Raw genomic sequence first — 72,089 nt, forward strand, 5'->3', positions numbered from 1 at the left:
AATCTGTACTGAATTGCACACCCTTTCAGTTTTGACAAAGGGAGGTCTTACGACTAGTTTAAATTATCGCTATTGAAGGAGAGATTCAAACACATTCCTGGAAAGAAAAATAAAGGCCTTTTGCAAATTCATATCTTCTGCAAATTTCTTCTCAGGTTCAGGGTTGACAATTACTCCAATGAGCAGTACTAACATTTTATGGGAGTTCACTCAGACAAACCCTGTATCTACACACCAACTAACATAACCTAGGGATGTAATGACCACACCCCCTTATTATAACAGCATTTGTGTCTTTCACAAGAATCCTACAATCTTTTCAAGACAAACTGAGCAACTACTTGGATGATGCAAAGTCTGTTAGGAAGCAACCATCCACTTTATTTCACACTAAAATGAGCATGCAAAATAGCCATTGTGACAAGACTCTCAGAATTCGACAAACACAATATTTTCTATATTCTTATTTATGTAAATAAAGAAATGTTAAAGCCCTGAGTCTTCAGCTATTCAACAACACTACTACATTTCTTACCACAGCAAAGTCATTACAACTAAACCTCTAATTTAACATACTTATAATGAGTTATAAAGAATGAATGCATTGTGATAGACTGCACATTAACATGCAAGCTCTGCAGCCAGCAGTCACAGGCCAGCTGTACATTGAAGGTGTGGTAATCTTTTCTATTCCTTTATCTTTTTGGGTTCAGAAAAGGATGCAATGTGCAGTCCATTGTTCATCTTGAGTATTCTAAACATGGCTGCAATTCTGGTGATATTCAATACCTTTTGCCTTTTTAACCTTGTTACCATGCAAAATCCGTCTTCCAATTGAGTTTATAGAAAGCGGATTAATTAATTGCAGGCCTGCCTTTTGTCCATTTCTATGCAGGTCCATCATGGATAACTGGAAGCAAAGACTAAAAATGTTGAATACCACATGCTCAACTATTTCTGCTGTCAAAGCTTTGCTATGAGTGAGTTAGTTTTAAGTCATAATAATGCAAGTTTCACATTTGGCATTTGCCTTCCTTAGAAAAACTTGTCCATAGTGTATTCAGCTCCTTAAACATTTATTAGAAAGTCAAACAAGGTGTGAACACTCTTGAAGTCCAGCACTTACACATAAGATGTTATAGCATATGAGGAACTGACTGCTCATCTGATGCTTCACTCCTCATCTTGTCTCTGTTACTATTTCTCCATCTCCATTTTCACAGCAACCAAGAATAGAGCTCAAAAATAGCCATTTTTTTGCTCAAAAATGATCAGTAGATGAGTATCTGCATTCAGAGAGGAATAACTTCAATCATTTCTTTAAAAACGCTCAATAAAATCGGTTCTAGGTATCTGTGAGCTGGCAACCTGACGATAATTAGGACTGGTGTGGTGAATGGCCCGATCATTCGGTGTAAACCTGACTGACTGTTAAAATGTCTGACAGTTAACAAACATTACATTTGGTACTAAAATAGAGATTGTTGGAAAAGCTCAGCGGCTCTCGCATTAACTGTAGAGAGGAAGCAAAGTTAACGTTTTGGGTTGAGTGAACCTTCCTCAGTTTTGATGCAAAACACTAACTCTGATTTCTCTCTACAGATTCTGCCAGACCTACAGACTTTTTCCAGCAATTTCTGTTTTTGTCTTAGACTGTCAGCATCTGTAGTTCTTTTGGTTATCATGTTTGGTTCTCCAAATTAACATTTGGACACATCAGAATCTAACTGCGAATCAATCAACAATCTCCTCTTACACAATTTGATTAGATTCCCTACAGTGTGGAAACAGGTCCTTCGGCCCAACATGTCCATACCAACCCCCCGAAGAGTAACCCACCCAGACACGTTTCCCCACATTTATCCCTGACCAATGCACCTAACACTATGGGCAATTTAGTATCGTCAATTCACCTGACCTGCACATCTTTTAGAATGTGGGAGGAAACTGGAGCCCCTGGAGGAAACCCAACACAGACATGGGGAGAATGTGCAAATGCCCAACAGACAGTTGCCCAAGGCTGGAATCGAAATATAAATGTTAGCTTCCCCCTTGAATTTGTAAGTGCAAGACAAAAAGATTTAACAAACTGCCAATTTTCAACAATATTCAAACTGCTGTAGATTATCGCATCTTTGAAATGAATGTTTCTATGTTTACTTCTATTTTCTTAGAGACAAAAAAACTGCAGGTGCTGGTATCTAAGGTCGACAAGCAGGAGGCTGGGAGAACACAACTAGCCAGGCAGCATCAGGAGGTGGAGAAGTCAATGTTTTGGGTGTAATCTTTCTTCAGGTCTGGGGGTGGGGTCCTCTCAGCTACCAACCGGATTCATCCCTCCCATCAACCAACTAGGTTGTACCCTCTACCCGTGTTCACCTTTCCCCACCTCACCACCCTGCCTACCCCACCCTCTTTATCTGCACCCACCCCCAGTCCTGAAGAAGGTTTCCACCCAAAATGTCAACTTCTCCATCTCCTGATGCTGCCTGGCTTGCCGTCTTCTCCCAGCCTTCAACTTCTACTTTTTAGCAAACCTGAACACTCAGGATTCATATTCCTGTATTTACATTCCAATATATGAAAAACCTCTAGTCAACACTTTTAAAATTTGGACAGACATGTTATTATAGAACGGTTACTACAAATCATATGGCCTTTGGCATTTAAGCTCCAGACACTCCTGAATCTTTTCTCAAGCAAAGACCTCATTAAATATGAACATTCACAGCCATCCAAGGAGTTTGCATATATCTAAGTTACAAATGAATTATCTCCAAAAGAACAATAAGATTCCAAATAGCTGGTCAGACTCTTTCACTGTGGAAGACAACAAATGTCAAAAACTGATGTCAAGAAGATATGCAAAATGATTTCTTGTCAACCATCCTTTGTTTGGGGAAAAAAAGACCTTGCAAGTCGCATATAAGCGTTTTGGTTTGCTGCTTTTGAAATGTTCAATTCAAATGAGCAGAAACTGCCTGCAGGCAGAATGTTCCATTGAAAGTCATTACACTACCTGCATGTCATACAAGTATCCAAGGTTCCCAAAAGCTTGACAAACTTACACATGATGCATGGTGGCCCAACTTTTTGTTTGCATACTTCAAAACAGTTTATTTCTAACTATTATAGTTTTTCTTAACTGTTTTTTTCCTGTGGGCCAAAAATAGCAATACCTTGAAAGTGTGAGATCTTAGTTGAAAATAATTTTCCCAATCTGTTCAAAATCACAGGAGAATGAATCCCCTAAAATTTAACTTAAATGAGTGTCATAGCTTAGTGAGATTGCCTGGATTTTACACAGCTTCACTTCAGTAAAGCATCTTCACCGACAAAGCAAGAGACCTGCCATAAAAATTATGACTGCAAATGGATTGTTTTAGATTAGATTCCCTACAGTGGGGAAACAGGCTCTTCAGCCCAACAAGTCCACACCGACCCTCCAAAGAGCAACTCACCCAGACCTATTCCCTTACACCACGGTCAATTTAACATGGCCAATTCACCTAATCTGCACATCTTTGGACTGTGGGAGGAAATCGGACGAAACCCACACAGACACAGGCAGAATGTGCAAACTCCACACAGATAGTTGCCCGAGGCAGGAATTGAACCCAGGTCTCTGGCACTGTGAGGCAGCAGTGCTAACCACTGTACCACTGTACCTTATCTATAACTGATTTTTGTGTGTGCGACCATGGCTGTGAAATGACTGAATGACTAAACATCATGTTTAAAAATCCAGGATAAGTGCGAGATATAAGTAACCTTCTTTATGTTAAGACTCAAAGAAAATTGCCGATGTTTCAACCATTTAATTAGGAAGACCAGTGTAATGGTAAGAAAACACAGTTGAATTGAATTAGCTTTATTGTCACATGTACTGTGAAATTTTATAAGTTGTCTCTTAAAGTACAAAGGTACTTATATACAAAATCTGAGTTACAAAGCAGAAAAATTAGGCAAACACAGTTACAAATTTAAACACTACACTTCTGACTAAAACAAAAACAGGAAACAAAGAAACACAATTAGCAGTTCATTACCATAGTCCATACACACCTACCCATGCTGGGCTCGCACTTCTTACAAGGGCTTGACGTCCCCAGTTTCAGACTTCACCTGGCCCCTGCTACCACTCCAGGCTGCTTGCTCTCTCCGACTTGCATCCCACTCCTACTACCGTCACTCCCTCAGGTTGGCTGCTCCTGCTCTTACCACTGACCACCACAGGCTGCCACTCCCCCTCTCATCGCTGGCCTGCCTTGGCCTCCTGATCCAACTGATGCTGCATTCTCTTGCTGTCATTTTAGCTCTTACACACAAACATGCAGAAAAGAACGGAAGATAAATTCTATGACATTCAAATTCTCTGTAGACTGACCACATTCTTTCTCTGTGACCTTATCCAGCTCTACCACAGCACACTGTTGGTGCCTCCAACTTTAGAACAATCCTAATTTTCATTGTTAAAAGATCACACAAAACCAGTTATAGTCCGACAGGTTTATTTGGAAGCGCTAGCGTTCAGCATGCTGCTTCTTCATCATCAGGTGGTTGTGGAGTACAAGATCGTAAGACACAGAATTTATAACAGTGTGATGTAACTGAAATTATACATTGAAAAAGACATGGATTGTTGTTAAGTCTGTCATCTTTTAGAATGAGCATGTTGGTTTCAGTTCTTTCATGTAAATCGCGGAACTTTTTGAAAGTTACATTCTCAAGTGAACTTTAACAATAGGTGTCATGTCAGCCCAGATAATGAATTGAAGATGTGAGGTGCCCTGTGTGAGACTATCTGTCCAACAATGTTCAGACTGATTCTAATCTAAAAAAGTGAATTTACAGAATCTTACATGGATTCATGCAATTTTTGGGCAAAATAAAATGTAATTCTGCAAGTACGAATTCACTTCACAAACGTGTATGTGTATGTGGGTGTGTGTCTGGTGGGGGGCAGCTTAAGTAATGGTAGGTATAGGGAATGCTGGATGACTAAAGAAATTGATGTTTTGGTTAAGAAAAAGAAGAAAACATATGTCAGGTATAGACAGGATAGATCTTATAAATATGGAACATTAAGCTGTCAGTCCTGTCCATCCCTGAGACACGTTTCTTAAATTGCTATAATATCCCAGTCCCATGGTCCTAACCACACCCGGAGTTCATCTGCCTCCTCTGTTAGGCCTCTTGCATTGAAATAAATACAGTTTAATTTATCAGTCCTACCTTGTTGTCTGCTTTGTCCCTGCCTGCGCTGACTGTTTGAGTTGCTTCTTTTCTCAACTGTACCAACCTCAGATTGATCTTTTCCCTCACTATCTCCCTGGGTCCCAACCCCCACATTAACAGTTCAAATCCTCCTGAGCAGCTCTAGCAAATCTCCCTGCCATTACATTCATCCTCTTCCAATTCAGGTGCAATCCGTCCTTCTTGTACAAGTCACTATTTATCCGAAAACAGCTTCCAATGATCCAAAAATGTGAATCCTTCTCCCATACACCAGCTCCTCAGTCATACATTCATCTGCTCTATCCTGCTATTCCTATCCTCACTAGCTCGTAGCATCGTGAGTAATCCTGATATTACTACTCTTAAGAATCTCCTTTTTAAATTCCTGCCTCTCTATAATTTCCCTTCAGAATCTCAACCTTTTCCCTTCCTATGTCATTGGTTCCAATGTGCACAATGACCTCCTCCTCCTCGAGGACATTCTACACCCTCTCGGAGACATCCTTGATCCTGGCACCAGGGAGGCAACACACCATTCTGATTTTTCACTGCTGGCCACAGAAACATCTGTCTGTGCCTCAGACTGGAGAGTCCCCTAACATAATTGATCTCTTGGAACTCGAAGTACCCCTCATTGCATTAGAGCCAGTCACGATAGCAGAAATTTGGCTGTTCTTGCTATGTTCCCCTGAGAATACATCACCCCCTACATTTTCCAAAACAGCATACTTGTTTGAAATGAGGATAGCGACAGAGGATTCCTGTACTACCTGCCTACCTCTCTTACCTTTCCTGGAGTTAACCCATCTATGGGACTATATCTGAGACTTTCCCCCCTTCCTATATCGGCCATCCACCACAGCCCCTTGCTCTTGTAAATTCATTACTTCTAACTGTCTCTCCAACCGATCCATCCGGTCTGATTGGTTGCAAATCCTATGGCATTTATTGCAGATATAATCTTCAGTAACACATAAACTCTTCCTAAACTACCACATCTGACAAGAAAAACATATCACTCTCCTAAAGGCCATTTTTGCTTCTTTCAATCTACAGACCCAGAAAATAGCATTGTCTTATTCCTCTATAAATAGGCTAACTGAATATTTATCGCTTATATTTTTAAGTTTAATCAAGAGACAAATCTCAATATAACATATAATCAAGAAAGAACCCACTCTACTCATTACTGCAGACTTACTATAAGGCCACACTTAAAAATATTTACTTATCATTTTCTGCACTGTGACCTCTCCCAAACACATCCCTCCAAGATCAGTTGTGAATTTCACTGTTTGTTAATTTTCCCAGATGCATCCAGCAATACATAAATTCAAATGGCAAAGGCAGTAACTGTGCAGGTTCACTGCTGTGTCAGGGAGCAGTGTTGGTTGGTCGATCGGTCTCTTTCTCTCTCAGTCAGAAAGTTTTCCCATCCCCCCCCTTCTTAGATTACCCAGACTTCAACCTCTGCTCAGCACTTTGCCTGTCCCAAAGTCTGCCTTGGAGGACAGTCATCCGAAGGTCAGAGTTCAAATACCCCAGACCGCTGAACTGTTCTCCGTCTGGGAGGGAACATTCCGGTCTGCTGATTGTTGTGCAGTATCCATTCATCCATTGCCATGGCCTCTGCTTGGTCTCTTCAATGTACCTTGCCTCAGGGAATCCTTGCCTGTAGCATATGTGAAAGACAACTTTGGCTCAGTTGCATGAGTACTTGCCATATACATGGTGGGAGGGGTCCACACATGTAATGGTGGCATCCGTGTTGATGCACCGACATGTCTTGAGGCATCTACCATGACATTTTTGTACGGTGTTGTCATGAAACTGCCCGGATTTTTAACTTTGCACACTCCAGTCCAATACTGGCATCTCCAAACCAATTTTCATTGCTCGGTTCTCATTGTCAAGTTGTCAGTTGCCTAGCTTCAAAGCTCTAGAATTTATTTCCTAAATCTTTTTGCATCCCTGGTTCTCCTTCCTCCTTAAAATTGGTACTTAAAATCTACTTCTTTGACCAAACTTGTTTACCTGTCCATATATCTCATGAGTCTTAGTACCAAATTTTGTTGGATAATCTTCAATAAACCACTATAGAAGAGCTTTTTTTTTTTAACATTAGAGTACTATACAAGGAGTTTCTCAGCATAGTGTCCCAGGACCAATCATATTCAACTGCTTCATCATTGATTTTCCCTCCATCAGGTTAGAATTGTGAATGCTCGCTGCTGACTGCACCATTTACAATTCCTCAGATGCTGAAGCAGTCATGTACAAATGCATTAAGCTATGATCAAAATCCAGGCTAGGGCTGATAAATAGCAAGTAATATCCATACTACACAAGAAACATCTTCCAACAAGAGAGAATCCAACTATTACACCTTGACACTCCATGGGCATTATCATCACCAAATTCCTCCACCATCAACATCCCAGGGTTACCATTGATCAGAAACTGAACTGGAATAGCCATATAAGTACTGTTGCGACAAGAGTAGGTCCTAGGCTTGGAACCTTCCAGTGAGGAACTCACCTCCTGGAATCACCAACTGCAAGGCACAAGTCAGGAGTGTGATGGAATACTCCCCACTTGCCTGGATTAGTGCAGCTCCAACAACACTCAAGCAGCTTGACACCATTCAGGACAAGGCAGCCTGCATGATTGGCAGCAAATTCACAGACATTCACTCACTCCACCACCGATGTTCAGTAGAAACAGTGTGCACTGCAGAAATTCTCCAAAGCTGATTTGATAGCACCTTTCAAAGACAAAATCACTAACATCTAGAAGGACAAGATCAGCAGATGAACAGGAATACTACCGCCTACAAGTTCCTCTTCGAGTCGCACACAATCCTGATTTGGAAATATATCGATATTTCTTCAGGAGAGTCAAAATGCCTCCCTGACAGCATTGTGGGTTTCCCTATAACAGCACTGTTCTCAGCAGTCTAAGAAGGCAGCTCAGCACTAACTGCTGAAGGGCAAGAAATGCTAAGCCAGATAGTGACATCCACATCCTACAAGTGAACAGAAGAAGCACAAGTTCAACTTGCTGCAGTTGCCCATGTCTGTACTTAAGACATGCAACTAGTAATCGGATGCAGGAACTCTCAAATTAATATTTAATTGAATATCTGTCTTTTTCAATTATGTTTTCCTTTGCACTCTTATCACAAATACATCAGGCAGACATAAATCCATTTGAACAAATGAATCATTGAGTATTAGTTTAGTACCATATAAATTTTCCCATCAAAATATCCTTTTCAATAAGCCTGTTAAAAGAAATTCAAAGGATTTTTATATAACTGGATGTAAAAAATACTAAGAGAATTAGACATTGCTGAAGTTTCCACGTGAAGCATGCTTCCAGTCATAGATCCCTCAGCTTCTGATGTCATTGTCTTTATTCTTTGACTGTGAACTTAAATTCTGCAAACTGGAGATAAAATGAATAAGCCAGCTGGGGAAATCAAAACACCTCTCTAATGTTCTGCAAAACCCCTCTAAGCATGAGATTCACTTTAGTTGTACCAACACTCACTGATAAGTTATATTAAATTTAGTGAATGAGGTGAATTGACTGTGAGGAAAAGCATAGTACATAGTTCTTGAAGAAACAAAACATATAATTTTAAGTTAGTGAAAATGACGTGGAATGGAGTTAAAAGTGAGGCAGTTCCTGTTTTGCCTCAATTTAATACAGGCCTTCAGCTGAGACCCTGGCCTGAAGTTGGTGGAAGCCCCAACCTAGACAACTTTGGAACCTGTGAAATACAAGGAGTCCCAATACAATTTAGAAGGGTTGCCCAGGCAGAGCAAGGCTTCGGACACTGCTCAGTAAAACAAATAGTCAAGGAGAAAAATGCAAGGGAAGTTCCATGAACGTAAGTTGAACAATGGGCTCTGATGAAAGATTGTGACACTAAAAGTTAGCTCTCTTTCACTCTCCACAGATGCTGTTGGATCTGATGAGTATTTTGCTTTTAACATTTCCTATTTTCCTTTACCATTTCAGAGAAGTGGGCTGTTGGGGAGGCATCTGAAGCAACGGGATATCTCCTTCTACCTGCATAGGATGCTGTTCCAGGTTACTGCGATTGGAGGATTAGCGATCGCTTCATGGGTGTAACCTCCTGCTTGCCTGCCACTTGATAATAGTGCAAGTTTGGAGTCAGCAAGATGCATGTTTGGGCAATTAGGCATATTCAAATTAGGATCAGTCAGCTGATCCGCCAACTCTTCATTTCCTCAAAAAGTTACAATTGCCCTTTTTAAAGCACCATTTAAAAAATATTGGCCCAGATCTTCTGGTCACCAGATAATCAGAGATCAGACATAGCCTGAAAGATGCAGAACAGCATACACTAATGATGTGGTAATTTCCTGGGGAGTTGAACGTTCCAATGGGCAATTAACCAGCAGTTTTTTGAAATCTACTGAAGTAGTCCCTAAATCTCAGATGTGGAGAAATTGGAAAATGTTGACTTATTGGCCATGATAGTTACCCAGAAGTAAGACCTCAGTTAAATTTAGAACATAGAAAAGTACAGCACAGAACAGACCCTTCGGCCCACGATGTTATGCCGAGGATTATTCCTAATCTAAAATAAAATAACCTAATCTACGCACCCCTCAATTCACTGCTGTCCATGTGCATGTCCAGCAGTCACTTTAATGTCCCTAATGACTCTGCTTCCACCACCAGCCCTGGCAGCACATTCCATGCATTCACAACTCTCTGTGTCAGGAACCTATCTCTGACATCCCCTCTCTATCTTCCTCCTAGTATCTTAAAACTATGACCCCTCCTGCCAGTCAATGCTGCCCTGGGGAAAAGGCTCTGGCTATTGACTCTATCCATGCCTCTCATTATCTTATATGTCTCAATCAGGTTACCCCTCTTCCCCCTTCTCTCCAGGGAGAAATGTCCGAGCTTAGTCAACGTCTCTTTGTAAGACAAACCCTCCAGCCCAGGCAGCATCCTTGTAAACCTTCTTTGCACCCTCTCTAAAGCTCCGTATCTTTCCTATAATAGGGCGACTAGAACTGGACACAATATTCCAAGTGTGTTCTCACCAGGGACTTGTAGAGCTGCATTAAAACCCTGCGGCTCTTAAACTCGATCCACCTGTTAATGAAAGCCAAAACACCATATGCTTTCTGAACAACCCTATCCACTTAGGTGGCAACTTTGAGGGATCTATGCACTTGAACACCAAGATCTTTCTGTTCCTCGACACTGCCAAGAATCCTCTCTTTAATCTTATATTCAGCATTCAAGTTCGACCTTCCAGAATGCATCACTTTGCAGTTATCCAGGTTGAACTCCATTTGCCATTTCTCAGCCCAGCTCTGCCATCCTGTCTATGTCGCACTGCAGCCTGCCAGAGCCCTCAATACTATCAAAGGCACCTCCAAGCTTTGTGTCATTGGCAAATTTACTAACCCACCTCTCAACCTCCTCATACAAGTCATTTATTAAAAACTACAAAGAACAGAGGCCCAAGAACATAGCCCTGCAGGACTCCACTCACCACTTACCTCCAGGCAGAATACTTTGCATCTACAATCACTCTCTACCTGTCAGTCAACCAATTCTGAATCCAGATAGCCAAATCTCCCTGTATCCCATACCTCCTAACTTTATGAATGAGCCTACCATGGGGAACCTTATCAAATGCCTTGCTAAAGTCCATATACACCATATTCACTGCTCCACCTTCGTTGACTTGTCTCGTTACCTCCTCAAAGAACTCAATAAGATTTGTAAGGCATGACCTGCCCCTCATAAAGCCATGCTGACTGCCTTTAGTCACACTATGCTTTTCCAAATAGTCATAAGTCCTATCCCTCAGAATTCTTTCCAAAACCTTGGTGACCACAGACATAAGATTGACTTGTCTGTAATTGCCAGAGATTTCCCTATTCCTTTTCTTGAAAAGAGAAACAACATTCGACTCCTTGCAATCCTCCCGTACAATCCCTGTGGAGAGTGAGGAAGCCAAAATCTTCACCAGTGGCTTAGCAACCTCCTTTCTTGCTTCCCGGGGCAACTTAGGATAAATCTGGTCTGGCCCTGGGGACTTATGCATCTTAATGTTTGCCAAACTTTCCAGCACGTCAACTTCATCTGTCTTGATCTATTCAAGCCTGTTTCCCAGCTCCCCAAAGTTTTCTTTCACAACAAGGTTCCTTTCCTTAGTGAAAACTGAAGCAAAACACTCATTTAGGGCTTCCTTTATCTCCTCAGACTCCATGCACAAGTTTCCTATGCTATCCCTAACTGGCCCTACCTTAGTCCTGATCATTCTCTTATTCCTCACATATGAGTAAAATGTCTCTGGGTTCTCCCTAATCCTTCCTGCCAAGCCCTTTTTGTGCCCCCTCCTGGCTCTCCTCAGCCCATTTCTGAGCTCCTTTCTAGTAAGTCTGTAGTCCTCTAAAGCTGTGCTAGATCCTTGCTTCCTCCATCTTACGTAAGCTGCCTTTTTCCTTTTGCCAAGAAGCTTGTGTGTTCTCATCCTCCAAGGCTCCTTAAGCTCACCCCTTCTTGCCCATCTCAGAGGAACAAATTTGTGTATCACTCGCAACAACGGCTCCTTAAACAGTCTCCACATGTCTGTTTGTGCCCTTTCTATGGAACAATTGCTCCCAATCTGCACTTCCCAACTCCTGTCTGATAGCATCATAATTTCCTTTTCCCAAATTAAATATCTTCCCTTGGTAACTGCTCCTTTCCCTCTCCAACACTCACGTAAATATGAGGCAGTTGTGGTCATTGTCACCAAAGTGTTCTCTCACTGCAAGATCTGACACTTATCCTGGCTCATTGCCAGGCACCAAATCCAAAATGGCCTCTCCCCTTGTTGGTCTGTCTACATATTGAGTAAGGAAACCCTCCTGAACACACCTGACAAAAACAGTTCTATTCAAACCATTTGCAATAAAGAGGTTCCAGTCAATATTAGGAAAGTTGAAGTCACCCATAACAACAACCCTACTACATCTGCATTTTTTCCAAAATCTGCCAGCCTATGAGTTCTTCAACCTCCCTATGTTATTAGGGGGTCTGTGTCTTACAATAAAACTGATGTCTAACTTTAAAACTAGTGACCTCCTCTGACTCACTACTGTATCGCTTCTCAGATACACATATTTAACCATTCCAGACAAACACACAACTCTCCTCTTATGGACAGCATGGTGGCTCAGTGGTTAGTGCTGCTGCCTCACAGCACCAGGGACCCAGGTTCGATTCCAACTTCGGAAGACTGTCTTTGTGGAGTTTGCACATTCTCCCTGTATCTGTGTGGGTTTCCTCCAGGTGCTCTAGTTTCTTCCCACAATCCAAAGATGTGCAGGTTAGGTGAATTGGCCATGCTAAACTGCCCATAGTGTTCAGGGATGTGTAGGTTAGGTGCATTAGTCAGGGGTCGATGTAGAGTAGCAGGGTAGCGGAAGGAGTCTGGGTGAGTTACTGCTTGGAGGGTTAGTGTGGACTTGTTGGGCCAAATGGCCCACTTCCACACTGTAAGGATTCTATGATCTATGAATCCCTGTGGTATGGAAGTCGGCCATTTGGCCTATTGAATCCTCACTAACCCTCCAAAGAATATCCCACCCCTCTACCCTTTCCCTATAACTCTGCATTTCCAATGACTAATCCCCGTAGGCTGCAATCCCTGGATACTATGGGCAATTTAGTATGCCCAATTCATCGAGCACATCTTTGGACCATTGGAGGAAATCGGAGCACCCAGAGGAAACCCATGCAAACATGGGGAGAATGTGCAAACTCATCACAGACAGTCACCTGAGGCTGGAATCGAATCCGTGAGACAGCACTGCTAACCACTGAGCCACCATGCCACCCATATCCAACATTGCGAGCACGCCCATCACTGATGCATCTGCCTGATGGATGAAAAGCTGTTGTACCCTCACCCACAAGTATCTGACTTCTTCCCTTAATACCCAATCCCAATGGACTCTCACCCTCTCTCTCCACCTGGAAGTCCCAATAGGCATTCGGGAACATTCAACTGATTCCTGCACCTCCTTCAAAACACAACATGACACCAATATACCTGAAAACTCACATGCCTTGTCGACACTTTAACCTCTCTCCCCACTCTCATCTATCCGATGCTTGTATTCTCCCACCTAAATGTTATCCTACAGCCTCAGCCACAAGGCAACTTAACCAACACAGATATTGGTCAACTTATTTTGTAAAAAAAAAGATATATATATATTGTACAGATATAAATTTAAAATGGACACCTAGGGAACTACAAAACTGCCCCTAAAAGTAACATAAATTCTGTTGTGTTTCAGCTGCAGCCAAAACCAGATAGATAATCAGACCTTGTTTTCTTTCAATCAATTAAACAGTATAATTAATGAATCCAAAGATTCCAGGAATGCTCATTGAATGTTGAAAATGTTCAGAGACTCAAATATTCTGTCGCAATGAACAGAAGATTGTTGGAGATATATCACAAAGGAACAGTGATTCATCAAAGTTAAGATTTGCAATTATTTTGTCTGTTGGTGTTAAAGTTGACTCAGGACAGTGATTCAAGGAGAACTATCTGATCACAGTAGAGACATTCTGAAATGAAAGCTCCTTTTCAAAAGGGAGACAAAGTGAGGCATCCAAGACATACACTGAACCAAAAGATTGCTTTACTGAAGAGTGAAAATCTGCTGCACTGTTAAAATAAAACAAAGGAGCTTTCACTCAAACACGGGACCTCTTCTATATACTGAGCCCACGTGTGGGAGAAATATTCATCCCTTCAACTACAGAAGCTATCATACTTAGTGAATGGGACTTCAATTTTTAACCCCTTTACTTTAGAAAGGAAATATTCAAGCAAGCTGGACAGTGTGTGAGACTGACATCATTTATATTATTCATGCATATTTACTTTAAATTATTCTATCTAGATGAACAGTGATGAAGTTATTAAATGATTTTCAGCAATAGTTCTGTGATAAAGTAATCCCTTACATTGTTTAAAACACACTGATTACCAAGAAGGGTCGACATACACCTTATACAAATTCTTAGTTTTTGGACAAGTCTGAGAACAGGGGTTGCATATTTAAGACAGAACTGAGGAGGAATTATTTCTTTTGGAGCATCATGAATTTGCGGAGTTCTTCACTACTGAGAGAATATTCAAGAGTGAGTGTGACAGGTTTTGGACTATTAAGGGAATTCAGAGGAACGAGATAAAGGTAGGAATGTGGAAATGAGAATTACCAGATCAGCCGCGATTTCACTGAATAGCAGAGAAGACATCAGGGACATCAGAGTGTGACTGTAAGTGAGGCAGGTAGGGGGGACTTAAGTTCAGGAGTGCAGGAGCCTCAGCCCTTGACCTTGTCCAACAGGTAGGAGATTCTTGCTTCCTATACGGATGAGGAAAAGGGCTCTGGACAGGATGAGCCAGCTGACCACGGCACCATGGTGCAGAAGGCCATTCAAGAGGGGGGAGCAAAAAGATAAGTAGTTGTTATAGGAGATTCTATAATTAGGGGGACAGATAGTGTCTTATGCAAGCCGGATCGGGAGTCTCACATGGTGTGTTGCCTGCCCAGTGCCAGGGTACGGGACATCTCCGACCGGCTTGAAAGGATATTGGAGCGGGAGGGGGAGGATCCAGTTGTTGTGGTCCATGTTGGGACTAATAACATAGGCAAAGCTAGGGTGGAGGACCTGTTTGGGGATTATCAAGCACTAGGAAGGAAATTGAAGTACAGGTCCTCAAGGGTCATAATCTCCGGATTACTGCCCAAGCCACATGCCAATTGGCATAGGGATAAGAAAATTAGGGAAGTAAACACGTGGCTAAGGGATTGGTATGGGAAAGAGGGAATCCATTTCATGGGGCATTGGCATCAGTTTTGGAACCGGGGGGATGTGTACCGTTGGGACGGTCTCCACCTGAACCGATCTGATACCAATGTTCTAGTGAAGAGGATAAATAGGGTGGTCAGTAGGACATTAAACTTCTGAGCTGGGGGGAAGAGAAAGTGAAAGCGACAGGGAGTATGGAGTTAAATGGAAAGATAAGCAGGAGGATCGCATGTATGCAGGTGGATTTAACCTTGAGGCAGATTAGGAATGCAACAAAAAGGAAGGATAACTTAGGACATCTTATGACTTCCAATATCTTGAATGATAAGAATGTTAGCATTAAGACACTTTACCTGAATGCTCGTAACATTCGTAACAAAGTAGATGAACTACGGCACAGATCATCGTGAAAGATTATGATGTGGTAGGCATCACAGAGACGTGGTTGCAGGGGGTTCAGGACTGGCAGTTAAACATCCAAGGGTTTACAACTTATCGAAAAGACAGGGAGGTGGGCAGAGGGGTGGGGTGGCCTTGTTAGTTAAGAACAAAATTAAATCTATGGCACTGAATGACATAGGGCCAGATGATGTGGAGTCTGTGTGGGTGGAATTGAGGAACCACAAAGGCAAAAAAACCATAGTGGGAGTTATGTACAGACCTCCTAACAGTGGTCAGGACCAGGGGCGCAACATGTACCGGGAAATAGAAAAGGCATGTCAGAAGGCAAGGTCATGGTGATCATGGGGGACTTCAATATGCAGGTGGACTGGGTAAATAATGTTGCCAGTGGATCCAAAGAAAGGGAGTTCTTGGAATGCTTACAGGATGGCTTTTTGGAACAGCTTGTCATGGAGCCCACAAGGGAGCAGGCTATTTTGGACCTAGTGCTATGTAATGAACCAGACTTTATAAAAGATCTTAAAGTAAGGGAACACTTAGGAAGCAGCGATCATAATATGGTAGAGTTCAGTCTGCAGTTTGAAAGAGAGAAGGCAAAATCAGATGTAATGGTGTTACAGTTGAACAAAGGTAATTATGAGGGCATAAGAGAGGAACTGACAAAAATCGACTGGAAGCAGAGCCTAGCAGGGAAGACAGTAGAGCAAAAATGGCGGGAGTTTGTGGGTATAATTGAGGACACAGTACAGAGGTTCATCCCCAAGAAAAGAAAGATTATTCAGGGAGGGATTAGACAGCCATGGCAGACAAAGGAAGTCAGGAAATATATCAAAGAAAAAGAGAGATCCTGTAAAGTGGCCAAGAGCACTGGGAAATCAGAAGATTGGGAAGGCTACAAAAACAAACAGAGGATAACAAAGAGAGAAATAAGGAAGGAGAGGATCAAATATGAAGGTAGGCTAGCCAGTAATATTAGAAATGATAGTAAAAGTTTCTTTAAATACATAGGAAACAAACGACAGGCAAAAGTAGACATTGGGCCACTTCAAACTGATGCTGGAAGCCTGGTGCCATTACAAAAGTGATAGTGCTAGAAAAGCTAAAATTGACAAATCTCCTGGCCCCGATGGGCTACATCCTAGAGTTCTGAGGGAGGTGGCTGAGGAAATAGCGGAGGCGTTGGTTGAGATCTTTCAAAAGTCACTGGAGTCAGGGAAAGTCCCGGATGATTGGAAGACCGTTGTTGTAACCCCATTGTTCAAGAAAGGATCAAGACAAAAAATGGAAAATTATAGGCCAATTAGGCTAACCTCGGTTGTTGGTAATATTCTAGAATCCATCGTTAAGGATGAGGTTTCTAAATTTTTGGAAGAGCAGGGTCGGATTAGAACAAGTCAACATGAATTTAGTAAGGGGAGGTCGTGCTTGACAAACCTGTTAGAATTCTTTGAAGAGGTGACAAGTAGGTTAGACGAGGAAACCCAGTGGATGTGGTCTATCTAGACTTCCAAAAGGCCTTTGATAAGGTGCCACACAGGAGGCTGCTGAGTAAGGTGAGGGCCCATTGTGTTCGAGGTGAGCTACTGGCATGTATTGAGGATTGGCTGTCTGACAGAAGGCAGAGAGTTGGGATAAGAGGTTTTTTTTTGGAATGGCAGCTGGTGACAAGCGGTGCCCCGCAGGGTTCAGTGTTGGGGCCGCAGCTGTTCATGTTATATATTAATGATCTGGATGAAGGGACTGAGGGCATTCATGCGAAGTTTGCCGATGATATGAAGATAGGTGGACAGGCAGGTAGTACTGAGGAAGTGGGGAGGCTGCAGAAGGATCTAGACAGTTTGAGAGAGTGGTCCAGGAAATGGTTGATGAAGTTCATTGTGATCCAATGCGAGGTCTTGCACTTTGGAAAAAAGAATACAAGCATGGATTACTTTCTAAACATGAGAAAATTCATAAAGGCGAAGTACAAAAGGATCTGGGAGTGCTAGTTGAGGATTCTCTAAAGGTAAACATGCAGGTTGAATCCGTGATTAAGAAAGCGAATGCAATGTTGTCATTTATCTCAAGAGGGTTGGAATATAAAAGCAGCGATGTGCTACTGAGACTTTATAAAGCTCTGGTTAGGCCCCATTTGGAGTACTGTGTCCAGTTTTGGGCCCCACACCTCAGGAGGGACATACTGGCACTGGAGCGTGTCCAGCGGAGATTCACACGGATGATCCTTGGAATGGTAGGTCTAACTTCCAAGGAATGGCTGAGGATCCTGGGATTGTACTCATTGGAGTTTAGAAGGTTAAGGGGAGATCTAATAGAAACTTACAAGATAGTACATGGCTTGGAAAGGGTGGATGCTAAGAAATTGTTTCTGTTAGGTGGGGAGACTAGGACCCGTGGGCACAGCCTTAAAATTAGAGGGGGTTAATTCAGAACAGAAATGTGGAGACATTTCTTCAGCCAGAGAGTGGTGGGCCTGTGGAATTTATTGCCACAGAGTGCAGTGGAGGCTGGGACGCTAGATGTCTTCAAGGCAGAGATTGATAAATTCTTGATGTCACAAGGAATTAAGGGCTACGGGGAGAATGCTGGTAAGTGGAGTTGAAAGGCCCATCAGCCATAATTAAATGGTGGAGAGGACTCGATGGGCCAAATGGCCTTACTTCCACTCCTATGTCTTGTGGTCTTATGGTCTTAAGACCCAATGGGCTGAATATCTTACTTCTGTTCTTACGTCTAATGGTCACACTTGTTATGTGGTTATGATATTGCCTTCTTAAGAGAAAGTTTAACAGTTAATTGCTTTATTTGTTTAATTGGTTTAAAAGTATATACCAGAAAAAGATAAATATCAAGACAGAGCAAGATTATGGGACTAATTAGATACTTCTTTTTAAGAGCCCAGCATAGACACAATTGACCAAATGGCATACTTCTGTTGTGATTTATGATAAATAATTAATTAGTCATAAACCTGACACATATGCTTTGTTAGATTTGAAATTATATATGGGAAAATATATTAGTGATGAGCATCTCTTTGTGGGGTCTGGTTATAAAATCAGAAGTGGCTAAAAATTCCAAGTTTGCCGAGAAGAAAAATATGAAATACTGAATATATAGAACTTGCCCTGCACTCAGTTTATTTAACTGATGTAACTTGTTTGTATGCACCTCATGCATATAAATTAATGATGTAAGAAGGCAAAGGGTCAGTATTTGAGAGTTCATCTTTTTAAAAATGGTTTACCTTTAACCCCGATTTCCTGCTCTTTCAGGAAAATATTTAAATTACAAAGGGAACTGCTCCATAGATGTCAGTACATTTGCTGTTTCTTATGGACATGGCTCTTTCTTGTGTCTCATCTCAACAGCTCAGTATTGGTTGAACTGCCAAATCTAAGCTTCATCTAACTATCAAACAACATCTTCACATGTCACTGTGTAGTGAACAAAAATTGGATTCGTGGTTCACTTAAATTATCTCAAACCTGCTGACAAAGAAGTAAATTATTATCTTCTGCTTTCTGTAGTGCTTAGAACTGTATGTCATTTTCCAACTGGAGTTTGATGAATGTCTTGTAAAAGTTTAGCATTACCTCCTTTCTCTTGTACTCTTTGCCAAATTGATAGAGCCAGGATACTGTATGTTTTATTACCTACTCCCTCTAACTGCCTCACCATTTTCAGAGATCTGTGCTTTTATACATCCAGGTTCCTCTCCTTCTGCATGCCATTAAATATTGTACCTGTTATTTTCCACTTTCTGTGCATACTCTTGCCACCAAAATGCATCACCTCACAGTTCTCCACATGGAACTTCATCTGCACCTACCTGCCACTCCACCAATTTGTCTATGCCTTTTTTTTAAACTTCTAGACTGTTCTCCTCACAGTTTAAAATGCTTCCAAGTTTTGTATCCTCCATAAAGTTTGAAAATCTTTCCTGTTCAAGAGATCTAGATCAATAATATCTCAGTCAAAGCAAGTACCCTAATACTGACCCCGAGGAACTGCATGACAAACCTCCTTCCAGATCGGAAAATAAACTATTAATTTCTATTTTTTTATAACCCAGTCAAATTTGTATCAAATATTTCTTCCGTCCCATTTATTTAATGGTTTATAATGTTTTTTTTTTACAAGCCTGTTGTGTGACACTATATGAAATGCCTTTTGAAAGTCCATGTGCACTATTATAAAGGCATTATCCTCATCGACCCTGTAGGGGTTTGAAATATTGCTGCAAGTTCATCAAATAGGAATTTCCCCTTTAGAAATCCATACTGGTGCTTCCAAATCCTGAAGAAGGGCTTATGCCCGAAACGTCGATTCTCCTGCTCCTCGGATGCTGCCTGGCCTGCTGTGTTTTTCCACCACCACATTTTTCAACTCTGGTCTCCAGCATCTGCAGTCCTCACTTTCTCCTTCCAAATCAATCCACAATTTTCCATGTGACTATTAATTCTATTCGGGATAATTGTTTCTGAAAAGCTTCACCATCTCCGATGACAGTTACAGTAACAAAGAAAAGTTCCAAAGAAATGTTCAAAATTAACTAAAAGTCAGTGTTTTGGGCAGATGATGCATTCCAGCCCTAGCAGCATGTATCAGACATGAAAACCTCAGGCATATTGGTAAGCACCATGTGTTCTTTCTTAACGGACCCCCAAACATAGAAGTAATGGCAAAAGATAGGCAAGCTTCAGAATAAACAATGCTGCCAATGTCTCACCTACTTTATCCAAACTTAAAGGCAGATCTACGAGGGGATCCCCTAATCTGCCTCCAATGTAGAACCCACCTCTTCACACCCCTGAACCAGGTAACCAAGCACCACAAGTTTGGGCCTTTTCCAGTGTATTTTCAATTCTATTTTAGCAACAATGAATATTCTTCCATGACCCATGATCCAGCAACTCTCAGCCTTCTTACTTTTGTTACAATCCTGATATTTTTTGTCAATCATTTTAACTCTGTACTGACCAGTTAGTGAACCTCCTGTATAGAAACAGTTTTTCCCCGTTTCAACAATCTAAAACCCCATAATTTTAAATGTCTCTCTTAAGTTCCGATCCAAACATCTCCACTACAAATAGAACAAATTCAGCTTCTGTTACCTGTTTGTAATTTGGGAACTTCCTCATCCAATGTCTCTCTACACCCCCTTTGAGGCCTTAACATCTCTCCGAAATGATTTCCCTCAGAAGTAGAAATCACACTGTAATTGAAACCTTCACCATTTAGAAGGTTTGCCACAACCTTCTTTTGCGTTTCATTGCTGCAAATCTTGTCCTCTGGTGCATAGTTTTAAATGCTGTTAATATTAGGTTTTGGCTTCAAAATTGCGCACGTGCACTGAGGACACTTTCTGGTTGAGCCTTTGAATCTGTCTGCTCCTGCACTTCCTTTAACATTGTATCCCCAAATGTGTGTTACCTCACAATTTTACCTTTGTGCTTCTTGGTATTAAATTTTGTGTATACCAAGCAACTATCAGTTTTGTCAGTCTGTCCATGTTATCTTTAAATCGGTTACTATTCTCCTTACTGTTGTTTGTAGTTTACAAGTTTTTATTGGAACCCCCTGTACTCAAGTCCAGATTATTTTTTATTCATCCATAGAGGCATTTTCTTCCAGTGTAAGGAACAATTGCTCCCGCTTTCGGTCCTTAGTTCATTTTGTATCTGCTATCATTGGCCCATGGGCTCAATCTTGCTAATAAGTGTCTCTTTACACTCTGCAGAAAATTTACTGCATTTTATTTTGAGTATATTGCACAGCACCTTAGCCCAGTCCATCCTATAATAATTTGTTTAATTAGCCATTATAAAGAAATGCATGAGCACTATATGCAATTAACTGTGGACTTGTGAGAGCTTATAATAATTACATCATAAAGGGTTACTTACAATCAGTGTAATCTTTTCATTCTAAGTGTTCAATAAGCAGGAGCATTACCAGCAGAAGATAATTCTACCTCTTAGTTTCTTAGGGTTAGTTTTTCATTGTACACAATTAAAATGGTTATGATGCATTCATTTAGCAAATGTGTGATTATACATATTAAGCCTTTCCATAAGTTCCAGTTTGCATTTTTCAGTTCTAAAGAAAATCACTAAATTAATCCAGCAATGAAGGTGATAAATTTCAAGTGGATCCTAAGCAGTATGAGAATTTGATTGTAGGAGCAAGGTCTCAGAGTAGCAGACAATGGAGGAATGGATTTACTGGCTATACCAATCTATACCTCTGACAAAGGGAATTTATTATGATTGGAGTGATTATGACCATCAAGAATTCCAGACAGAATCTTCCCAGCCCCTGAACAATGTGGCAATGGTGTAACAGTTAGTAAAATATGGTCAGATCAGAGAAATGAGAATCTGAACATACAGGAAAATAATTTATATTTTTCACCAAGATTTTAATAGCCAGATGAGAACAAATTCTTCTTGTGAATCTCAATTGTGAATGGCAAGAGGCTATTTGTGTGCATTAGCATTTCTTTATTACCTGATTTTTGCCTCAGGTATACACCATTTGCCATTTTCTCAGTCTGTGAAGAGAAGGTAGGTGTTAACAGTTCCTGAAATGGGGTAACAGGCAGGACAGGAGGGTATTTTACATGCAATGATTTGCCATGCAAAAACTGTACTATCTGACTGGGCAGCTACAACTTGCTGGCACCTTCTCCAGTAAGAAATAAGCAAAATATTCACTGATCAGTTACTTTTTTTTTGACAATATACTTTCAATTTTTTCTTTTAGTGCAGCACTCGCCCAACCTGAGTGTTCTCGAACTCTCAGTCACTCCTGAACTATACCAAGATATTCCGTCTGTAGTTTAAAAACTGCTACTTATCATATGGAAAGCACTGTTGATTCGAACATGTCCATTTCTCACCTCTTTCTCAGGTCAGTTACAATTATATTTTCACTCATATTGTCCCGGGGACAAAACATAGATACAAGATTGGCTAACAGACTTCATAATACTATAAAGAGACCTTTTAAAAGGTAATAATAGGTATGGACATGCAAATTAGAATCAGAAGTTGGGCATTCAGCCATTCGGGCATGTTCATCCATTCAATAAGTTCGTGCTGATCTGATTGTAACTTCAAATTCACATTCCCACCTACCCCTGATAATTTTGCAACTTTCTGCTTACCAAGAATCTATCTACCTCTCCTTTGGAAATATTCCACCATTTTTGCAGGAAAACAGTTCCATAGACTTGTGACTCAGGAACAAAAGAAAAATCACTTGATCTCAGTTTAAAATGAGCAACATCTGACTTTTTTAAAATAGTGATCTAGTTCCAGGTTTTCCCAGAAGAGGAAATATCCCTGCCTCATCTACCCTGTCAAGACCTCTTAGGGCCTTTATGTTTCAATGAAGTCACCTCTTCCACTTCTGAACTCCAGCATATACAAGCCAAGCCTGACTAACTTCACCTTATGAGACAATCCTCTCATTTCAGTCTTTATTCTGAAAAACCTTCTCTGAACTGTCTCTATTACATCTTTCCTTAAATAAGGTGACCAATAGTGCAGTATTCAATAATGCATTAACATTGTAGTACTCCAGATGCAGTCTCATCAATGCCTACATAACCGAAGCATAACCTCAATATTTTTGTTTTCGATTTCTCATGTTGAAGGTAAAATTCACTGAGGGATTGTGAGGCCTCACCATCAATAAAATGTGTTCTGAGCAGCCTTTGGCTAAAAACTAATCAAGCTACCAAATTTTTAATCAAACTCTACACAATAGTGGGAATAAAAGTTAGAAAGTGCACACATGGATGGAAGTATTATGATTTGCAATTAACCCACTTTTTCTGAAGCAGGAAGCACGCAAACAATAACTGAACAAGTCACACATACTTCCTGCATCTCGTGTCAGTGAGTCAGAAAGCACAGAAGGGGTTCTTTGGCCCATTAAGTCTGTGCCAACCTATCTACACAAGCCTACTTTCCAGCACTTAGCCAGTAGCCTTTAATGTCATGATGTTTCAAGTGCTCATCCACATAATTTTAAAGGTTTTCCGTAACTGTATGAAAAATTGTTTCTCTAAACTACTTGCCCTTCGCATTAAGGTTATGTCCCCCTCATCACTAACCCTTTAGCTCAGGGAAACAGCTCCCTTTTCCATGCCCCTCATATTCTTATACATACAAATTGGTCCTATTTAGCCTTCTGTACTGTAAAGAAACAGCCCAAACTTATCCAACCTCCATGTCAGGCAACATCCGAGTGGATCTCCTCTGCATCCGCTCCAGTGCAGTCATATCCTTACTGCAGTATGACAATCTGAAATGCATGCTTCGACCTACCTGACTGGCTGTGCTTTTCCAGCACCGCACTTTTTGAGTCTGATCTCCAGCATCTGCAGATCTCACTTTCTCAAAGTTTTGTATATGGCCAACATAACCATGCTTTTAAAATCTATGCCACACCTAATAAATGCAAGTGTCCCACATGTCTTCTTAACCACCCCATTATCTTGCGCTGCAACCTTCAGGGATCAGTGGACAAGCACCGTCGGATCCCTTAGTTTCTCTGAGCTTTCTACTTCTTTGAGTACTCCCTTGTCTTGTTATGTTGGTGTATGTTGGAATAACTTATATTTTGGTACACAGCCTTCTTGGCATTCAGTAGTTATGAATGCAGTAAACTTGGCCATCAGGACCTGGAATAGTAGCTGAACACTGACTGCCATTATGGCTCAGATCTAGGGATACTACTTATTGTCACCAGCCCTCTCTTTGAAAGGCTTCCAGACTGAAATTGGGTCAAATCATTTTGTTTGGATACCTCTGGTAGACATCTGAAGAGGGCATTAGATTTCCTTTGTATTTGAGTAAGTGGTTTGTTTTAAACTCCCCAACAGGAATTGTGCTGCACCAGGAGCACTCCCTCAACTCTGTAACATTCACAATCAAGCATCAGTACCACCACGTCTTCCCTCCCCCAAACTATCACAAACTTCACCCAATGTCACTATATCTTGCTGCCATTATGAAAATTACCTTTGGGATACTGATAGCACAGCAGGATGGCTGATATTCATTCAGGCAAAATAAATGAACTGCAAATGGTAGCTCAGCTTGTTCAGATGATGCCTGAGGCCTAATATCAGGTGAACTTAAGGGCTTCTCATTGAGAGATGCTCCTCCATTGGCTATCAGTTCAAAAACAGCCCATAACCAATTTACATTCTGAAAATTTAAGAATTTGAAATATTGTTATTATTAACTCACAACATTGGATTTTGAATGTATCATCACTGCCCCTCCCCCATTCCTGCCTTATTTTTCTCACTAACAAATATGCAGCAATGCTAATTTGATCTTCAAAATAAAGTAATTAGATTTGGTATTATTAATGTACTGCCTTGAGAATGAGGATATTACTTTTTCTTGTCACAATCACAGTTTACATACTGCTTGGGCATCCATTTCCATGATCCATGATTAATTCACCATCACATTCAGGACTGACAGCTTTCTTCAATTCACCTTACAGAGGTCTCACTGTTTATATATATATATATATATATATATATATATTGCTAAAGATGCTGTGAAATGCTGATTTTTTTTCCTGTTCGTGCTGTCTCAAAATCTAATTTACATGACTTCCTAATTAAGATTGAAATATTCCCTGCAGTGCAAAATAACTCACCCATTTCCACTTGTTTTTTTCCCCCATGAGTTGCTACAGATTATGTCTGAACTACTTGGCTGGTGGAATGCTGACTGACAGATTAACTGACATTAATTGTACATCCAGCTTACAATTTAATGCTAAATTGCCCAACAAACACAAATGGAATTTTCAATTCTGATAGGTGAGACATGTTTATTGACAATTTGGCCTCATCAATGTCTGTTTTTTGGGTGTTACCTGAATCCATGATGAGCATACATACTTGTGGGGCAAAGGATGCCATATCGGTGCCATGCAATTGTAGGCATTTGCTTACATGCAGTTAACATCCATCATCAGTAAAACAGTAGATAGACCATAATGTTATGAGCTTGCAAAGATGATTTTATGCTGGACTGCTACTTTGGAGCTCAGTGCCTCAACTAATACTCCCCTCTATCACTTAAACTTCTGCTCCAAACTAAACCTTTTTAAAAATATTTGCAGGAAGGCACCACTATCTGCTCCATACAAAGGATTTATTAAACCACATTAGTTTGATTTATTCTGGTTGTTGTTACCATTCTCCAAATATTTGAAGTTTTCTATAATTGTTTTAAATAGTAAACATCTGTAGGGAATGGTGTGACAAGGACACAAGGGGTTTTTGTTACTTCCAAGGCTTCTGCACAAACTGCGTGCTTTCCGATAAGGTTACATCTGAGGGCAGTTCAACTGCAGGCTTCAGCCCCAGCTGGTTGCTGTCAGGAACATCCCACTGTTGGCTACAGCTCCTCTCCAGTAATGAACCAAATAAGTTGCAAAATTCTACCAGATGGTTAGCCTCTGCTATACTCACCCCACTTTTGGCTAGATCGGTCACAGGTAAGAACATGTCAAGTTACTGACCTAATTTAAACTTTTCACCCCTCAACCAAGAAAATTCACACCTACAATTCTTTGGTCTGCTCATGGTGTTCCATTTCTACAAGTTCTCATGACAGCAACCCTTTCGTTTAGCTTGTCCTGAAAATAGAGTTAGCTTTTCACTTAGACCAAACAATGCTGCCAGGGCCTCCTGTTGTGTGTAGCACTCACTGCCAGTATTGTGGATTACAAACTAAGTAATCAGTTGGTTCCACAATCATTCAAATGAGGATCAGCAAGAGTTCTCTTTTTTAAAAATCCCAGTGATCTAAAAGCTGCAGGTATGTTGAGAATTTGAACAAATGCATTTCTATCCTATTATATTCAAGGAAGGTTGCTGTACATTTATGACGTGAGTTCATTGAGCTATTTAAGAAATAAATGATAGAACAGGTTGATGCCAGAAAGGAGCATGTGCTGAAAATTTTGAAAAACATAAGGATAGATAAATACCCTGGGCCAGATGAGATACACCTTGGGTTACTACAGGAAGTGAGGGAAGAGATAGCTGCACCTTGGGCAATGATCTTTGCATCTTCGAATATCCACTAGAGATGTGCCAGATAATTGGAAGGTGGCAAATGTTATTCCCTTGTTCAAGAAAGGGAATAGAGATAATCCTGGGAATTACAGACCAGTCAGTCTTATGTCAGTGGTGGGCAAACTATGGGAGAGGATTCTGAGAGACAGGATTTATGATTACTTGGAAAACCGTAGTGTGATTAACGATAGTCAGCATGGCTTTGAGAGGGACAGGTCATGCCTCACAACCCTATTGAATTCTTTGATGATGTGACAAGACACATTGATGAAGGTAGAGTAGTGGGTGTGGCGTACATATTTTAGCAAGGCATTTGATAAGGTTCCCCATGGTAGGCTCATTCAGAAAGTAAGGAAGCATGGGATACAGGGAAATTTGGCTGTCTGGGTACAGATTTGGCTGGCCCATATAAGGCAGAGGGTGGTAGTATTTGGAAAGTATTCAGCCTGGGGCTCAGTGACCAGTGGTATTCTGCAGGGATCAGTTCTGAGACCTCTGCTCTTTGTGATTTTTATAAATGACTTAGTTGAGGAAGTGGAAGGGTGGGTTAGTAAATTTGCCCAAGGACATGAAGGTTAATGGAGTTGTGGATAGTGTGGAGGGCTGTTGCAGGTTACAAAACAATTTTGACATGATGCAGAACTGGGCTGATCAGTGGCAAATGGAGTTCAACCTTGAACAGTGTGACATGATTCACTTTGGAAGGTCAAATTTGAATGCAGACTACAGGGTTAAAGGTAGGATTCTTGACGGTGTGGAGGAACAGAGGAATCTTGCAGTCCATTTCCATAGATCCCTCAACATTGCCACCCAGGTTGCTAGGGTTGTTCAGAAGTGTATTGACTTTCATTAGCAGGGGGATTGAGTTTAAGAGCCACAAAGATAAGCTGCAGCTCTATAGAGTCCTGGTTAGACCACACTTGGAATAATATGTTCAGTTCTGTTCGCTCCATTATAGGAAAGATGTGGAAACTTTAGAGAGGGTACAGAGGAGAAATACCAGGATGCTGCCTGGACTGGAGGATATGTCTTATGAAGAAAGGTTGAGGGAGCTAAGATTTTTCTCATTGGAGTGAAGAAAGATGAGAGATGGCTTGATAGAGGTGTACAAGATGTTGAGAGGCATAGACAGAATGGATAGCCAGAAATGTTTCCCCATGGCAGAAATGTCATCACAAGGAGGCACAATTTTAAGGTGATTGGAGGAAGGTTTGGGGGAGATATCAGAGGTAGGTTCTTTACACAAACAGTGATGTGTGTATAGAATACACTGCCAGCAGTGGTAGTAGAATCAGATACATTAGGGACATTTAAGCGATTCTTGGATAAGCACATGGAAGTTAGAACAATGAAGGGTATGTAGGTCAGTCTGATCTGAGATTAGGATAAGTGGACAGCACAACATCGAGACCAAAAGGCATATACTGTGCTGTATTGTTTTATGTTCTAAATATCAGGAAAAGGTTTAGTTCAAAATGGTCACTGGACCTGAAAAATTAACTGTTTTCTCTCCGCTGATGCTGCTGGACCTCTGAGTTTTTCCAGCAATTTTAGATTTTGGATCTATTTCAGAATTTAACTGGAAATGAAACCATGGAAGTAGAAAGCAAAACTTCCATTTAAAAAGCAACTTTCACAGCTATCAGACTTCTATATCCAATTAAGTGCGTTTGAAGTGTAGTCACTATTGTAATGTAAAACAAGTCAATTTTAGAACTGATATTAGGTGGTTCTTTAGGGATTAAGTGCTTAATATTTGAATTGGCCTGCCAGCTGGAATAGGTGAGACAAACAGACAAGTGATTTGAGAAGCAATGAGGTGTTGTAATAAGATGGGGATTTGTGGACTGAAACCTAAGAGATTCCCTCATTTGTAGGTATACTGTGATTTTGTTATTGTTGAGCATCTGTTGCAAAGTAAGAGTATTTTTTTCTGCTTCAGCAGACATGGCAGAACAGGTTAGGACTGGAGGATTACTGTAGGAGTGACAGGGAAATTGACCAGGTGTAGGAAATTGCAAGTGTCTCAATTTATGTCCCTTTTTCAAATCACACATGCTCTGGACAAAATCTGACAGTATTACTGTGTTTTGTGTAATACCTGACACCTATGTGATGGCCAGAATGGCTATGTAAATGAAATCAAAATATATTTTCATTGTATTCAAAAATAAATGGGGACACAGAAATATTTCAATAATGGCATTGAAAACCACTGAGGTGGATACATTTTGGATAAATGAACAAATGCTTTGAACATAATGTAACAAAACTATTTTTCAGAATATATACAGAAGAACTTCAAATTTGTAATTGCTGCCAAATTAGGTTAGTGTTTCCAAGATTATCTATTCTCTTTGAATTATTTTAATAGTCTTCCAACAGCAAAAACAAGCGGGAGGGGGGGGTCTTATGGTACTGTGAGAGGGTTCCTAACTCTGGTACAATTCATTGTAAAGCAAGAAGATTCAAACATGTGATTTCTCAGTATAGGCACCCATTGGAAAAAACTCTGGGCAACCAAATAATCACAAAAATGATGACAATTGCTCATCGTTATTGGAGGAAGGCGAGGTCCACACTCATTAGAATAAGATTTAACAGGCTTTATCGACCATGTGCACAAAAGATGCTAAGAAACGTCATTCTATTTGGAGCATGACAGATTCATTAAATTTTCTATGTAATCTAATGTGTCAGTCATGATGTGGAGGTGCCAGTATTGGATTGGGGTGAATAAAGTTAAAAATCACACAACACAAGGTTATAGTCCAACAGGTTTATTTGGAAGCACTAACTTTCAGAGTGCTGCTCCTTTATCAGGTGGCTGTGGAGAATAAGATCAGAAGACACAATTTATAGCAACAGATTACAGTGTCATGCAACTGAAATGATATATTGAACAAACCCGGATTGTTAAGTGTTCATCTTTTAGAATGGGTTGCAGGTTTTGGTTTATTAATATGTAAATCCCAGAACTTTTTTTAAGTCATCTTCTTGAGATAACTTAAAATTTTACAACGAAAGGAGACTTCACAGCTTAGATAATGCATTAAAGGTGCGAGGTCAGAGTCTGTCAGTATCTTTATCTTGAGTCAGACTGGTTCTATTTCTAAAGTGGAATTTACAAAATATTACATGTATTGACTGCCTGCAGATTGTGCATTTTTGATCAAAATAGAATGCATCTGCAAATACAAATTCACCCATAGACTTATATGTGTGTGTGCGTGCATGAGAGAGAGACAGAGAGAGAGAGTGAAGCTGCAACTCATTCTACAAGATGAAAGACTTGACAATCCAGGCTCCTTCAATATGAAGGAACAGCGCTCCGAAAGCTAGTGCTTCCAAATAAATGTTTGGACTACAACCAGGTGTTCTGTGATTTTTAACTGATGTGTCAGTGGTATTGCTCCTCTTGCACACGCTCAATAGCTATTCCTTGATCAAAGATAATTTGCACTTTATCCCACCTCATCACCCCCAAGTCCTCATGTACCCTACAGTCTCTGTGGCTAGGAAATGTCTGCAGGATGTTTTGGCTGATCTCACTGGAACTTATGAAGACCTGTTGGATATTGCAGATGGTCACTGCATGTGAAACTGTTTCTCTGAATGTCCAGTGCTTTTTTGTCATTAGTCGTTGCATTATCACAGCATCCTCCTAAGGACATGCATACCCAGAAGAAAAAGCAATGAAAGATGTGAATGATGCATAGGAGTCTGTCTCATTTTGTATAACTCAAAATGGTGCTCTAGTATGACCAGTACATTCATTTCCAAATACTACAACATATTTTTCTTACTAGTTTTCCTTTTAGTTACATAGGCTATCCCGGTGTTGGTTTCTCCTTCTACAAGATCCAAGCACTGCCTTTCATTCAAATGTACAATTCTGTGTATGTACAAGGTATAATCTTGGCTGCTGTTCCCTTGTCAATACAGTGCCTGTGAGCTGCTGGCCCTACAGCTACATGTGGTATCTCTTTTCTGTATGAGCTCTGTGTCTTTGGATGAAAGTAGGATCTTGGTTATCCTATAACGTTCTTCTTTTTGTCATACTCCATCATGGTCATTGGGTGTAACACTTGGTTAGTACCTGGACAAGAAGGGGAAAGTTGTGAAATGGGAGTCGAGTGGAGCTAACTGAAAATTGTTATCTTTTGTTGAAAGGCTTTTTAGAGTCGGAATCCCTCTCTTGACTTCAGTGTTATGTCAAGCATTTATCTCAGTGAACTTGTAAAGCGGAAAAATCCATGTAAGGCTTTGAAGGATTGAAAATACTCATGGAAAATTGTGATCTATTATTGGGAATAACTACATTTGAAACCTGTGTATAGAAGGCATGGTTTTTAGTGAGATTATCGCAGCTCTGAGTTCAGTCTATCAAGCTTCTGTATTTCAACTGTTTGTGAATAATACATGATCATGATCTTGCCTTAGTGCATATTTCTAGAATAAGTGATTTGGTCGCTGTTCTGATAAAAATATTTGTTTAACTACAAAGCTTTTTTTAAGAACATGAACAGTTCTCACTCAGAGAATTGTGATTAAACTTGAAACCATTTTCACCAAGATTGAAATTTTTACTTAATGTCATAAAGACTTAAATAAAAAGCTATTTTGCATCATCACCAGAATCTGATCAGATATCTTAGTTTCTTGTAATGATTTTACTGTGCTAATTTTGGAAATTACAATTTTGCTCAAGAATTATTATCATGCACATCTGTAAAAGATTGCAATGTTTCAAATGTTGGAACAGCGACTCTTTAGTTGTCTAAACAGAAATGCAGGATCAGCTCAAAAACTGTGTCTCTGCGACTATTGAACTCAAAAGACAACAATATCTATTCTTGCAGTTTCATCACCACCATAGGAAAATTGACACAATATGTTGTTTTTGCTGTTTTGAAAGCTGTCAGATATATTGAAAAATTTCATGAAGTGCTGAAATGCTTGCCTTGTTCTCTTTCAAGCAGCATTTTTAACAGCATTGGCTCCAGACAAACTCCTAAATCTTTTAAATTCAACATTTTGATTGCTATCCAAACTAAGCATATACCTTCCTTAAAATGCTGTGTCCCATGCCCTTACCTGCAGGAAATCTTGAGCTGCCATCACCTGATCTTCTCTGTTTATTGTCTCTGGTTTTGCCATGTTTTCCACTCCTTATGATCCTAACATTTTGTTAACAGTGATACCAAGGTAGGAGTACAAACCACAAAAAGCCTCCTAAGAAAGGACGACAATGTTCAATCAGTTTTACTCAACTACCACCGTGACAGACAATAACCTTTCCCTCAGCTTTCTAAAGGTTACTCTCTCTCTCGATAAACTCTTTTAAACTTCCTTCTCGCTTTTATTTTCTGGAATGTCCTTAAATATTTTGTTCAAGTTATGATGGTGGTAATCTAAAGGCAGGATTTTGTTCCTCTTTATAAAAGGCTTGGAATCATTCCATAGTTGAGAACTAGCTGCGGTGTCCCGCAGGGTTCAGTGTTGGGGCCGCAGCTGTTCATGTTATATATTAATGATCTGGATGAAGGGACTGGAGGCATTCTAGCGGAGTTTGCCAATGATACAAAGTTAGGTGGACAGGCAGGTAGTACTGAGGAAGTGGGGAGGATGCAGAAGGATCTAGACAGTTTGGAGGAGTGGTGCAGGAAATGGCTGATGGAAGTCAATGTGAGCAAATGCGAGGTCTTGCACTTTGGAAAAAAGAATAGAAGCATGGATTACTTTCTAAACGGTGAGAAAATTCATAAAGCCAAAGTACAGAGGGATCTGGGAGTGCTAGTTGAGGATTCTCTAAAGGTAAACATGCAGGTTGAGTCCATGATTAAGAAAGCGAATGCAATGTTGTCAATTATCTCAAGAGGGTTGGAATATAAAAGCACTGTTGTGCTACTGAGACTTTATAAAGCTCTGGTTAGGCCCCATTTGGAGTACTGTGTCCAGTTTTGGTCCCTACACCTCAGGAAGGACATACTGGCACTGGAGCGTGTCCAGCGGAGAGTCACACGGATGATCCCTGGATTGGTAAGTCTAACATATGAGGAACGGCTGAGGATCCTGGGATTGTATTCATTGGAGTTTAGAAGATTAAGGGGAGATCTAATAGAAACTTACAAGATAATACGTGGCTTGGAGTGGGTGGACGCTAGGAAATTGTTTCCGTTAGGCGAGGAGACTAGAACCCGTGGACACAGCCTTAGAATTAGAGGGGGTAAATTCAGAACAGAAATGCGGAGACATTTCTTCAGCCAGAGAGTGGTGGGCCTGTGGAATTCATTGCCACAGAGTGCAGTGGAGGCTGGGACGCTAAATGTCTTCAAGGCAGAAATTGATAAATTCTTGATGTCACAAGGAATTAAGGGCTATGGGGAGAATGCGGGTAAGTGGAGTTGAAATGCCCATCAGCCATGATTGAATGGCGGAGTGGACTCGATGGGTCGAATGGCCTTACTTCCACTCCTATATCTTATGGTCTTATAAACATGATCTGTATATTTATAACATGGTTATATAACCACACTAAACATCCAGGGATTGAAGATTTATTAAAGAAAATAACAGATGGGAATAATTTGAGCAATGCTTATTGTTGCATTTGGAAAAATTAGGTGACTTTTTTTTCAAAGCAATATTGGAAGAGTAATTCTCGGCTTTTGGGGTCCTGTGACAAGCATTGTTCATCAGGGGTACATTTTGCAAATTCCAGTAAGTTCTCTGTTTGGTTCACTGATCAGTTTAAGAAAAATCGCGCACAGCACATGCCAGAATTTCTGATATGGATTGTTAGCCGGTGAGACTTTCGGCTAGAAACACAGAATCAGAAATGTACCCTTAAGTATATGGCAAAGATGAGAATGGTAATGAGAAAAAAATCATTCAAACCTTGTGGCAGTCGTAATGTCACCACTAATCTTACTGCTGTTTTTCCAAAGCAGATTCAAAAATGGCATGCTGTCGTAAAGTGAAATTGAAAGTGCAAAGAATGGAGCTTGCCATTCAAACTTTATCTTTGTCTCCTTGTTGCAAGTTGTGAGATTACAGACCTGATGGTTATTGCTGTACAGCAAAGACAGACTTCGATGCAGAATGATCCACTTAAGGACAATGGCAGAGGCAACAGTATATGTGCCACTGACTGTTGTAACACAGACTGAATTGGGAAAATGAAGGGAAGGATCTATCTTTTGCTGCCAAATCAACTATCAGATGCTTTTAAAGTGACAGCAATTTGTATGTTTTAACACAGCCAACAGTCTGTCACCATCAGTGGGAAGATTTAGGAGTCTAAGTCAGCCAGAGCTCACCAATTATGTAAAACAGGCAATTTTTTAATGCCAACATACATCCAGGTGCTGCCTGCTGATTGCACTGGCATCAATCCGTCATGCACTCATTAGTTCACAGCAGCATACATGAAGATAAAAGAGAGACATATCTGCTGCCAAAAAGATACAAGTCATATGAGTAAATAGGACCTCAGTTCTACAATATTGTTTATTTTCCAAGGCTTACTGAAGAGATCGGTCTCTGAACCATATGTACCTTCATTGAATGAAGCTACTTACTGCATTCTAAAAAGGAAGCTTTTAAATTAACAAGAACAATGCTGTACCAAAATCCATCCTTTCCCCACCTTCCACAAGAAGGATAGATTGTATAGTAATACTTTGTTTTAAAGAGGAAATGTGACTCGATACATTGTAATACCATGAGAATGAATGTTGAAAAAATGTTGGCATATCGGTTACAACATTTCAGATGAGTTTAAAATCTGCACAATGCAACATCGTAAGATACAGCAAGTACATGGACATTACAGTAGTTTAAATCAAATAGTGTTTTGAGAGAATTCTCTCGTAACAATGTTATGGACAGCTGTAGCCATGTCTATAGATGTTGTTTCTCCCATAGTCCAAGCATACATGGTTGTCATTTCAAGGATTCCATACACTTGGGATGCTCTTGGCTGTTGCATATCTGTACTAAGCAGTTAGAAATGGCTCCATTTGGCTACACTGCTGCTGTTTTGAGTCTGTGACATCTCTACTTTAGCCTCAACTTAGAGTAAACCTATCTCACTTGCAGTAATCCTTAAGTTCTTTATTTACACTATACTATACATCATATTTAATACCACTCTCAAGTAAGACCTATTTATTCCCACTCTCAATTTCCTATCTCTGATACTATCAACTGATACTTTATGCATGCCAATGTATTACCCCCATCCCATATTCTTTAATTTCGCACACCAACCCTTTATAAGGGAATAATCAAAAGCGTTCTGAAAATCCAAACACAGCGCATCCACTGTTTCTCTCTTACCCATTCTATTAGTATCATCCTCAAACCAAAAATTCCAGAAGGTTAGTTAAGCATGGTTTGCCTTTCATAAACCTGTGCTGGCTTTGTCCAATCCAGTTCATACTTTCCAAGTGCTCTGTGTCGTGGAAATTAAATCGACTTGACTGAACTGTTAGCAAGAGCAAAGAAAGGAGCTTGAATTAAATTCTGCAGAATTGACCCAGTACGTTCAGCTAGATGCCTCAATGTAACAGGTATCTGAGCATTGTTCAGTTATCGCCTTATACTGTTTCTTATCATGCTCTCAAGGGCAAAGACTGGGAAAACTCAAGTTGTTATTCTCTCATCCCCTGATCTTGTACATAACAGTTCTTCAGCTTTCACTGAGTTAGACTGTCGCAAGGTCGAGTTGAATGTTTACAAAATTCAAAAAGAGACAAGTTGGCTGCGAACCTCATCAAAGTATTGTTTCCAAAGCTCAGCACAGCATTACATTTTTAAAAAATCTTTCAAACTTCACGGTAAACGTAAAATTTGTTAATTTTCCATTACATTTTCTCCCTTTTTGTCATTTTATGACACCAAGGATAAGGAACCAAAAAAAAGCCAGATTTTTTAAAAAAATACAGAGCTAGATAACTAAAAATCGGCGATCTTAACAGCTGTCTGTGTTGTAAGGAGCACTTGAAATAGTCTCAGCCACCTCTTTGCCTTCCAGTTTTTCCTCCTGAAGTCTTTCACCACTATCCAGTCTCCAGGTTCTACATTATGCAGCTTCCCTTCTGCTGGTTGGGGTAGTGCTGCTTTCACTTGATTCTGTATTTCAGACAAAAGTGTAGAGAGTTTCATACAGTAACACAATATCTCACCCTCACAGTGGCCTGTTATCTGTCTTACCTTAGGTCTTGGGCCAATTCCTGTATTTGGCAGCCTACCAAACAAAATCTCAAACGGACTAAGGTTGGCTCTTCCTCTCCTCCTGGATCTCATATACATCAGCAAAATTGGAAGTGCCTTTGTCCATGCCACCCCTCACAACATTTTGTTATTTTATTTTTTAGGGTAGCATTTTCTTTTTCCACTGCCTTACTGCTCGCTGGGTGGTAGGCGCAGTGTTGTCTCATGTTTATTCCCAAATAATCACTGATCTGCTGTAAGACATTATTGACAAATGGTGTCCCATTGTCACTACTGATCCTTTCAGGGATGCCTCATCTCAGTTAGCAAAGCTTTGGCTACTGCACTGGCATTCTGTTTAGACGTGGGGAACGCTTCTACCCATTTGGAAAACATATCAACTATTACCAGACAATACCTTTTCCCTTCACTGGGCGTTAGTTCAATAAAATCCATCTGTAAATGTTCAAAGGTTTTTTGGGGTTGGGGGTGTGCTGCCTGACTCATCTGTATTCCCCTCCCCACATTATTAGTGGCACAGATAACACATCGTTCACAATATTTCTGGGAGTAATGAGTAAATCCCTTAGTGTACCAGTGTGCCAAAATATTGTCATACATCCCCCCTTTTGACACATGGTCCTTACCGTGTGTCATTTTGGCATAGAATGGAAATAATGATCGTGGTAAACAGGGTTTACCATGATCGTGGTAAACAGGTATGGGCCACACCATACTCCTTTCCTCAGACTGCATCCTGCTTTCGTCACTCAGCTTTTCTTCCAGTGTGGCCTGTGACTGTAACTCCCATATGTCTGCTGTTGGGGTACAAACGTTTGTCATGTACATGTCAATCTGATCACTTGGCGGCTGCTGGACTGCCGTTCTTGCTGCTGAATCTGCCCTCGCATTAGAATCATTATTTTTTGTGTGGACTTCACATTTACACAGAGAAATTCATTTGGACAATAGGACTGCTTCCAGGAGATCAGAAATCAGGTTTCCGGTGGAGGTTAAGAAGCCCCTGTGTTTCCACAGGGTTCCAAAATCATTTACATCCCCGAATGCATATCTGCTAGCGATGTAAATATTCACTGTCCTTCCCTTAGCCAACTTATATGCCTCAGTCAAGGCAATCAGCTCCGCTGCTTGCATTGACAGATGAGAAGGGAGTGATCCCATTTTGACTACCTCATGGGAAGTCACTACAGCATATTCAACACAGTTCTGGCCTGTCTCCTTGCTCCATAAAACCCCCTTCACAAAAACTCCATATCCGGATTCTGAAGTGGTGAATCCTGCAAATCTGGTCTGGGGCTGCAAATTTCATTAGTTAGAGCGACACAATCATGTGGGTCTCCGTCTCCTTCTGTGGGGAGAAGGCTAGCAGTATTAAGGACGTTACATCATTTTATTGTAATGTTAGGCATCTCCAATAACACAGTATTGTATCTCAGCCAACGTGCTGCCGACATGTGTGCCATCTTTGCTCGGGAAGCAGTAAGGATACTGCAGAAGCGCTGATCCCGGGGTTAAATCAAGAGTCTCCAGACTCCTGCGTGGAGCCTAATTATATATGGTAGGGGGTTCACCGTAACCTTGACAAAGTTGCGTGAAGGTATATGATTTCCCTTTGAATGAAAAAGCGAACCAGAATTGACTATCTGGATGTACCGGTACACTAAAGAAGGCATTTGCTAAATCCACAACAGAGAACCATTTACTGTCAGGTGGAATTTGAGCTAATATAGTGTAGGGGTTAGGAACATTTGGGGCGCGCAGGACAACAGCATTATTGACTGCCTGCAGGTCTTGAACAAACCTCCATTCCTCCAGTTCATCGGGAATGTTTGCATTTTTTGACTGGGAAAATGGGGGTTCTCACTGATGAGATCTCACAAGGGATTATCACTCCAGCCTTTAGGAGGGATTCAAAGGCTGGAGTAATTCCTTCTATAGCCTCAGGATATAACAGGTATTGTGCTCTGATAGGACGCAGTAAATCTCTCTCGTAACACAACTCCTGATGCACCCATTGAGTTCCGGAACCTTCCACTCATCTTTATTGGCGTTGACTCTCTGAACTGGCTTGATTTAAGGACTAAATATGTTGCTCCTGAATCTACCAAAAAGGTAACTGATGTACCTTCCACATATAACATAGAGGTAGGCATCAACTTATATGCATCATTGTGATATTGAACATTCAGTCCACACTTCGCAATCTCAGCGCTCAACATAGAGGTGGGACATGTCTCCGTGTCCATAAGGTTAGTAGATGAGATTAGTATAAGCGAGTCTTTGTTGCCAAGCATGAAGGAAAGAGGCGTACCTGTACCTTGTGGGCTGCCCACCTCCACCTCAGCCTTCCGCTGTCAATCACCCTGCTGTCCAGCCTCCAGGGCCAATTAAGGCTGTCTGTGTGGGCACTGTCTCGCCAGTGGTCCATTGCTCCGCAAACAAAGCACCCGCCAGATCTACCTCTGCCAGCGCCTCTTCCTCTCTCTTTTCTGCAGCACCTCCCTCCAACGGCTGGGTGACCATCTGCATCAGGGTAAGCTGAGCTTTATGTGCTTGCTGTTCCATCTTTAGTTTCTGCTTATCCTTCTCTTGGGTAAGCAATTTTTCAGCATGTATCGCATGTTGTTCTACCAAATTCAGCTTTCCTGTGTCCCAGGTAATACATGTGCCTTTTACCTTTTTCGCTATTTCATCCTTCATTCCATTGATGAAGCTATTCTTCAGGTGTGCCTCGTACAGTGTGATTTCTGCCGCCGTTATGTCGTTGGGTGGTCTCACTCCACTATGGGCATTATGGACTTCAGTGAGGCACATAAGGTACCTTCCCGTTGTTTACACATTGCTATTTTGGTCATGTCCATTCGGACTGGGAATGTCTCCCTACAAACGGTTGCCAGCGTTGCAACAAAAGCATTAAAGTCTCCGTTCTGCTCCGCTTGCGGGTTGGCTACTCTGGCATGGATGTTTGCGGCTGGCCAGTTATACTTGATTTTGGTGACATTGGCACCTAGTTTTCATCCCAGGGGATGTCTCATCTCATGTGATGTGGGACGGAACTCAGTACAGAACTTTATCACTTCTTCGGCGAACTTATTACCTCCAACCTCGCGTGGGCACATCCAGTGGGCAGCTGCCCATAGGCACTTTCCAGATCCTTCATGGTCCATGGCCGGTGGACCAACACTGGATACCCTTCTAGACCTGCAACGTCAACCATTGGGGCATGCAGAACTACCTGGTTAGACGATCGTACGCCAGTAACCTCATTGTCTGACTCATCATCTTTCGGGTGGTGATCGCGAACAGGCCCTGGATGCCTTTCTGTCTTGGAGTGGTCGTCCTTGTTTTGGGCTTCTTGCTTCAATTGGATGCGGGTATGGCATACTATCGGTGTTTCAGCAGACCCTGTGGTGGCAACCTTTGCCAGGCAGATCTCGTAGTGGGGGGCTGTAGGTCTCGTAGGGCGGTCATCAAGGTCAGGATCTGAAACAGACTTAAGACACTGTACAGCTTTGTTAGGTTGTTTTCCATGCGCATCTTTTGTGCTGGTGTTTGTACGTGTATTTGATCTATCTCTTACTTAAGATTTCCTTTCTCTGATATCTGTCTCAGCCTTCCACATGTTTTAAGCACTCCAATTCACAGGTTCTATTTTTCCCTTCCATTTCTCCTTCTCTCTTTCCTCCAACCTCGACCTCAATATTTCCAACTATCTTTTACTAAAACATCCCCCCTTCGGAAAACCACATTCCTTGATCCACAATTCTGACTGCTTTACAGACTCTAGGCCATAATTATTTAACATGTACTGTATTTTTGGTTGGCCATTTCAAGTCCTCTGTGGATCCTGATTCTGTATGCTCTTGCCAGACCCCATTTTCAGTGTTACTGGAAAAGTGTTCAGCTTTCTCTCTCTCTCGTGGTACCATTATCTTTTTCTTTTGACTTGCTTTCTTACCTCCGGAGGTCCCCTCTCGCACTGGGCACATCCACCTCAATGCCTTGGTTTTCATAAACCAAGAAACCACATACCGGGAATGTCTTTGGCGAGTCCAACTCAGCCAATGGTGGTTCCAAATATAAAATCACCCTTAAACTTGCTGTCTCCTAAACACTCTAAAGACAGCAATCCCCTTCCCTTGGGTTTTGCTCTAATACCACGCGAGAGTTTACTGAACCCTTTTCCTGATTCATTTATTCTCCTAGAATGAGTCTCTACATAGGAATACTTAAGCCACGACTCTTACCCCGAGTCAATTCGAACCCTGGCGCTAGGGCAATCCACAGATTCCCGTCCTCTCATCTAAAAGGGCCAATTCAGCACTCGAGATGAAATGAAAAACCTTCAAGGCGCTGGCGCCTGCGCCTCCTAGGAATCTTCAGAATCTCACCCAGTCACGAGATCTTGGATGAGCCCCCAGGTTTACTGTCATGGAAATTCAATTGACTTGACTGAACTGTTAGCAAGAACAAAGAAAGGAGCTTTAAATAAATTCTGCAAAATTGAACCAGTACATTCAACTAGATGCCTCAATGTAAGGGGTACCTGAGCATTGTTCAGATAATCGCCTTATACTGTTTCTTATCATGGTCTCAAGGGCAAAGACTGGGAAAACTCAAGTTGTTATTCTCTCATCCCCTGGTCTTGGCCATAACAGTTATTCAGCTTTCACTGAGTTAGACTGTCGCAAGGTCGAGATGAATGTTTACAAAATTCAAAAAGAGACAAGTTGGCTGCAAACCTCATCAAAGTATTGTTTCCAAAGCTCAGCACAGCATTACATTTTTAAAAAATTCTCTTTCAAATTTCACAGTAAATGTAAAATTTGCTAATTTTCCATTAGACTCTGTTATTACATCTTTTACACAATTTTTCTCACTACTTTGCTGAGCTAACTGGTCTATTATTATTTTTCTCTCTACCATCCTTCACCACCATCCAATCTGCAGGAACTGCTCCAGAGTCTACTGAATGTTGGAAGATGGCCACCAATGTACGCAATATTTCCAGAGTCATTTTGTTTAGTACTCTGGAATATAGGCTATCAGGACCTGGGATTTGTCAGTCTTTAATCAATTAATTTCTTCAGTAGGATTTCCTTATTAGTGATGATTTCCTTTAAGGCTGCCCTTTCACTAGACTCTTGGTCTTCAACATTTCACATTTTTTTGTTCTACATTATAATTCCTGCAACTTCTAACTATAAGGGATTGATATTTATCTTTACTAATCATTTTCAATTCATATATTTAGAGAAATCTTTAAGATCAGTTCGTACATTTCCTGTACATTTACTCTATTATTCCATTTTCACCATCTTGATCAATGCTTTTGTTGTCTCTTGCCAAATTTAAAAAATGCCGTCAATCTTGAGGCTTGCTGCTTTTTAAAAATGACAATTGTATATGGCTCCTCTTTGGATTTAACACTATTCCCTTTTTGTTGTCAGCCATAGTTAAGCCACCGTTTCTGTTTTCTTGTTGCACTAGACAGAATGAATAATTGTAATTCATGCAAATGTTATTTTTAAATATGAAGCACTGACCATCAACTTTCACCTTACTATTGCCAGTTTGGTTTGCCCAATGTACATGGAACTTAAAGTCACCCATGATTAGAGTTGCAGCCTCATTACATACATTTCTAATTTACTGTTGAATTTGTACAGATTTCATATCATGATTTTCTGAGCCATTATCCTTCCTCACTACTGCATCGATTTCCTCCAAGGAGGCCCCACATTCTTTACCTTTGTGTCTAACTTTCTTAAATAATGAATACTCCTCGATGGTCTGTTTCCAACCTTGGTAACACGGCAACCCTGTCTCCGTTATCACATCTGTCATCATAACTGTAGGGGATGGGAACCTGAGCAGAGAGAAAATGGGAGGAGAAAGAAGGATGGAAACCAAAGACAGAAAGATGTTTGTGCTGCTAATCCAACTTCCTTATTGTAATTGGTCAATACATAATGACATAATGCATTACAATTACAATTGTCTTTCGAACCTCATTAGTCTCTTAGTTTTAAATTGCACTATGGTCCCATTTGTTTCCACCCTTTTTTTTCTTTTTCACTTTTGCTTTTCTTTCTGTCTTTAGTTTCAATCCTTCTTTCTCGCCCCACGTTCTCTCTCACCCACTGACATTCTACTTAAACTTCCTCCCTACTTACCCCCCACCCCAGCCAAACAGCACTAATAAACAGTATCACTACCCTCCCATCACAGACCTTAGCCAGCCCAGATGCGATCTGTCTGATTTGTCTTGGTCTCACTTTTCCCAGAACTGGTACCAATACTAGGCACATATTCATTTGGTATATCCTCATTTTTTTACTCTCACTAGCATTTAGCACAGATAATAATTTTGAGATTACTACCTTTGAGGACCTACATTGTAAATTACGTTCTAATTCCCTATGCTCTGCTTGTAGAAACACAGTCTCTGCTGTTCACACCCCGTCTTCGGAATGTCCTGCAGCCTTTCTTTTACATCCTTGATCCTGGCATCAGGGATGCAACATTTGATCTCGGACTCTCTTTTGTGGTTGCAGAAAAGTCTGTCTGTTCCCTTTAACATTAAATTTCCTAGTACTGTAGCCCCATCATTCATCTTCCTTCCCTCTTTATGCAGCAGGGCCAGCTGTGGTGCCATGGCCCTGGGTTTGCTACTATCACTGAGAAATTGTGCCCCTCACAGTATCCAAAGCAAGTTATCTGTTAATTTGGTGACAGCCACAGGGTCTCCTGCATTAAATGTCTTCCTTCAGTCTGCCGGGTGGTCACTTGATCCCTTTTAGCTTGTTCAGTTTTTACCTGCAGTGTGAATACCTCACAACAATCTCAGCAACATGGATACTCCACAGCAAGTTCATGCGCAGTTCCTCTTCTGAAATGCAGCCAGCTAGGAGCTGCAACTGGACACACATTCCATATATGTGATCACTGGAGAATCACCCAGCACAACTGAGCAAGAGCAGGGACAATCATTCAGAATCCATCCCAGAAGATGCAGCCCTCCTGCAAGTCCCATTCAGCTGGAACAACCTACATCATCTCACTTCCCACCAGGTTTCCAAACATCCATTCAGTGGCCCACACTACGTGAACTCTGCATTGGCGAGGGCAGCCTGGCCAGAAATGTGAGTAACCAGTCTGCATTAGCATCCTCCCCAATTCCCTGCCTTCCTTCTTGAGCATGAAATCATCTTCAGACAATTTGCTTTCTGCACTTGGTTCATCCTGCAGGTTCACTGCTGTACTATGTTGTGCAGAACACAGGAAACAATAAGTGACTATTCTCAGCAGTGTCTCCAGATCCATCCAGTTACCTGAAGTCCATCTTCAGTTTGCTAATAGCTTGTTCAAAAAAAATCTCGTGATTTAATGTATTTCATTGTAGCACTCTATGGCTTTATTGGTATGCTTTTTTACTGAGGTTAGTTGCCATATCTTTTATTCCATGATAAGTACTGTTTAAAGCTCCAAAGACAATGGAGAGCTTGGAACTGATGCAGAACAAAAGCATATCCAGTCATCTTATACAAAAACATTAAGTACTTTCTTATGGTTGCAGATTAATTATGCATTGATGGAATAGGAGCCCTTCCTGGTCACAAATATTCCCGGCTGGTCTAAGGTTGAATGAATTGCAACGCGTGTAGTTGTTGATGCTTTACACCTGTGGGAGGTCAAAAGAGATGAATGGCCAAGTACAATCTCGTGTGGATAATATAATGTAATGATCAGCTCTTGAAAAAATACTATGACTGGCCCTATGTATTTCTGAAACACTGACTAGGAAATCATGGATACTATATGCATTCAACAGAACCCTGCAAGGATCCAGAGATAAAAATATTGAGGTCAGAGATCAGAAACAAAAAGGCACTGGAAATGAATGGCCACCAGGTCAAACACCACCTGAGACGTGGCCGTAATTAACCTATGACGTTACTGTCAAGAAATGTCAAGGAAACCCAGCCTTCATTTGTATGTCCTATTTCAGGGTTGATGCCTTCAGTGAGCTTCATCTCTCAACTGCTCTTTTGTCTGCTGTCCAGCTCTAGGTCTGTCAGCATGACCTCATTGTTACTGTGCTGCTGATGGTCACCTTGCTTTGCATCTAAGGTGCAGGCAAGAGCAACAATCTTTATCCATCGAGCCATTCTGATGTAATTCATGAAACCTCCAAAGTTTAGAAATGAAATTCTCAGCAAAAATGGGTATCCCAACAGCAGGTGAGGAAGCAGCTATGTCTATGACTATTTACTGCAGTATTTGCAGGATGTTACAATGCTACAATGAATTTCAAGAAGTTTGGGAAAACCTAAACACTCTATACATTTAAAATTATTGAAGGATCTCACCAATTGATCGATTAGCTTATTTTGTAAGACAACGTATTACTTCCAAATGGTTGGTCTACAATCAGCTTCACACACCTGAGTTAAATCGATAGTAAGTGGGGAGGACACATCTGCTGATTGTAATGTTCTACCTGCACCCAAATACCTGGCTTTGGACTTCCTTCTTGATGTCTGCAACATCATTTTCAACATTTGGTAGAGACAATGGATTGTAGATGTGAATAAACTTTCCCATATCTATGCACATTTTCCTTAATTCCCTTACTCTTAAGAAATATACTGACTTCTATCTTGAACTTACTCATTGACAGAGCATCCACTGTTCTCTAGGGTAGGGTGTTTAGTCTTAAATGGTCAACTTTGTATTGAGACTGTTCTAGATTACTATGTTCGAGATTTCCCAGCAAGAGGAAACACTGTTTCAACATCCACTCCAACAAACTCATTTTATATATTTCAATTAGAGCTCCCCTCATTCTTCCAAACTCTAAGGATTTAAAACCCAGTATATCCCAAAAGTTCTTTCATTTCAGAAGTCATTGTAGTGAATCTCTACCGTGATCTCTTTAAAGTAACTATGTCCTTCTTTAGGTGAAAAGATGAAAACACTCTCTCTCTCTCTCTCACCCACACACACACACACACCGACACAGTCTCACAGGTACACTTACACACAAATGCATACTGATGTGAATCGGCTGACAGGAATAACAGGACACTGTCAGTAACATATTTGTTTATTTGCTCAGTAGAAATATAGATCAAGTCAATGATTAAATGATTAAAAAGATTGCAAGTTTTGTAGAATGTTAATTTGTCCTTTAACAGATTATTACTCCCTATTGCTCCTGCTGAATCTCACATTGCCTTGGATGTTTTGCCAGTGTTCCAGTCTATTGATCACTTCACATAGTTGAAGAATTTTCTGAACCATGTCACAACCTTTGGTACTTTTGAAATTGCACTGAACTGACTGTCAGCCATTGCTCATACCAAATCGTTAAGGTGTGCAATGCAGTGGATGAAACGTACTGTGTTCCTGTTAAAAGTCTCTTGTACATTAAACCGAAAGTCCTGACTTTATAAACTACAATCAATGACAATAAACATCCACCTCATTAAATAGTAACATATACATTATATTTGCAAATAGTTACAATCAAACACATATGAATATATTGTACTGTAGTCAACTTGAAAGAGGACTAATGTAGCTGAATGAAATGTCATCATTTTTTTCACCCTGGTAATGACCAGGCAGAAATGTTTTGCTTACTGCAGCCATCCACAAAAGGAACTAAGCCTTTTATCGTTATCCACAGTCACGTTTGGAGATCAAAGTCGCAATCTCATCTGGGAAAAAAAATGAAGGCTTCTTCGCATTCTTGGCATTTAAGTGCAGAATGGAAAAAAAGTTATAGCAGTGACAGGTTACTCTCCAGAGTGCATGAATCTGCAACACCTAATTCATCCGTCACAGCTCGGAGTAACATACCACTGTCAGAAGTCATTATAGTTCCAATCTACAGGTGCATTATTTCGAACACATTGCCAGAATTTAACTAAAAATAATATTACAATATAAACAGTCCTTTATGGGATTATAATTTATCAGAACTTTGCAGCACTCAGCATTCAATGATTGACACATTTAAAAGGGTATATCTCATCAAATTTATGAAGCACATTGTCAATGTACTGGCGAGTGAATCAAAATGTCAGTTCTGCTTTTATACTCAATTACTGCGATTGTTTTTATGAATAGCAGTTGTCCCATTTCTATGATCTGTCCTGCTTTGAAAAGTAGTTTAGATGTGACTGCTCAGAACAAAAGAGATCAAATTGAAACCTTTTGTCATGAAAATCAATGCTGGTTTCATTATTATTGTTGAGTTTGCAGTTACCCTCACAGGAGATGGCTGGATCTTTGTTGAATGGGAGGGCTGCAAATGCAAAATGCTTAGAAAATATAGTTTCATAAAAGAAAAATGGCATTTGTGAAAACCTTTCAGGAATTTTTTTCAGACAATTGGACATGGAAAATTTAAAATGAAAAATACACAGAAAATCAGTACTTTACCGACAACGATAAAACATAAGTTGGAAAAACAATTTGAAAGACAGGAAAAATATTATTTCATGTATAGTACTAGATCTGAATTTCCACGTCAACAACTGCCGGTAAAGTCTTACATGTATAATTAGAGCTTTTTAAGCTGGACGGATTAAAACTTCCTCAGATGAGGTATGTTACCTATTAACACGTATTAGCACAATCGGAGAATTTATTTTCAATATTCTATACTCAACTATCTCAGTTTTCTTGGCTACGCAGTAAAACAAGGTTGGAAAACAGCAGCAGTTGAAGGTGCTGTGTTTATTGCAAAGAATCAATGTAATAAATAATCAGAATTCACATCTGCTTTCTTACTGGCCAATGGGGAAGGAAATGTTGACACTGCTTTTGCTGAGGGGTTAGTTGCTGTGCTTCTGATATTCTGTGAATCACATTCTGATGGGCTCCATGTATGGTACCCCAGATCAGACTTTAACACTAGACTTGCACAAACCATTACAAGAAACTTGTAGCTGGACAGCAGAGAAAGAAATAATGGGAAGACGACTAGCATAGACAGGTGTAGTTTACAGCAAGTATGGATGGTATTCACAAAGAAACAGGAAAATCACACCCTAAATGGGAAATTGTTCAGAAATCAATTTTTGGGGGGTGAATTAGAATAAATCATCTTAGTGCCATTCAGCAAAATATAACATTGGTACAATCTAGTGAAACCAGAAAAGTGTGATTAACAAGGTTGAAGTTTACACCACACTCTGCATCCGAAAGGCTAAGAGCATTGTGGAAGACCCCATACATCCCTCACTGAAATTCTTCTCCCTCCTGCCTTCTGGCAGAAGATACTGGAGCATTCGGTCTCTCACAGCCAGACCATGCAACAGGTCCTTTCCCTGAGCCATCAGGTTCCTTATCACTGTATGATCAGAATCTATTCCATCTGAAACTCTTTGCATGACTTTGAATTGCTGCTGGAACACTGTTGTATAAATTATCATTCTTTTATTACACTGTAATTTGTACACCACTGTGCTTAATGTCTTGATGTGTCAGGAATTAGTGGGCTCGCTTGCATGTTTTGCACTTGTTATGCATTTTATGTCGCTCTGTGTATGACCGTGTAGTTTGTGCTGTCCGTGTAGCACCTTGATCCTGGAGGTTTTTACTGTATCAGTAGTATTTGGTAGAAATTACAAATAAAGCTACTGTTGACTCTTGATAGCTTAGTCTTAGACGTGTTGGTGCAGCACCAATGGACAAAAAAAAAGGAAACAGTAGAGATAATAGAGCTAAATGCAGTAAAAGAACAGTTGTAATCACAAATTAATCTCATCTGCATATAGATTGGGCAAATCAACTTAATAAAAATACTATAGAAGAGAAATTCTGGAGTGTATACAGGATAGTTTACTGGAAAAATATGTTGAGAAATCCGTCTAGAAAACAGGCCGTTCCTAGGCTTAATATTGTGTAATGAGAAAAGGTATAAAAACCGAAAGAACTGTGGATGCTGTGAATCTGAAACAAAACCAGAAATTGCTGGAAAAGCTCAGCAGATCTGGCAGCATCTGTAGAGAGAAATCAGAGTTAATGTTTTGGGTTGAGTGACATTTCCTCAGAACTGTTGTGAAGTGGGCGGCACGGTGGCACAGTGGTTAGCACTGCTGCCTCACAGCGCCTGAGACCCGGGTTCAATTCCCGCCTCAGGCGACTGACTGTGTGGAGTTTGCACGTTCTCCCCGTGTCTGCGTGGGTTTCCTCCGGGTGCTCCGGTTTCCTCCCACAGTCCAAAAGATGTGCAGGGTCAGGTGAATTGGCCATGCTAAATTGCCCGTAGTGTTAGGTAAGGGGTAAATGTAGGGGTATGGGTGGGTTTCGCTTCGGCGGGTCGGTGTGGACCTGTTGGGTCGAAGGGCCTGTTTCCACACTGTAATGTAATCTAATCTAAATGTCACTTGACCCGAAACGTTAACACTGATTTTTGCCTTAGCTGCTGCCAGACCTGTTGAGCTTTTCCAGCAATGTTTATTTTTGATATTGGCAATCTAGTTGTGGGACTTGCAACCATAATATGATAGAATTCCTCAACCAGATGAAGAGTGGCATCATTAATTCTGAAATGAGAGTCTTGAATCTAAACAAAGGAAACTACAAAGGTATGTGGCGCGTGTTGGCTATGATAGCTTGCGGAATGTTTCTTAAAGGGATGACAGTGGAAAGATGATGGCAAAGATTTAGGGTGCATGGGTGAACTGCAACAATTGCTCATTCTTGTCTGATATTTAAAAAGTGGGAAAAGTGGCAAAACAAGGGACTTTAGACATTTCATGCAAGGAAGAGGCATATAAATTGGCCAGAAAAAAAACAAACCTTAATAATCAGAGCAGTTTGGAATACAAAAAGGAGGACAAAAGGATTGATGAAGGAAGGGAAAACTGAGTACGAGAGTAAGCTTATGGAGAACGTAAAAATTGACTGTAAATGTTTTGGTAAATGTGCTGAGAAAAAGACGGGTGAGGAGAAATGAAGGTCTCCTACAGTCAGAAATGGGAATTTTTAACACGGAACAAAGAAATAGCTGACTAATTAAAAACATACTTTGATTCTGTTTTCACAAAGGAGGGCACCAATCACATACCAGAAATGTTGGTGAATATGGGGTTCAGAGAGAAGAAGATCTGAAAGAAATCAGGAAGTATTAGTAAGAGAATAGCACTGGGGAAATTTATGGGGATTAAAGGCCAATAAATCCCAGGGCCTGATAATCTACATCACAGAGTACTTAAGAAGTAAGCCTAAAAACAGTGAATGAATTGTGAATCACTTCTTCGACTCTATGGACTTTGGAACAGTTCCTATTGATTTGAAGGGATCTAATGTGTCCCCTCTATTCCAGAGAGGATGCAGAGAGAAATCCTGGAACAAAGACCAGTCAGCCTGACATGGGTAGTGGGAAAAATGCAAGAGAACTTTATAAAAGAATTAATAGCAGAGTATTTATAAAACAGTGCCAGGATTGGACTAAGTCAGCATGGATTTATGAAAGGGAATTCATGTTGACAAATCTTTTATAATTCTTTGAGGATGTATCTAGTTGAATTGATGATGGGGAGCCAGTGGATGCGATAAAATCCCACAAAAGAGATCAGCATATAAAATTAAAGCACATGGGGCTGAGGGTAATGCATTGAGATGTCTGAAAAACTGATTGACAGACAAGTACAAAGAATAAGGTTAAATAGGTATTTCTTTGAGATGGTAGACAGTGACTAGTGGGGTATCAATGATCAGCACTATTTCCTCAACTATTCGCAACATACATTAATCATTAAGATGAGAGAACTAAATGTAATATCTCCAAACATGCAGATGGCAGAAAGCTGAGTGGGAATGTAGCTATGAGGAGGATGTAGAGTTGCTTCAATATACTTTGGGCAAGCTGAGTAAGTGGACAAATGAATGGCAGATACAGTATAATATTGATAAATATGACGTTTGCTACTTTAGTAGCAAAAACAGAAAGGGCGGAACATTTGAATGGCGAGAAATTAAGAAAAGGAACGTGTAAGGACACTTGGGTGTCCTTATAGATCAGATGAAGATAAGGTGCAGCAAGTTGGAATGAAGGCAAATGGTATGTTAGTCTTCACAGCAGGATGATTTGAGAACAGAAGCAGGGATATCTTGCTGCAATTTTAGAGGGCCTTGATGAGTCTACATCAGGAATAGTCTGTGCAGTTTTGGTCTCCTTATCTGAGGAAGGATGTTTTTGCAATAGAGGAAGTGCAGCAAAAGTTTGCAAGACTGACTCTTCAGATGGTCCAACTGACCTACGAGGAAAGGTTGAATCAGTTATGACTATATTGGGTGGAATTCAGAAGAAAGAAGAGGGATGTCTCATAAAATTCTAACAGGTCTGGACACAATCGATGCAGAAAGCATGACCATTCCAATAACTGCAGAGTTCGGGGCCAGGGGTCACAGTCAAATGATACAAGGTAAACCATTTAGGACTGAGATGAGGAGCAATCTCTTCACCCACAGAGTGGTGGGCCTGGGGAATTCACCACCATATAAAGTTGTCAAGGCCAAAACATTGGATATAGTACTTGCGGCCAAAAGGATCAAAGGATATTTGGGAAAGTCAGCAACAGACTATTGAGCTAGATGATTAGCCATGACCACAATGAATTACAGAGCAGGCTCAAAGGGCCGAATGGACTACTGCTGTTCCTATTTTCTGTAATTATACTTTTTTTTAAACTAGCCCAGTCAATTCCTGAGTCATTAGGACTATGAAGGAGGAGAGGAGCAGAAATCTTCAGGTGTCCACTTAGCTTTTGAGAAGGTCACATGAAAACCCACATGTATCAAACATTGCATGTGGCAAAACAGTGGGCATGTGCATATAGAAATTTGATACATGTAAAGCAAATATTATGTGAAAATGCTGATGAAGTTAGAAGACGGAACAGGTTTCAGACATTTTCAGTTACTGTTATCAACACAATGTGAAGTAGGTAATGTGGCCAGGAGAATGAGATAGCTCATTAAACTTCCAACAGGAAAATTCTTAAGTAATCAGCATTGGGTTAACACTACTAAAGAGATTTAAAATGAAAGCAAACCATATGCTGCTCATGTTAAGATCTCCTGACAGAAAAAGTTGTCATTTATTTTAGGTCTTCAATAACTGCTAAAAATAACCAAGACGGCTACAATGAGTAAACATATGGAAGACCTTGACCTTTTGTTCAGCTGGTAGCTTTGGTCTGAATTTACAAAGAATAGTCTATCATTATAAATAAATCAGCAACAAACTGAAGGCAAGAAACATGAGGTCATATCTTACAGAATCCAAAACACAGTATGGATCCACATGAGCAACAATTTATATTAGGAAGCATGGAATCATAATAAGATTAGGCTTAAGTATACAATCCAACCTGCATTATTTAGTCTTTAACCACCGATAACAAATGACACAACCTCCCTAAAGCATTATACTTTGTGGCGTTGCAGAAAGACCCCCGGGCCAGCTGGGGTAAGTAATAGGTTTTTCTAACCCAGCTGCATTTCATAACTAGCACCGTGCTGCACTTTGCTGTAATTCAGTAGAGTTTAATAAATCCATGTCTAGGTAAGGCGGCAGAAACTTTGTCATGCATTTGATTCCCAATCTATTCTTGGAAGGACACATTATTGCAAAGAACTGTAAAAGCAATTCCTCTGCAACAATGTTGAATATGTTTGTTGACAGTGCATTGCACATTGTCTACAAAAGTTCAACGACACTTCTTTCCAATGACACCCTGGAGGAGTGTATCTGGGTGCAGCTGAACAAAGTTTGGTGCAGGCTTCATTCTTCCTTGTAGACTTTCCACTGCTACCACTTTTTCTGTCACCTGATCTTGCTTATTGCTAAGTTTGAGTCACCAGGTGAATACCAAACTGTCTTTGTCAGCAACCCACAGGTAAGCTGAACTTCTGCAATGGTAAGCTGGAGTCTCAAAATGGTGCACCCTCAGCAGATCACTTCTTCTGTATGGTAATTTAGATGAACATGTTTTCCCTCTATAAACCATGCTTGTGTAATTGTTTTACTGCACCCAGTTTATCTTAATGGCTTTAAAGAAAGTGCAAGTACAAACTATGGTTTCTCAAGAATCGTTGTGAACCTATATGATTGCAAACCCACTCACCTCTTCCACTTGACTTGCAGTGGCTTATTTTAAATATTAATGCAATTTAATTTTAAAAGCAAGAAAAATGGCATAACTTTGAAATACAATATCTTAAAATACTTGATTCCAGTATTAATGCTGATGGACAGATCCACATCATACCATCCTGCAGTGCTATCGCTATGTGATTTGTGGTATAATGGTTATTTCAGCACAAGTTGAATATTTAATATTATTTCATACATCAATTTTTCACCATCTATATTAACCTGCTGTTAGAATCAAAATGTGAGAGGAAACTTTATTTTGGCAAGTATTAAAGGGCCATTACTTTACACTAGAAATACAATAATGAGGTCAGAAATGTCCTTGTTTTTCAATGTGAAATTCAATTATATCCTAATTTTAATTGATTATCAAGGGAAATATTTGTGCTATGATATAGGGTCTGATGGGAGGAGGGAAATGGAATCAAAACTGTATAGTGAATGTCTTCTAGCATTGAATCCTGGTCCTGAATCTTGAACTAACTGAACAATTGCTACAGTAAGTAAGACCCACCTTGGCTTGAACTTCCAAGGGGCAGAGTGGGGCAGTCACAGTTGAGATGGAGTGCCCACCTACTTCTGGAGTGTCCTGAGAAGAGATATTTTTTGAGAGGCCTATGTGTGCTTCCTCCAGAAGCTGTATACCTCCAAGGACCGCCTTGTCTCCTTGCGAGGAAGGACCTCCTTGAGTGGGCACTTGGTTCCTGAGAACCAATGATTGTGGTAATGGAGTATAGGTCATAGAAAGTCAGAGATATACAGCATGGAAATAGACCCGTGTTTCTTCACCAGGCCTTGAGGGTGCTGGACCTGGCGCCCTATGAAATCTAGGAGAAAGTGAGGACTGCAGATGCTGGAGGTTAGAGCCGAGAGTGTGGTGCTGAAAAAGCACAGCAGGTCAGGCAGCATCCGAGGAGCAGGAGAATCGATGTTTTAGGCAAACGCCCTTCATCAGTAATGAGGGGCTTTCCCGATAAAGAACTTTAGCCTGAAACATCAATCCTCCTGCTCCTCAGATGCTGCCTGACCTGCTGTGCTTTTCCAGCACCACACTCTCGGCCCTATGGAATTGGCCAATATGTCCATGGAGGAAACCTGACAAACATGACTCACTGCACTGCTGTAACCTTTGATCAATGAAGGCCACTGCTCTTACCTCCCACAAACTTGTTTGTTGCTCCTTTGCATGCAATTGACATCCCTGATTAGTTACAGTACAGGGTCATCTCCTTCCTGGGGCTAAGCAGGTACCCAGTCTCCGATAGTGCCAATGGCTTGGGGCATTTCTTCCTTGATCTGCTGCAGAGCTATGGCAGTGAGGTGCTCACCAGATTGTAGTTCCACACTTTTGAGGTCTCCATGTTTTCCCAAAGGTGTCAGCATCTGAGCTGGTGAGGGAGGCTGGAAGAGGGTTCAGGCGGAAGTCTTGCAATGTTTCTACTGAGGCCCTGGTTACTCTTATCCTTTGAAGTTGGCTTCTGGGGGGAGCTGGTGTTTCTCCATGATGGTGATAGAGATGCTAATGGTGGAGATGTGCAGGCTAGGTGAGTTACTTATAGCTAATGCAGGTCATGGAGATTGAGTGAGGGGCCTGGGTCTGGGTAGGATGCACTGTGGAGTGACAGAGCAGTCTTGATGGGTTGAGTGGCCTCTTTCTGAACTGTAGGATTTCTATACTGGCTACACCTGAAGACTGAATAGAAGGAAGGCATCATGGCCAATGGTTAGAAGTAGTGTACAATGAATGACATTAACAGTGGGAATTCTGAAAGAGTTGCAGTGGAATGAGATGTGGTACTAACTCGGTAGGCAAGACACGATGTCTCTGCATCCCATCAGGAGTCTCCCAGTCTTCTCCTACAAGGCCAGGATTCTGTTCTCGAAGGAGATGAGGAGTCAAATGTCCCCACCACCTGTATAGACTCGGTGTACCATGTTATTGGGTCTTTTCTCCTGTAATGAGGGAAAGGAAGAAATTACTTGAGATGAACCTGCCTGGCATAGGTGTTAGTGAGGTGCTCTGAGGGAGTGATGAAGCAGTGGAGAAGCTATACACAGGAGAAAGTGAGGTCTGCAGACGCTGGAGATCAAAGCTGAAACTTTATTGCTGGAACAGCACAGCAGGTCAGGCAGCATCTAGGGAACAGAAGATTCGACGTTTCGGGCACATGCCCTTCTTCAGGAATGAGCAGAGAGTGTTCAGCAGGAGAAGATAAAAGGTAGGGAGGAGGGACTTGGAGGAGGGGCGTTGGAAATGTGATAGGTGGAAAGAGGTCAAGGTGAAGGTGATAGGTCGGAGTAGGGTGGAGGCGGAGAGGTCAAGAAGAAGACTGCAGGTCAGGAAGGCGGTGCCGGGCTGGAGGGATTCGGCTGAGACAAGGTGGGGGGAGGGGGGATGAAGAAACTGGTGAAGTCCAAGTTCATCCCCTGTGGTTGGAGGGTTCCCAGTCGGAAGATAAGACGCTCCTCCTCCGACCGTCGCGTTGTTGTGGTTTGGCGGTGGATGAGTCCAATGACCTGCATATCCTCGGTGGAGTGGGAGGGGGAGTTGAAATGCTGTGCTACAGGGTGATTGGGTTGGTTCGTCCGGGTGGCCCAGAGGTGCTCTCTGAATCGCTCCGCAAGTAGGCGGCCTGTCTCCCGAATATAGAGGAGGCCACACCGGCTGCAGCGGATGCAGTAGATAATGTGGGTGGAGGTGCAGGTGAATCTGTGGCGGATATGGAAGTTTCCTTTGGGGCCTTGGAGAGAAGTGAGGGGGGAGGTGTGGGCGCAAGTGTTGCACCTCCTGCGGTTGCAAGGGAAGGTGCCGGGAATGGAGGTTGGGTCGGTGGGGGGTGTGGATCTGACAAGGGAGTCGCGGAGGGAGTGGTCTCTACGGAAAGCTGATAGAGGAGGGGAGGGAAATATATCCTTGGTGGTGGGGTCCGTTTGGAGGTGGCGGAAGTGACGGCGGATGATGCGCTGTACATGGAGATTGGTGGGGTGGTAGGTGAGGACCAGTGGGGTTCTGTCCTGGTGGCGGTTGGAGGGGCGGGGCTCAAGGGCGGAGGAGCGGGAAGTGGAGGAGATGCGGTGGAGGGCATCGTCGATCACGTCGGGGGGGAAATTGTGGTCCTTGAAGAAGGAGGCCGTCTGTGTTGTGCGTATTTTGAACTGGTCCTCCTGGGAGCAGATGCGGCGGAGACGAAGGAATTGGCTAATGGGATGGCGTTTTTACAGGGGGCGGGGTGGGAGGAGGTGTAGTCCAGGTAGCTGTGGGAGTCGGTCGGTTTGTAGTAGATGTCCGTGTTGATTCGGTCGTCTGAGATAGAAACAGAAAGGTCTAGGAAGGGGAGGGAGGAGTCCGAGACTGTCCAGGTGAATTTGAGGTCGGGGTGGAAGGTGTTAGTGTAGTGGATGAACTGTTCAACCTCCTCGTGGGAGCACGAGGTAGCGCCGATACAGTCATCAATGTAGCGGAGGAAAAGATGGGGGATGGGGCCAGTGCAGTTGCGGAAGATGGATTGTTCCACATATCCTACGAAGAGGCAGGCATAGCTGGGGCCCATGCGGGTGCCCATGGCTACTCCTTTTGTTTGGAGAAAGTGGGAGGATTGGAAAGAAAAGTTGTTCAGGGTGAGGACCAGTTCAGTCAGTCGAAGGAGGGTGTCGGTGGAAGGGTACTGGGTGGTACGGCGGGAAAGGAAGAAGCGGAGTGCTTTGAGTCCTTCGTGATGGGGGATGAAGGTGTACAGGGACTGGATGTCCATGGTGAAGATGAGGCGTTGGGGACCGGGGAAGCGGAAATCCTGGAGGAGGTGGAGGGCGTGGGTGGTGTCACGGACGTAGGTGGGGAGTTCTTGGACTAATGGGGACAGGACGGAGTCAAGGTATACACAGTTAGTTGTGTGAGGGCTTGGGGTAGGTGACAGGAGGTAGGATAAAATGTTGCAGGGAATAGTGAGAGTTACAGAGCATGGATCTTAGTTGGGGGTGAGTGCAATTGCGGAGAAAGAATGAGTGCGAGTTGCAGGAGTGAAGAGTGTGGCACTTACTCAAAGCAGAGAAGACCATCAACTTTCTTCCAACACTGCTGTCCATTTATCCATACTGTGGTGATGGCACTGACCTGTGAGATGGCTTCAGATCAGGCTGTCAGCATCTGGTAGCTTGGCCCCCACTGCCTGCCTTTTGGGAAGTAGATAGGTTTGATTTTCATCATACCCTCAACTAGGACCTGCAGTTCCTTGTTGGAGAATCACGGTGCCATCTTTCCCTTTTCCAACATCTTTAGAATCTGTCCATCCATGACCAGAGTTAATTTCTGTCTGTGTGCACAATATCCTTTAGCAAATGTTGGTGCCTGCAAGCGCTGGTGGGGTCTTTTGGCAATTATCCACTGAGTGGTGAATTGTAATGAGAGTGGCACATGATGAAATCTGCCAAGCTTTGGATGTGAGGGACAGCACAAAGGTGGGGGACAGAGCTAATGCAGTCAGTTTGGTAAGGTACAGCAAGCAAACTCATTTGGCCTCACAGCAGAAATCTCTCCAAAAAACTCAAGGACTGAGATAGAAAAATCAGGATTGGCCCCTTTCCAGTCCGTGTTTCCAATTTCAGAAAGAAACCGGCCAAAGCATCTGAGTTCACATAAAACAATATTTATAGGGTGCTCAACAAACAATGAAACTACAGCAGATAAAAAGGCCCAAGTTCAAAATGTTACTCCAGGAGACAGGTTAGTGTTGTTACCTGTCTCCAGGGAACATTAAAAGCAAGGCTCACTAGTCTTTATCAAATGAAAAAGAAACTCAATAATGTAAATTACATTGAGAGTACCACAGGCAGCAGAAATAATCAGTAAGTGCTCCTTGTTAACAGGTTAAAGGAGATATTATGACAGGAATAATTGGTCGGGGAAAAGGTGAACTTACAGCAGGGAAAGTACAAAAGGATCAGGGTGTCCTTGTACACAGTCAATAAAAGTACACAGGCAATTAATTAGAATGGCAAGTGTATTCTTGGACTTCACTGCAAGAGGATTTGACTTCAGAAGTAAGGATTTTGCCACAGTTATACAGTCAGAGGTCAGTAGCACCAGGATATAGTCCAACAGGTTTATTTGAAACCACAAGTCTAATGAAGGAACAGCGCTCCAAAAACTAATGCTTTCAAATAAACCTGTTGGACTATATCCTGGTGTCTTGTGACTTTTGACTTTGTCCACCACAGTTCAACACCGGCACCTTCACATCACAGTTATATGGGACCTTGGTGAGACCACATCTGGAGCATTGTATACAGCTTTAGTCTCTCCACTTAAGAAAGTATATACTTACAATAGAGGGAGTGCAGTGTTAACTCACCAGACTGATACCATGGTTGGCAGGACTGACCCATGAGGAGAGATAAGTTTGATTGGACCTGTATTCACTAGAGTTTAAAATAATGTGAAGGAATTTGATTGAACTATCTAAAATTCTAGCCAGACTGGACAGACTCACTGCAGGAAGGATATTTTCTTTGGTTGACGAGTTTAGAACCATGTGATACAGTCTTGGTAAATGGAATAGACCACTTAGTGAGATGAGGGAAGACTTTCCCACTTAAATAGTTGTGAATCCATGGAATTGTCTACCACAGAAAGCTATGGAGGCCAAATCACTGAATGAGATGGATACATGTTTAGATTTTAAAGATGCCAAGGGTATGAGGCTAAAGTGGGAATATGATATTGATATCAAGTTCAGCCACCATCTTCACCATGGTAGAGCAGATTCAAAGAGCAGAATGGTCTACTCTTCATTCTAGTTTCTATGTTTCAATGATAGAAGTAGGGAGGGAAATAGAAATAGAGCTGAAAATGTGTTGTTGGAAAAGCGCAGCAGGTCAGGTAGCATCCAGTGAGTCCCTCTCTCACTGCACACCCCAGGTCATCTCCTCTGCCAGTTAAAATTTGGATGCTGCGCTTTTCCAGCAACACATTTTCAGCTCTGATCTCCAGCATCTGCAGTCCTCACTTTCTCCTAGGGAAATAGAAATATCAGAGCAATTAGAGACTGAGTCAGAAAGTGAAAATTCAAAAGTTGCCACTTCAGCAATCAGATTGGATATTATGAAGGTGCTTAAAATGTTAGCGGGCATCATGTTAGCGGGCATCATGGTTCATCTTTCCGAAAACTATCAAAGAGACTCATGAAGGCTATTTTTAAAAATGTAATTGTGGGATGTGGGCACCACTGTCTAGTCAGCGTTTATTGCCCATCCTTAGTTACTCTTGAGAAGGTGGTGGTGAGCTGCCTTCCTGGACCACTGCAGTCCACATGCTGTGGGTCGGCCCACAGTACAATTGGGAGGGAATCCTAGTAGTTTGACCCAGCAACAGTGAAGGAATGGTAATATATTTCCAAATCAGAATGGTGAGTGGCTTGGAGGTGAATTGCAGTGTCCCCAGGTATCTGCTGCCCTTAACTTTCCAGATTGAAGTGATCGTGAGATTGGAAGCTGCTGTCGTTGGATCTTTGGTGAATTTCTGCAGTGCATCTTATAGATAGTACACACTGCTGCTACTGACCATTGGTGGCGGAGGCAGTAGATGCCTATGGATATGCTATCAATCAAGTGGGCTGCTTTGTTCTGGGATGGTCTCAAGCTTCTTGAGTATTGTTGAAGCTGCATTCATCCAATCAAGTGGGGAGTATTCCATCACACTCCTGACTTGTGTCTTGTAGGTTATGGATAGGCTTTGGGGAGTCAGGAGGTAAATGACTTGCCACAGTTTTGCTAACCTCTGACTTGCTCTTGTAGCCACTGTGTTTGCGTGAAGAGTCCAGTTGAGTTTCGGGTCAATGGTAACCCCAAGGATGTTGATAGTGGGTGATTTAGTGATGGTACCAACATTGAATGTCAAGGGAAGTAGTCTCTCCTTGGAGATGGTCACTACCTGGCACTTGTATGGTATGAATATTATTTCCCACTTGTCAGCTGAAGCCTTGATATTGTACAGATCTCCCTGCAGTTAAACATGGACTGCTTCAGTCTCAGAGCAGTCACAAATGGTACTGAACATTATGCTATCATTGGCAAACATGCCAACTTCTGACCTTATGATGGAGGGAAGGTCATTGATGAAACAGCTGAAGATGGTTGGATCAAGGACACTATACTGAGAAACTCATGCAGAGATGTTCTAGAGCTGAGATTAGTGACATCCAACAACGATCTTCCAAGAGATCCAAGCAACAGAGAATTTGCCCTCCGATTCCCATTGGTTCCAGTTTTGTTAAGTCTCCTTGATACTACACTCAGTCAAATGCAGCCATGATGTCACAGGCTGTCACTCTCATCTCACCTCTGGAATTCAACTATTTTGCCCATGTTTGAACCAAGGCTTTAAGGAGGTCAGGAACTGAGTGCCCTGGTATATCCCAGACTGGGCATCACTGAGCTGAGCAGATGCCGCTTGGTAGCACTGTTGATGACACATGCGATCACTTTAATGATGATCTAGAGTAGACTGATGGGGTGATAGTTGGCCAGATTAGATGTGTCCAGCTTTTTATGTACATGACATACCTGGGCAATATTCCACATTGTTGGGTAGATGCCACTGTTGTAACTGCACTGGAAGAGCACGGTGGCTCAGTGGTTAGCGCTGCTGTCTCACACTGCCAGCGAATGGGGTTCGATTCCAGCTTTGGGCGACTGTCTGTGTGGAGTTTGTACATTCTCCCTGTGTCTGCGTGGGTTTCCTCCGCGTGCTCTGGTTTCCTCCCACAGTTGAAAGATGTGCTGGTTAGGTGAATTGACCATGCTAAATTGCCCATAGAGTTCAGAGATGTGTGGGTTAAGTGCATTGGTCAGGGGTAATTATAGAGTTAGAGGTTAGGGGAATGGGTCTGGGTGGGTTACTCTTCGGAGCATGAGGATGGACTTGTTGGGCCTGATGGCATGCTTCCCTACTGTAGGGATTCTACGACTTAAGGGCTTGGCCGAGGGAGTGGCAAGTTCTGGAGCACCAATCTTCAGGACTATTGCCAAAGTGTTGTCAGGGCCCATAGCCTTTGAAGCACCCAGTGCCTCCAGCCATTTCTTGATATCACATGGAGTAAATTGATTAGATTAGATTAGATTACATTACAGTGTGGAAACAGGCCCTTCGGCCCAACAAGTCCACACCGACCCGCCGAAGCGCAACCCACCCATACCCCTACATTTACCCCTTACCTAACACTACGGGCAATTTAGCATGGCCAATTCACCTGACCTGCACATCTTTGGACTGTGGGAGGAAACCGGAGCACCCGGAGGAAACCCACGCAGACACGGGGAGAGCATGCAAACTCCACACAGTCAGTCGCCTGAGGCGAGAATTGAACCCGGGTCTCTGGCGCTGTGAGGCAGCAGTGCTAACCACTGGGCCACCGTGCCACCCACAATTGCAACCCCAGGCTGAAGACTGATATCTGTGATCTGGGAGATCACCGGCGGAGGCCAAAATTGGATCATCCATTCTGCTTTTCCAGCTGAAGAATGCTCCAAATGCTTCAGCCTTATCTTTTGCACAATATAAAATTCAAAACAACCATGGATGCTGTAAGTCATAAACAAAATCAGACATTGCTGAAAAAGCTCAGCAGGTCTGACAGCATCTGTAGATAGAAATCAGAGTTAATGTTTTGGGTCGAAGTGAGGAAGAGTCACTTGATCAGTGGGCGGCACGGTGGCCCAGTGGTTAGCACTGCAGCCTCGCAGCGCCAGAGACCCGGGTTCAATTCCCGACTCAGGCGACTGACTGTGTGGAGTTTGCACATTCTCCCCGTGTCTGCGTGGGTTTCCTCCGGGTGCTCCGGTTTCCTCCCACAGTCCAAAGATGTGCAGGTCAGGTGAATTGGCCATACTAAATTGCCCGTAGTGTTAGGTAAGGGGTAAATGTAGGGGTATGGGTGGGTTGCGCTTCGGCGGGTCGGTGTGGACTTGTTGGGCCGAAGGGCCTGTTTCCACACTGTAATGTAATCTAATCTAACCTGCTGAGCTTATCCAGTAATTTCTGTTTTTGTTATCTTTTGCACTGATGTGTTGTCCCTTCCAGCATTGAGGATGGGGATATTTGTGAAGCCTTCTCCTCCAGTGAGTTGTCCACCACCATTCATGACTGGATATGTAAGGACTACACAGCTTAGATCTGATCCGTTGGTTGTGCGATCACTTAGGTCTGTCTAGCACTTACTGCTTATGCTGTTTGGCATGCAGATAGTCCTGTTTGGTAGCTTCACCAGATTGATAACTCATTTTTACGTATGCCTCCTCCACTGTCCATTGAACCAAGGTTGACTTGATGATAATGGTTGAGTGGGGGCTATGCAAGACCATGGGGATACAGCACCTCATAGATGCCCAGTCTTTAGTTGCTTGATTTGTTCAAAGTTTAACCCATTTTGGCATGACGATAGTGTAAGACAACACAATGGAGTGTATTCTCAATGGGAAGGCAGGACATTGTCTCCACAAGGACTGCACAATGGTCACTTTTACCAATACTGTCATGGATAGATGCATCTGCAGTTGGCAAACTGGCAAGGGTGAGGTTAAATGTTTTTCTTTACCTCTTAATTGTTCCCTCACCACCTGCTACAAACCCAGACGAGCAGCTACGTCCTTTACAACTCAGCCAGCTTGATCAGTTGTGCTGCTGCCAAGCTACTTTTAATGATGGACATTTAAATACTGCCACCCAGAGAACATATTGCACCCTTTCCACCCTCAGTGCTTTCTCTAAGTGTTAATCAACATGGAGGAGTTCTGATTCATCAGCGGAGAGAGGACAGAACGTAGTAATGAGATCAAGGTTGCCTTGCCCGTGTTTAATCTGAAGAAATGATACTTCATGAGGTCTTGAGTCAATGTTGAGGACTCCCAGTGCAACTCTGTCCCAATTATATACCACTGTGCTGCTAACTTTGCTGGTTCTGTCCTGCCGGTGAGACAGGACATATTCAGATCATGATTGTGGTGCCTAGACATTGTCTGTAAGATATGATTTCATAAATATGACTAGTCATCAAGTTGTATAGCATGGAAACAGACCCTTCAGTCCAACTCGTCCATACTGACCAGATATCCTTGATTACTCTCGTCCCATTTTCCAGTATTTGACCAATATCCTGCCTTATTCATCCAGATCCAAATTACGACACATCTGGATAGTAGTAACAGGATAGTTCAGAGTCAGCATGGATTTATGAAGGGGAAATCATGCTGGACTAATCTTCTGGAATTTTTTGAGGATGTAACTCTGAAGATGGACGAGGGAGATCCAGTAGATGTAGTGTACCTGGACTTTCAGAAAGCTTTTGATAAAGTCCCACATAGGAGGTTAGTGAGTAAAATTAGGGGACATGGTATTGGGACCAAATTACTAACTTGGATTGAAAGTTGGTTGGCTGATAGGAAACAAAGAGTAGTGATAAACGGCTCCATTTCAGAATGGCAGGCAGTGACCAGTGGGGTACCGCAGGGATCAGTACTGGGACCGCAGCTTTTTACAATATATGTTAATGATATAGAAGATGGTATTAGCAATAACATTAGCAAATTGGCTGATGATACTAAGCTGGGTGGCAGGGTGAAATGTGATGAGGATGTTAGGAGATTACAGGGTGACCTGGATAAGTTAGGTGAGTGGTCAGATGCATGGCAGATGCAGTTTAATGTGAATAAATGTATGGTTATCCACTTTGGTGGCAAGAACAGGAAGGCAGATTACTACCTAAATGGAATTAATTTAGGTAAAGGGGCAGTACAGAGAGATCTGGGTGTTCTTGTACACCAGTCAATAAAGGTAAGCATGCAGGTACAGCAGGTAGTGAAGAAGGCTAATAGCATGCTGGCCTTCATAACAAAAGGGATTGAGTATAGAAGCAAAGAGGTTCTTCTGCAGCTGTACAGGGCCCTGGTGAGACCACACCTGGAGTACTGTGTGCAGTTCTGGTCTCCAAATTTGAGGAAAGACATTCTGGCTATTGAGGGAGTGCAACGTGGGTTCACGAGGTCAATTCCTGGAATGGTGGGATTACCTTACACTGAAAGACTGGAGCGACTGGGCTTGTATACCCTTGAGTTTAGAAGACTGAGAGGGGATCTGATTGAGACATATAAGATTATTAAAGGACTGGACACTCTGGAGGCAGGAAACATGTTTCCACTGACGTGTGAGTGCCGAACCAGAGGACACAGCTTAAAAATACGGGGTAGACCATTTAGGACAGAGATGAGGAGAAACTTCTTCACCCAGAGAGTGGTGGCTGTGTGGAATGCTCTGCCCCAGAGGGCAGTGGAGGCCCAGTCTCTGGATCCATTTAAGAAAGAGTTGGATAGAGCTCTCAAGGATTGTGGAATCAAGGGTTATGGAGATAAGGCAGGAACAGGATACTGATTAAGGATGATCAGCCATGATCATATTGAATGGTGGTGCAGGCTCGAAGGGCAGAATGGCCTACTCCTGCACCTATTGTCTATTGTCTATTATGATAACGTAGCTACTGGACAAGTAATTGAAAAGTCTGATCATTTAATCTAGACATTGCAACTGTAAACACAATATTTTGAGAATTTTGAATCAATTTTAAGAATGGGGAAGTGATTTTAAAAAAAATTATGATTTCAGTAAAAGTGACCATGAAGTTTTGTGATTAATCTTGAATCCAAATGGCTCACTGATATCATTCAGAGACGGACATTTAAATGCGATTGGCTGGTCTAGCTGATACATGCTTCTAGTTCAACACGTACATGTCTGAATCTTGACCATTCTCTGAATTGGCTGCACAAGCCATTCATTCATTATATAGGGCAATAGCAGTGATTCTGGAAAGTGTCTGCCTCAATCTTCTCATAGCAACTAGGAAATGCCACCCTTGTAAATTAACCATCATGCCAGCACTATCTCCCAATGAGACAGTCTGTCTGGTAATTGAAGATGCATATGACTGCTCTTCTGCTGTCATTCAGGTGTATCACAGCGGACACACAACTCTTGAGCCCTATTGCAACAAACTGAAGCGGCAAGAATTCCTTCTCTATTTGTACAACAGCTGACAAGCAATTTAAGATTATAAGAACATATGGAGTGAGAATTACCCTCATTGATTCTATTGCTTTGAATAGACACTGTCTAAATTATTAAAGTTTCTGAAGGAAATGAACTGGTAAACTTCAAAACAATTCTCACAAGGCTTTTATTTTAAACTTTAAGCATAAAAATAACCAAAGATACTTCTTTGGGTAGCAATCCAACAACATTTACCATGTATAAACTAACAAACAATTGGATTGAAGATATCATGACAGGGAGTACCACAAAGTGTTTAATCAGCTAGGAGGTGTATTCTGCCATTTTGTGTCCCTGGTGAAGTGATTCACACAATGGAAACGTTCAATGGAAACCTGAGTACAGAGTCCTGAGAGTTCAATTTGGAACACACCTGATTTCCCATCTGTAAATAGAATGAATTGTGCAGCCTACAGATCAACTGATAGAACTTAAATTCCCAACATGATTTCCATTCAAACAACACCCTGCATGAGAAATGCTCAATGAAAATCTTCATCCTTTGTCTGTACTATAATACTTGGAAAGATATCTGTTTATTTGCCTACAACAAGTTTTAGAACTAAAAATTCAACATTTATTAAACAAACAGTATTTAAGGTCAATATTTTAATGCTAAAACCGTTCTGAAGGAATTCTGATTCACCCCAAAGAAAGATAGCAGAGCAGTTTTACCACATACAAAAAAGATTCAAAGTGCCCTTTGCTTTTGTCCTTATTTAATTAGTGGGATGAATTCCTAAAATTATAACAAGCTATGAGTGATAATAGATTTTAAGCAAATTATACCTTTCCTTTGAACCCCAAAATTCTCTTGTCCCTTTGCTATTTCAAGTTCATAGCCTACTTTCAGTTTGCTGTTTTTGCCAGTAATAGCTGCTGCTCAATAGTCTCTGCATAAAGCGTTTGACATTTGGGCACAATTCCTGATCTGACTTGTGTCTTGGAAAAATAATTTGTCACATATTTGCACAGAAAAACTCAGACTGTAGGGGAAAATCTAATATCTTTTCAGCATATTCTTCAAATTTTTCTTACTTGTCCAGAATATTCAATTTCATCTTTTGCGATGCTTGAGTGACTGCCTTGATTCAGTAGTAGCACTCTTTCCTGAGCCAGAAGTGTGCATTCAAATTCCTACCCCATGGGATCCCACAATAATCTAGGCCATGCATCAATGCTATACTGAGGGACTGATGTATTTCAGATACAATGTTAAACCAAAGTCCTGTGTGCCCTTTCAAATGGATGTAAACAATTTCACAGGAGTATGTGAAGATGAATAGGTGAGTGGATACCAATTTCCTTACAAAAGTTCATTCCTCAATACTTCATTGTTAATTTTAAAATCAAAATTCTGTCCATTATCACTTTGCTGTTTGTGGAATCATGCTGTGTGCAAATTACTTGCCCATGTTTCCTGCAATACAACAGCGACAGCACTTCAAAAAGTATTCATTTGGCTGGAAAGTATCATGGCATTATCCTGAGGTCATAAAAAATCAATGCAGTTATTCCCTTTGAAATATGGGGATGACATTACTGAATACAATTGAGTCTAGTATAATTACTTGTCATTTGATAGTGATTAGAAAATTGTATCGAACCTTGTATACTTTCAAATCTTTTGACCATTTCTTTAAATTGAGTGATTTTGAATAAAACTAGTTAGTGTTTTAAAGTTTAGTATGTGTACATATACATTTGTATTTTATATTGTTTTCCATACACTATAAATAATTTGTCTCAATAATTGATACATTGTACCAAAACAATTCTGTCCAAACAAGTCTTTTGCTTCATGCTAATATTCACACCTTGGAATCACAAAATACTTTGTACAAGCCAGATCTAGATAATTTCTTCAAATGGAATCCTAAACACAGGCTCTGAAATATGGTTACACACCCAGTGGGTACCACCATTACCCACACTGTATGCACTATGGTAACCCATGGAATCCTCCTGCTAAAAATGCATAACCATCCTACCTGCTGTTACAAAGATGAGCATTCTTCAGTTGTGTAGTTTTGATGGAACACAATGTATTTGTGTTCAAGACAGACTGGTCAAGGAGAAGACAAAAGTCAAAAACTGGTTTGAGTGTTAGACTGCAAGGTAATGCTGTGTTTTATACCTTCATATGAAACAGTGCTATGCATGGTAATTATAACTACAATGGGTCATGCCTTAGTTAACATGAGTTAAGAACTAATCTATCTTCTCTGTTTCAGTCACACAGTCAAAGTCATATAGCATGGAAACAGATTCTTCGGTCCAACCAGTCCATACTGACCATAACGCCAAATTAAACTATTCCCACCTGACTGCACTTGGCCCATATCCCTCCAAACCGTTCCTTTTCATGTATCTATCCAAATGTGTTTTGTTATGACACAGGGTAAACTCTCCTGCTTAATTTAAAACCAGCAACACAAAGGATTTATCCCGTGCAGTAATCTGTGAATTTTCAATGGGCGAAAAACAAGTTAAAGTAACAATTAACAACTCTATTTCTTAAAGTATAACAGAGAATAGCTAACTACCAACTATTTACAATTCCTTACTCTAACCTATCTTTTACCTTCCCTTCTATAATACTATTCGGATAAAACTCATGATTATGATTTACAAAAAAAAGCTTTTTATCTCAAAATTAGGCAGCTTTAGGTTCTCCTCTATATTTCAGTCTTCTTTTATTCTTGAGGTTATGCTTCACAGGTTACTGATCGATAAAAGTACTTTTAAGGGACATATTTTTCAGGCAATATTTTTACATGCTAGTGGCTTGGCAATTCTCTTCTCAACTGTTCATGCCACCCATCCCCCCACCCCCACCAGCCTTATACTCCCAGCAGCGGATTGTGTCATTAACTTTTAAGATTTTCAAAATACTCAATTCAAACTTGATTGGAATTTGGTATTTTTCAGGGTATAATTTAAACTGATTGCCCTAATTTGAATCTGTTTTGCCATTTCCAGGCAACCAGCTAATTTAGCTTTCAACCTTATTGAGAATACTTGGTGCTGTCAGGTAGGTCTACCAGCTTTTAACTCTCTTAAAGGTACAGTACACCCACATCTTCATAATACTTTCAAACATTGTAATTGTTATCATATTGACCACTTCCTTAGGAAATTCATTCCACGCACAAACCACCCTCTGTATAAAAAATTTACCCCTCAAGTCTTTTTTAAATCTCTCTCCTCTCTCCTTAAAAATGTGCCCCCTAGTCTTGAAAAACCCCATCCTAGGGAAAAGACAACTACCACGAACTCTTTCTACACCCTTCCTCGTTTTATAAACTTCTCAGATCGCCTCTCAACCTCCCACCCTCCAGTGAAAAAGGTCCCAGCCTATCCAGCTTCCTTTATGACTCAATACCTGGCAACATAGAGTCATTGAGATATACAGCACGGAAACAAACCCTTCGGTCCAACCCGTCCATGCCGACCAGATATCCCAACCCAATCTAGTCCCACCTGCCAGCACCTGGCCCATATCCCTCCAAACCCTTCCTATTCATATACCCATCCAAATGCCTCTTAAATGTTGCAATTGTACCAGCCTCCACCACATCGTCTGGCAGCTCATTCCATACACGTACAACCCTCTGCGTGAAAATGTTGCCCCTTAGGTCTCTTTTATATCTTTCCCATCTCACCCTAAACCTATGCCGTCTAGTTGTGGACTCCCCAACCCCAAGGAAAAGACTTTGTCTATTTACCCTATCCATGCCCCTCATAATTTTGTAAACCTCTATAAGGTCACCCCTCAGCCTCCGACGCTCCATGGAAAACAGCCCCAGCCTGTTCAGCCTCTCCTTGTCGCTCAGATCCTCCAACCCTGGCAACATCCTTGTAAATCTTTTCTGAACCCTTTCAAGTTTCACAACATCTTTCCGATAGGAAGGAGACCAGAATTGCATGCAATATTCCAACAGTGGCCTAATCAATGTCCTGTACAGCCGCAACATGACCTCCCAACTCCAGTACTCAATACTTTGACCAATAAAGGAAAGCATACCAAATACCTTCTTCACTGTTTGAGAGAAGATTTGTAGCTTGGGTGCTCGTTGTGGTTCTGTTCGCCGAGCTGGGAATTTGTGTTGCAGACGCTTCGTCCCCTGTCTAGGTGACATCCTCAGTGCTTGGGAGCCTCCTGTAAAGCGCTTCTGTGATCTTTCCTCCGGCATTTGTAGTGGTTTAAATCTGCCGCTTCCGGTTGTCAGTTCCAGCTGTCCTTCTTCACTATCCTATCTACCTACGGCTCCACTTTCAAGGAGCTATGAACCTGCACTCCAAGGTCTCTTTGTTCAGCAACACTCCCTAGGACCTTACAGTTAAATGTACAAGTCCTGCTCAGATTTGCTTTCCCAAAACGCAGCATGTCGCATTTATCTGAAGTAAACTCCATCTGCCACTTCTCAGACCACTGGCCCATCTGGTCAAGATCCTGTTGTAATCTAAGGTAACCCTCTTCACTGTACACGACACCTCCAATTTTGGTGTCATCTGCAAACTTAATAACTGTACCTCTTATGCTCGCATCCAAATCATTTATGTAAATGACAAAAAGTAGAGGACCCAGCACCAATCCTTGAGGCACTCCACTGGTAACAGGCCTCCAGTCAGAAAAACAACCCTCTACCACCACCCTCTGTCTTCTACTTTTGAGCCAGTTCTGTATCCAAATGGCTAGTTCTCCCTGTATTCCATGAGATCTAACCTTGCTAATCAGTCTCCCATGGGGAACCTTGTCGAACGCCTTATTGAAGTCCATATAGATCACATCTACTGTTCTGCCCTCATCAATCCTCTTTGTTACTTCTTCAAAAAACTCAATCAAGTTTGTGAGACATGATTTCCCACGCACAAAGCCGTGTTGACTATCCCTAATCAGCCCTTGCCTTTCCAAACACATGTACATCCTGTCCCTCAGGATTCCCTCCAAAAACTTGCCCACCACCGAGGTCAGACTCACCAGTCTATAGTTCCCTGGCTTGTCCTTACCACCCTTCTTAAACAGTGGCACCACGTTTGCCAACCTCCAGTCTTCCGGCACCTCACCTGTGACTATCGATGATACAAATATCTCAGCAAGAGTCCCAGCAATCACTTCTCTGGCTTCCCACGGAGCTCTTGGGTACACCTGATGAGGTCCTGGGGATTTATCCACTTTTACCCATTTCAAGACATCCAGCACTTCCTCCTCTGTAATCTAGACATTTTGCAAGACGTCACCATCTATTTCCCTACAGTCTATATCTTCCATATCCTTTTGCACAGTAAATACTGATGCAAAATATTCATTTGGTATCTCCCCCATTTTCTGTGGCTCCACACAAAGGCTGCCTTGCTGATCTTTGAGGGCATGGTACATCTCTTCAGAACCCTCTCCAGCTTGATAATATCCTTCCTAAAACTGAGCGAACATAACGGGACACAGTATTCCGGAGGAGGCCTCACCAATGTCCTGTAGAATCTCAACATAACTTTCCAACTCCTGTACTTAAAGGACTCATCAATGGAGGCAAGCATGCCAAATGCCTTTTTAACCACCCTGCCCATGTGATGCAAACTTCAAAGAACATACCTGCCCCCCAAGTCCCTCTATTTAACCATTAATTGTGTAAGCCCTACCCTTGTTTGCTGTACCAAAACACAATACCTCGCATTTATTCAGATTGAACTCCATCTGCCATTTTTCAGCCCATTGACACATTTGACCAAGATCCCTTTGTAATTCTGGAAAATCTCCTCCACCATCTACAATTCCACCAATTTTAATGTTGGCCACAAACTTGCTAACCTCATCCAAATCATATATATATTTTACTATATCCTCATTCAAATCATTTATATAAATGACAAACAAAGAGAACTCAGAACTGACCCCTGTGGAACACTGCTTGTCACAGGGCCCCAGACCGAAAAGCAACACTCCACCATTACTCTATCTCCTGCCGTTAAGCCAATAATGTATCCGATTGATAAGCTCACCCTGAATCCCATGTGATCTAAATTTACTAATTAGTCTACCATGCAGAACTTTGTCAAAGGCTTTACTTAAATCTAAATAAACAACGCCTACTGCTCTGCCATCATCAATGTCTTTGTGCTCTTAAGACTTCTCAAAGTACTACTCTAGTGTAGTGTAGTGTAGTTCACATGGAAAGACTCTAGGCTTCTGTCTATATCTCCATGTTTCTCTCTTCATCCTGAACACTGTCCACACTGTGTTAATTATGGCCGGTGGTAAGCAGTTTCATGGCATCATTGTAAGATTATTCCAGGTTTCCAAAGCCCAAGCACAACAGGCATGGCTATTTACACCATTAGGTTCTTAATTTGTCTATGAATTCTTCAATATTTCACATAATTCTACTTAAATGTAAATTAGGTTAGATTAGATTAGCTACAGTGTGGAAATAGGTCTTTTGGCTCAACAAGTCCACATTGACCCTCAGAGTATCCCACCCAGACCTATCTCCATCTGACTAATGCACCTAACATTATGGGGCAATTTAGAGATATAAACACATTCGCTACAAAACCTCTTGCAAAGTCAGTAAACCTTCTCTGGTTATGAGGAGAGAAAAATAAAATACTTCTTCACAGCCCGTCAATCATGCTTTTGAAATAAATAAATCTGTGATTATTAATCACAGAAAAGACTGCCAGAAAGTTAGAATGCAAGAGTGAGGTCAAGCATAATCTTATTTTGCTCAACAGGTTGACCTTTGATTTAAGGAAGTATAGGTTTTGTTACACTATTATTATGCAAAGCTAAGTTATACTGATTGAAATAATTGAATGTAATCATAACTGATACTCTTCATGTTCACATACTGTGAAATAAAACAGCTTAATGAATCAGATCAAGGCCCATCTTATCATGCATTTGCCTTGACCTGTTTTGGATATTTAAATATCCATTCCAGATCATAATTTTTATAGCCCAGGTTATTCAATATACCAAAGGTTGACTCTGCTTTACTTCACAGATCCTGTCAGGTAAACCGCAATTTCTAATTTTGTTTCAGCTTTCCAGCAACTGCAGTTCTTTATTTTTTGTTTAGTGTTCTGCTTTGTATGATAAGTTATTGAGCAATATATTGCAGGCCAACCACAACAGTTAAAATGCTCTTAATTTGGCAGAATAACTAGAACTACTGGAACTAAGAGAATATCTAAAGTAAGACTTTAACATCTTCATTTAAAATATGAAACTTTATCAATAAAATAGGAAGTAAGATATGAACATCAAGTGTAAAGTACGGCTTGTAAATTTTAGCAGATTTGTTCCTTACATGAATCATATTCAAAGCTAAACATTCATTTAGTAATCACAAATACCAAGACTAGAGAAGAAGCGAGTAATTATTCTGTTGGTAAATTCATAGCAGACTTTAATTTAGCACACTGTGCATGTATTGTAACATTCAATTTATCTCTTGAAGGACATCATTAATATAATTCTCAGGTACAGCAAAAACACTAGCCTTTATTGTATGACACATTTGAAGAAAACTAATGTACAGATATGCAAGAATCCATTGAGCTCACATGAAATGTAAACCACTGGCATCATAAGCATTCAAAAATTGAAATTGTCTCTCATTTTGAAATAGATAGAAAAGTGATTACCAACTCATTGAAATCCAAAAGCATCAACAGAAGTGAAGTTAAAGAATCCTACAGTGAATTGTAGAACGATAGCAAGGCACAAGATTGGAGTAGTCATTTCAGTCAATGGTACCTCTGTTGGTTCATTAGAAGAGTTATCCTATCAACCCTATTGGCTCGTATTTTCCCTGTAACAGTGCCAATTTTATGCTTCAAATATTTATCCAATTCTCTTTTCGATGTTCGAATTGAATCTACTTCAATCATCTTTTCAGGCAGTGCAATTGAATTATATCAACAGTGTCTGGGTT

The sequence above is a fragment of the Chiloscyllium plagiosum genome, unplaced genomic scaffold (assembly GCF_037043375.1).
Source record: "Chiloscyllium plagiosum isolate Xiang-an unplaced genomic scaffold, Cpla_swu_hap1 HiC_scaffold_6, whole genome shotgun sequence".
Classification (NCBI taxonomy): Eukaryota; Metazoa; Chordata; class Chondrichthyes; order Orectolobiformes; family Hemiscylliidae; genus Chiloscyllium; species Chiloscyllium plagiosum.